This window comes from Callospermophilus lateralis, chromosome 7 (genome assembly GCF_048772815.1).
Source record: "Callospermophilus lateralis isolate mCalLat2 chromosome 7, mCalLat2.hap1, whole genome shotgun sequence".
NCBI classification, from domain to species: domain Eukaryota; kingdom Metazoa; phylum Chordata; class Mammalia; order Rodentia; family Sciuridae; genus Callospermophilus; species Callospermophilus lateralis.
Window position 1 is genome coordinate 17432722 of NC_135311.1, and position 71427 is coordinate 17504148.

Here is a 71427-nt window from a genome sequence, read left to right on the forward strand (position 1 = left end):
AAGATGATAAAACTGGTAATGGAGCCACAAGGCTCACGGAGAGGACATGAGAAGTAGGTGGGGGAATGTAGTCAACTAGATGCACATGTGATTTTATTCAGAATGGGCTAAAGTGGTTTTGGCAACACCACTTAAAAAATCTGTGGCTAGTGATTAAAAAAAAATTAGCATGCTGATCTAAGTATAGACATCATTGAGTGTAGTCACAGTAGAAAATAAAAACACGTAACAACAACAAAACCCAGAATGGTTTAATAGAAACACTTTTCGGTCTGTCAGTAATTATTTTCCAGTCTGTGTTTCAATGCCTTGTGCTGTATCCACCTCCTACATTCCCTTGGATGGCTCAAGATGTCATTCTGGGTCTGTACCTACTTTTCCAGTCTCAAACATTGTCATTCAGTGTAACTGTTCTGCCCCATTCCCTGCCCTACAGCATCTCAGGTCTGGGCACTTGAAGTACCCCAAAAACCTAGCTCCACCTTTGGGCTCAGGTGCCCCTACTAAGAAGCATCTCTGAACACTCCCGATTTCTTATGTGCTCCCATTGTCTGCTTTGCAAGCTCTGTCTTCATGTGCTTAGTGTCCTGCCAGATTGCTCTCAGGGCCTTCCTCTTCAGTTTTATTCACTGATATACTCAGGCTCCACAAGTATTTCTTATTAACTTATCACTAACATTGAGCACTACACAGGGGGAGAACAGGCATTGGTGAACACAGTGTGTTTATGGCTACTGAGTGACTGAGCCTGTGGGTGAAGGGATGGATGGAGAGAACTTCTTGGCTCTCCCCTTCTCACTCTGAGTGTTCCTATTCAGAGTAAACTCTTTTGTCTCTTAGTCTTAAATTCAGCATCTAAGGCCTACTCAAGAACAGTCTTGGGCTAACATAGCTTTTCTCTTTTGTGGTACTGGTAATTGAGTCCAGGGGCAATTAACCACGGAGCCACATTCCCAACCCTTTTTAATTTTTTTTTTAAATTTTGAGACAGGGTCTCACTAAGTTGCTTAGGGCCTTACTAAGATGCTGAGTCTTGCTTGGAACTTGCGATCCTCCTGCTTTAGCCTCCCAAGATACTGGGATTACAGGTATGCACCAGTGCTACTGAGCTTGTCAGAACTTCATTATCCTTACTTGTGAAATAGAGATTATTTGTGAATATTAAATAAATGAGATGAATTTCAGTTGAAAATAGTTCCACAAAGATGACCATAGCATCTGCAAACAACAGTTTTATTTCTTTATTTTTTAATGTTAATAATTTTGATTGTCTCCTCTTGTTGGGTTGGTGTAGTTTTCCAGAACGAAGCTGAAGAATTAGAGTGACGTTGGGTATTCTAATCCTGCTTTAAAACTTAGAGAAAGAATATCTAATGTTTTCCCACTACATCAGGTAGTGGTTTGTTTTAAAAACTTAGTAAATTAAATATTTTCTAATCTTTGGAATACAGAGCTGAGTACAACTATACCTCGGCTCATATGACCCAGTTTTTTTCCTGTTACTTACAATTGATTTTCTTCTACTCTCCATTCTTGACATGTTAGAGGTTCCAGAGTCTATGGAGCCCAGCAAGGAAACGGTCTTGGGCTTTGGTTAGGGGAAATGTTGTCAGAGGCAGGCTATTTTAGGGACAGTCCTCAACCTGGCTAATCCCAGTGATAACATTCCCTTCTCCTCCCTCCACTTCCTTGATCAGATGGGAAACACTTTCACTTTCTTTTCCCCAAATTATCCTCTGGGGATCAAGATGTGCTTCAAAAATCTGAACACATGAATGAAATATTTATTTTTATCATTATACTAAAGTTTACTGTAAAAAAGTATATCCAAGAGAAGTTATCCATCAATGAACATTGATGCTGTTCCCCACAACTGTTTACAAAATATTCATTAGATGTATTCAATGAACATTGTTATGAATCCCTACTATAATAGCTGAGCACTGTGTTAAACTCTTGGGACAAAACTATGAATAAGGGCTGGGGCTGTAGCTCCGTGGTAGAGCGATCCTCAGCACCACATGAAAATAAATAAAGATACTGTGTCCAACTACAACTAAAAAAACTTAAAAAAAAAAAAGTATAATAAAACAAACAGTTTCTAATCTTCATGAGTCTCCATGCTAGTTGCAGGAGAGAAACAAAAAGCTGGTAAACAAAGTTTAAACTATTTCAAATATGAAGAAAGCAAAGAGCTAACAGGGAATAAAATGGGCTAGTTTACATGGAGTGGTTGGAAATATCTCTATCAGGAGGTGACACTGAGGTTTAGTTTTACATCCTCCCTGGTGTTAGGGATGGAAAACAGGGCTTCACATATGCTAGGCAAGCACTCGACCGCTGAGCCTGGATGTTTTAGGTTTAGGATGAGGAGTTACTCACAGGAAAGCTGGGATAGAGCTGGATTGTTAATGCTAGGCAGAAGAAAGGAAAAGACCCTGATATGGATGTGAATAAGAGAAGACTGAAGAGGAAGACACTAAGTGGCCACCAGGAAACAAAACGAAACAAAATGACACGAGACCAGAAAATTAAGCTGTAGGTGGCCTATTGATAAACCAACCAGGCTCATCTATATCTTTAAGGGTTGGAAATCCTTTTTTTTTTTTTTTTGAAGCAAATGATCCAATACAAAGATGAAAACTGTTAGCTTCCCTAACAGTCAGGCACCGACTGACTTACCATTTAAAACCTAGACGGCAGTCAGGTGGTGGGTTTACAACACACAGCTGTAACCATCCAGGCCTGGACTGTGGAAATAGAGAGCTGACGCTGGGGACAACCGCGTGTCCGTCCCCTCAGATACAGAACTCTTGGTTGATGGCTGATGTTTATGTAAGTCTGGGCTTTTGACCTCTCTTGTTTTCCCTTCCCTCTTTTTCTGAGTAATTTCACCACAAAAATATATTGAAAAGCATTCCAATTCTCTGAGTTTACTCAGGACGATTTCTGTTGAAATAGGCAGCATTCAATTCAAATTGGATACACAAACAGAATGGCAGGAGAGGGGGATTTAGAGGTTTGTAGGATTGAAAAGAACTAGGATAGATTAGAAATGGCCACGTGAAAACCTCACATAAATTCCTCTCTCCGTCTCTCCGCTCTTCCTTTTGCTTCTCTGACTGCATGCAGGCTACATTTTCCATCAAGTTCAGGTTTATCTTTTTGATTAGCAGTTGCTACAGAGAAAGAGGGCTTCTTTGACCTTAGCTTCTGCGTTATATGCCCGTCCCTGACCCAATCACTAGTCTGTGGGGTGTGGGAGGTGGAGACTGGCCCGGGCTGGGTTATAAGTCCAGCCCTGGAACTGGACAATGAAGAGGAAGAGGTGGGGAAGAAAGCACCCTGTTCCCCACAAAAACCCAAACGGAAGGAGAAGTAGGTGCTTAGAAGAAAAATCGGGCTATTTTCACAAGAAAAAGTAGAATTGGATGCTGAGAGAGCCATCAAAAAGCAGTAGCCATATACTGTGATCTAGTTCCTGCCTTCTGTTTGTCCATACACATGATTTTAAAAATGCCCCTACTTTCTGGCCATGGTGGTGCACACTTGAAATTCTACCTACTTGGGAGGCTGATTGCAAGTTTGAGGCCAGCCTGAACAACTTAGCGAGACACTGTCTCAAAATAAAAGTAAAAAGGGGTGGGGATGCAGCTCAGTGGTACAGCAACCCTGCATTCAGTCCCCAATACTGGGAGTGGAGGGAGGAAAAATCCCTACGTAATAGCATGAAATTACCCTACATATGCATGAAAATCCATCCTCTTGTGCTCCAAAGGGAGTGTACATTTTCTCATGTCTAACTTGTCTCGGTTTTTCTTGGTCCCCAGCTTCTGGTCCATGACGTCTTAATGATTTTCATTCTCTCCACAGCCTGTGGCTAAACTACAAATCCAATCACTCCCTACACAGCCTGTGTGAAATGGTGGAAGGGAAAATAGGGTAACTCTTACATGAAAGCAAAGGAGAGGGTAAATAATAAGCACAGAGACTGTCCTAGAGGAAGCATCATATGCTTGCTAATTAGAAATAGCAAGGATTACCTGCCCTGAAGAGAACTTGAGTTTTCTGGCCAATTTAACTACTGTCAGTTTTACTCTCAGAAAGGATTCTTACTGACTCTTTCTCCATGACCACGACTTGATGGAAATCGGGGAGGGTTCCTTTTCTTGAGAACTGAGCTGCTTTAGTCACTCACTTGATATTGTATTTCAGAAGTATGAAGTTCATCTCTGCTCTAGACCCTGGCCTGGAGTTTTAGAGACAGGCTTAGGGCTGGCTCATTCTCCAGTTTTCTGTTTAATGGTGGCCATTTTGGCCTCTGCCAGGGTGATTTGAAACAGTTGTCTGTGGGTGAGGACTAACAGATTGGCTTCTGGTGCAAGGCTGTGTCTTAGTGGATAGCTCTTTTAATTAGGGTGACCTGCTTTAGAGCAATCATCTAGGTATAATTATTAATAGTACCCCTATTTGCACTCAGAATTGTCCCATTTCGGATGATAAATTATATGGTCACTGTACTTAAAATGGGTTAATTCTTCCCTTCTTCAGATAGGGACAGCATAGCAGGAGAAGTTTGATGCAGACCTGGGTGATAGTCTTCCCATTTTTAGTCTTTACCTTAACATCATTTCGGTCACTGTGTGCAGGATGGTGAGACTTCAGTTCTTTGGCATGACTGGGTGCACTGGACTTTTTCATTTGTGGTTGCTGGTTAGTAGCAGGAAGGAAAACTTTTAGCCAGGCTTTTCTTTCTTTCTCTGCTTCTACATAGCCAGTTTCAATATCATCATGTGCCTTTCTTTAGATAATTTATAAAATAATAAGTGGTTTAAAGTCTCTAAAATTCTGACATTGGTCAATATCTCAAACTCTATCCCTGAGACGGAGAGGTCTGACACCTTTCATTCAGTTTCTTGGCCACCATTTCAAAAGGAATTTCAGCTCCCTAGCCTGGCACAGAGGAAACTTTTCTATTCTCACTCTTCCTCAACCCAGCCAATTGCTGGGCTGCAACATCCCACATACAGCTATATAGAACTCTTCTAGCTACAAGTTAGAACTAACTCAAAATAGCTTAAGCCCCAAAGGGAATGTTTTGGCTCATGTAAACAAAAAGTCTAGGGGTATCTTGGTTTCAGGCATGATCAAACAATACTGTAAAGATTCGCTCATGTGAGTTTTCTCTGTCTCTCTTTCTCTCCCCACCCCTAGCTTCCTCAGTTCTACTTCCTGTTATGTCTTATCTTGCATACGGCACTGGAAGTGACTCATTAGTAGGTCTTGATCCTGTACCACCACTGAAATGGAGGTAGAGGATGGCTCTGCACCTCTCTAAACCACAAGGACTAAAGGTGGAAAGCCGGTTATTTATTCCTAAAGGTGAGGCTATCCAAAAGAGGAGCAATGGATGCTTTCCAGGTTAAGAAAAATAACAGATGTATCATTTCTACTTGAAAACTTTATAAACATGTTGGCAACTGGACTTCTTTTCTTACGGCACCCAGTGTTCAAACAGCAGACTCTTCAGTCATGTACACAGCCTGTTGCTGGTATGAGCTGCCCTAAGGGATCTTTGAGACAGTTCTTTAAAATAAATGCACATGTCTCTGATCTAGGGCTTTTCACAATCTACCTTCCAGACGGGAATGCTTGTCACCTTTGGGAAGCCCCAGGGCATGGTGGCCAGGGTTCCCATTGATCAAGTCATCACGTCCATCAGCACTAGGCTGTAGAACAAGAAACACGTGATTAAGGCCCTTTGCAGGGCAAAGTTCAAGCACTCGGCCACCCAAAGATCCACATCTCAAAGAAGTGGGGCTTTACCAAGTTTAATGAGGATGAATTTGAAGATATGGTGGCTGACAAATGGCTTATGCCCAATGGCTACAGGCTCAAATTCATCCACAACCATTGTCCCCTGGACGAATGGAAGGCCCTACACTGTCAGGGCTTCCACTATGCTACCTTCTCCTTAGTAACACCTGTCAATAAATCCTGCTTCCTGTCCACCTACATAGTCATAATCATACAAAATAAAACTAGAACAAACAAACAAAAAACCAAACCAAACAAACAAAACAATAAGTGTTGAAAAAATCTGTCCAGGCTCAACCCTCTTGAAATATGAGAATGAAAATAGTTATCTACTTTACCTCAAAATGGTGAAGAAAAAAATGAAAAAAAAAAAAAGGCAAGGGTACACTATTTGTTTAAGAATAAAATAAAAATCAGCAGGCGTATAAGTTGAGACTTTTCTGAAGTTGCTGTGTACTTTTCAAACCTATTGCTAAGCTGATACTCTGATACTGGGGAAGCCTGGTTCTTCCTTTCACTCACTTGTCTATTACCTTCCCCTGAGGACATGAAGGGCAGGGGAGGGCACATGACAAGGGAGAAAGGAATGTCATTTCTGTCGGGTCTCAGGCTCTGCATATCTTAGCTGGGAATGTGAAGTTTATTCATTTCAATTTCAACATCGCCAACAATGATCTGTTGCAGGAATTTGTTAATTCAACAAGTATTCCTTGAACTCTAATCCCTTATCCTTTCTCCTCCGTCTTTATGTTCCTCTCTCTTAGACCTTTTCCATCAGCATTTAAATATTCCCAAGGATCTCTCATCTTAAAAGGCAAACAAATGAACCCCCCCCCAAAAAAAAAAAACAGAAAACCTTTCTTTGATCCTAAGCTACCAATCCTTCACAACCAAATTCACACATTTCGTGTTCCTTTTTAACTGTCTGCATCTCTTCCCTCCCATTTCCACTCCCACCACTTGGGTTCCACTCCTGCCCCATGGGAACAAATGGGCTTATGGAAAAAGCACCATTGTCCTAGAACACAAACCTGTGTATAAAGTTGTGCAGCACTTGAAAGCTATACAGTGATTGTGTGATGTCTGTCTTTTCAACTGGGGTGTAGACTCCTGGAGGGTAAGACATAGCTTGCAGTTACTCAGTGAATATCTTATTGTTGGATGTTATATGTTTACTCAGGCACAGTGCCGGGAGGAATGTGTTAAATAAATCTATGTTGAAATAATGGATTAACTGGGATTGGAAACAAAGAGAGGCACAGCTTTGGTATGGGGTGGGGATAGTGAGTAAAATTTTAACTATCCTGAGCAGAAATTAGAAATGTAGAAGGAAGATTTTTGGTGTTAGAAGCAAGGCAGAAAATAGCTTCAATGAATACAGCTCATGTAAAATGCCACAGGCACACTTACCACTTTTTCAGTAGAGCTATTAGAGGCTATTTGTTTTGACAATGGTTATGAACTCTTTCTTGGGACAGTAGGGGAGCATCATTAGAATGTTACCAGACTGCGAACTGTAAAGAAGCACTCATTTATAGGGGCTTGAAAAATGTAGACATCAGGGTAAAATTAATTTATATGAGCAGTTAATAAAGTGATGAAAACTTTTGGGAAGTGGACAATCCTATCTGCATGCTTCTCATCAATTCTCCACCTTAAATTAAGCCAGCCTATTTTATCTCTGTGATTAGAGTTCTAGAAAAAGAAAACTACGCCATTCATCTAGTGGATAACCTTTTCTTAAAAGTGAGCTAAAATCCTCACCCAAATGTCTTAATTCACATGGATTCACAACGTGAGATGTGCCTGTGGGAGGGTAGGGCAGGAGGATCCAAGTTCAAGGTCAGCCTCAGCAATGTAGCAAGGTGCTAAGCAACTCAGTGAGACCCTATCTCTAAATAAAATACAAAAAAGGGGCTAGGGATGTGGCTCAGTGGTTAAGAGCCCCTGGGTCTAATTCCTGGTACCCAAACAAACAAGCAAACAAAAACCAACCAGTTCCAGTGATTTCGGGAGGCCAGGACAGGTAATTGTGATCTTCTGTCTGATTATTTTTCAAACACATTCTAGAGCATCCCACTTGTCCTTTCCTAGCTGGGTTCATTACATTCTGCTCTTTCTCCTTGACAGAACACAGCCTTTAGTCATGTGACCACTATGTGGCCCCCTCCTTGAATTTCCCACAAGGGTTTGGATCCCAGAAATTTCAAGGAACTTGTGAAGGGCTTTCTTGATCCTCATTATGATAGAAGTGGAGTTCCTCTCTTGTTGTCAAGGTCCCTATTTCTTCATTTCTCCATCCTCCAAACACACACTCAATATACCTTAGGCATCCTGTCTCCTTTTATAGGAGCTGAGTCTTAAAGATGAATGGAGCTAAGATTAGCAGAAAGTCCAGTACGTTCTTCATTCAACAGCACACTGGATTTTACATGTCTAAAGTTTAATTCACGTAATTTATTTTCCACCTCTTAATTCAATTGCTTTTCTTGAAAAGACGTCTGGGCCAAGGCCAACTTTGGAGGGAGGAATGTCACCGGGGCAGGATCTGGAAACAATCAGCCCTGTATGGTTTTAAGGGTGAAGCGCCAAGATCTTAAGGAACCCGAATTCCTGGTGAGCAGTCAAGTTCTTTTCTTTAATCCGCCTCCACCAGGATTCTGACGGCATAAAAAAAGAAAAAGAAAATCTATTAAAAAAAAAAAAAAAAAGACAACTCAAAGAGAACCCACCACAAACTTCCTCATTTCTAAAGAAGAGGCCGCTCCCACCGCAGAGCCTCCGCACACTGCGACAGCTCTGCGGCGATGTCCAACCCGGACGCTGCAGCAGCCAGCGCTGGGAGCGCAGCTCCGGCACCACGCGTCGGCAGGCGGGTCCAGGGCACCGGGCACAGGTCAGCCCTTTCCTCCGGCACTTAGGGGAGTGCATGCCTGTCCTCCAGTCCTGGGGTCCTAGCCTCGACAGGGGGACTGCTGTGGTGGCAGGAAGTCCCTGCGAACTACAAATCGAGGCATGCTGGGAACATTCCCCTGCTCCTCCCAGGAAATGTCCTTTGTCCAGCCCTACAGGAAGCCCCAGTGAGGAGTCAGCCGGGCAGCCAGCCAGTCGGCTAGCTAGTCTGCCAGCGAGCCAGCCAGCCAACCAGCCAGCCAGCGGCTGCTGGAGCCGCTGCCGCCGCCGCCGCCGCCGCACAAGGGCAGTCGCGCCGCGGTGCGAGGCTCGGGCCAGGACGCTTGGTGTCCCCGCTCCTCGCCGCGCCCGCCGCAACGCAGGTAGGAGCACGGCTGTGGCTGGGCTCCCCCGCCGCCTGAGGATGGTGCTGATAGGGACCCGACCTGATCACTGCGGGGATGGGGTGTGTGCATGAGAGCTGTGGCTGAAAGGCTGGGCTAAGTCGTATCCCCCAGACTGCACCGTTGTCCCCTCTCCTCCGGGCCAAGGGTGGCCGGGCGCACGGTGTGCCCTCGCGCCTCCAAAGCCGAGGCTGAGCTCCCTCTGGGGTCTCTGGCTAGGGGCTGGGAGGAGGCTACCACGCGAGGGAGGAGGCAGCGCTGCGAGAGGGAGTCGGACCGTCCCGCCGACCACCGAAGGGGGCATCAGAGACCCTCGGAAAGACGAAGCCCAGGGAGGAGCTTGGAAGGCCAGGAGAAGGTGAAGGGCTTTGTGTGCAGCTGTGGACCGGGACGGACAGCGCTCCCCTTGCCCTGCCTGCTCGCTCCCTTAGCCCCACCGGAGGACCGCAGGGTCAGGGTGGGGGCTCCGAAAGGGGCAGCAGGTCATCTTGGGTCCTGGTGAAATGTCCTCCTCTCCTTTCTTCACCCCTCCATTTTCCCCGACTCACATTAGCGTTTTTGACTGCGCTCAGGCTGGGCAAATGGCACAATAAGGACGGGTGGGTGGAGGGCTAGGCAGCAGTTCACCGCCCTAAAGGGCTCGCCGTCTAGCTCTAGGAGGCTTCCCAACCACACATGGCCTTGTTGGAGGCTGGGCAATGGTGGGACCTGCACCCAGGGGACATGCCGAGGTTCAGGATTGAGCGTAGGCTTGGGGCCAGGCGTGTTGGGAGAAGTGGGCAAGTGAGAGGTTGTGGGGAAGCAGCGACACAGGGGCACTGAATGCATCTATGGCCAGTGTCCATAATGGCCTCCAGAATTGGATTATTACTTCTGGGAGTTTCTGCATTTTCTGGTTTTCTTAACTGTTCCCCGCTGTCCCCCTCAAGTGAATCGCTTACCCCTCCACCGTGTGCTAGTCTGAATGCAGTTGGGTGATGCTGTATTCCTGCTCCGTAGAAGTCTTAACCTGTGGGGTGACACACTACTCTATATCTCCTATGGCAGTGTTATCCTAAGAGACTGAGTGTGGGAAATGTGGTGGGATAATGGTTAGCAAGTTAATGGTCTTTAAGAGCTGTGATGGATGAGTGGGTAACCCTGAACCCTGCCCAAGTGTGACTGCTGCAACTGAGCTTACCTCACATAAGGAGCCTCTTTCCTGCCCTCCCACTTGTCTTCAAGTGTTTTCCTCCTTTTCTTCAGGCAAGATATTGTTATTATCTAATATGGAATATATTTTTTTGTTGTTGTTGTACTGGGGATTGAACCCAGGGCCTCTCTACCACTGAGCAATACCACCAACCCTTTTTATTTTATTTTTTTAAATTTTTAAATTTGGGGTGGGTACTGGGGATGGACCTCAGGGGCACTATTTTTGTATTTCATTTAGAGACAGGGTCTCACTGAGTTGTTTAGTGCCTTGTTTTTTGCTGAGGCTGGCTTTGAACTTGTGATCCTCCTGTCTCAGCCTCCCAAGCCACTGGGGTTATAGGCACTGGCTCCTTTTTATTTATTTTGAGACAGGGTCCTCTTAGGTTGCCCAGGATGGTGTTGAATGTGTAATCCTTCTGCCTCAGCCTCTGGAGTGGCTGGGATTACAGGTGTGCACCCCTGCAACTGGCTAATGTGGAACACATTTTAAGAATCAAATGGACCTTTAAAATTGCGACTTGGGTGGCAAGGTTGGGGTACTCAATGCTTATATTAAGAAGGATGTGATAGGGCACAGAGAGAACCTTGCACCCTATATAAATGGTTTGTAGGGGGAAACATTTCTTTACTGTATTGTCTAGAAGAGATGAGATATCTGAACTAAGGTAAGAATGGAATTGTCCAAGTGGAGGACGTGAGGATGGGAAGTGGAGGAGGATGCTCTGTGCATTTAGCGGATTGTCTTCAGTTGGGAGCATACTGGCTGTGTATCTTGGAGGTGGGGAAACATTGATGTCAGCCTGGCCCAAGAGAAAATAAGATGGCACCAAATGGAACCAAGATCATAGATGGGAAGTCCAGCTGCCCTTTATATGACACAAAGGAAGACAAAGATGGCCTTCAAACACTTTTGGGATTAGAGTGTAAACAGATACCAGTCGGAAAACCCAGCAGATGTAGTTGGATTGAAGTGGTGAAGAGCGACCTCAGCAATGGCCTGTGTCTTTGGATGTCCTCATAATTTACTTGTTTGTTTGCCTAATTCCTAGTTATCCAGAGAAGGGAAGGAGAAAGGGTAAAGGTTGGTTCCAAAGAAGATAAACTATGGCAAGAAAAGGCCTTGTTTACTCATGAAGGAAGAAAACAAAAAGCTCAAGAGGTCTGGAGCCTGAACCTATCTAAGATACTGCAGCTTTTTCCTTTGCTCCTTTATAGTTTTCTGAGTACCACATACTAGGAAGTGTGGACATAATCAATGGAAGCAACTCCTGACTGTGGCATTCAAAATTCGTCACAATTCCAATGCTTGCCTACCTCTATCCTCCTTTGTACCTGAGCCACCTTAAGTTTATCTAGCTATTCTTGTGGGAGACAGCTCTCCATCCCAGGTGGAACACATATTTTCTAACCTCCAGGAGTCAAGCTGAACCACCTATACCAACTCTGATTGTCCAAATCCTAGCCCAGATGATTAGCTCCCTTATAAAAGCCTTGCTAGTCAGAATTAATTTTGTCCTTATGCTACTAGTGGCTTCTGATAGATAGTTGTTCTTTTTCCTCTTTAAACTGCAAATCCTTTCAAGATCCTGTAATCCCAGTGACCAGAGAGGCTGAGGCAAGAGGATTGCAAGTTGGAGGTCAGCCTGGGCAACTTAGTGAGACCCTGATTAAAAAAAATAAATAAAAAGAATGGAAGAATGCTCCTGGGTTTAGTCCCCAGTATCACAAAAATACGTATATATCATAATACATATAAATGTAAGCCCCTTGAGTTCAACAATCCTTTCTGCCTGGTACTCTTTTACCTAGCAGGTACACAATTTAGGTACACAAATGATGTTTGATTTTAAAAACATGAATAAATGAACAGATGAGTGAAAAGACATGAGTGGATGAATGCATACAGCTTAATTTACCTGTTTTGTAGAAAATCCTTTCTCAGACCCATCAGGATTCAGGCCTCTAGCACATGATAGACTAAAGCATTACCTTTTGCTCCTGGCTTAAGAAGCAAAAGGTTCCAAAGGTCCTAAAAGGACCAGTCACACTGTCAATTACAAAGACATTCATGAAAATTTTTGCAGAACTTCTTTGCCAGCCCTGTAGAAGTATATAGAATGAGTTAATCAAGTGGATTTAAAAATATTCTGTCATTCTCTCAGAGTGAAGATGGTAATTTTCCTTTTAATTATTAAGGTGATTATTGGAAAGTAGCACCACAAAGACTGTCCTCTTTGCAGCTAAGCCAGACAGGTACCATGTCTATTAGATTTTTATAACCCAAGCAGTCTACCAGGGTTGAAAGGTAGAATATGGAAGTACAAGACAGATTAGATCCTTCAACTTTCTTTCTTCAAAGACATTGTAATTTAGTAATCCCTTATTTATACCTAACTGGACAGCTTTTCTTGGTTTCTTTTCATGTGATTACAATCTTCACCATTTCTTGAACATCTACATATCAGCTACTAAACAGGATAATTAATTTGTGTTGCCTCATTTCATCTGATGACTGACATTATTATCTCCAGTCTACAAATGAGGAAACCAGGGCTTAGAGAGAAGAACCTTGCTGGAGTCCCAGATTGTACCCTGAAGACAGATTGGAATTTAGGTCTGTTGACTGCCAAGACTGTTCAGAATTTGCTGTCCATGCCAGATCTCTATTCCTTCTTTCTCTGGAGTCCTCCACTTTGCAGATATCCTACCATCATTAGGCTTTTAAAATCATTCTGAGATCTACACTGTTTTGTGTAAATTTGTTATTTTTTATGACCTTAAACTAGCGTGGCCATTAGTTGGCAAGGCCAGTTGCAGAATCCCTAATAGGACCTTTGGGCACACAACTGTCTGCTTGGAATTCTTTTCTTTTTTCTCCCAGCCTATCTGAATTCTTTCTTCCTCTCTTCAGGGGAAGCTCACTTCTGAGTAGCCTGTCTTTACCATACCAGGCCACACCTTAGCCTCTCTTTCAATCTCTTGCATTGCCTGAAATATTTGGGGTTCAATATCTTATTTATTTATTTTGCAGTACTAGGGGTTGAAACCGGGGTACTATATTTCAGAGCTATGTCTCTAGTCCTTTCTATTTTTAAATTTTCAGCCAGGGTATTGTTAAGTTGCTCGGGCTGGCTTCCAACTTGAAATCCTCCTGCCTCAGCCTCCTAAGTAGCTGGGATTATAGGTGCGGACCACCATGTCTGGCTTCAGTGTCTTCTTAATGAAAGACTTAAGTGAGCCCATCCATATGACAGAGATTGTATGTCCTGAACACAGAGTGGCATATGATGAATTTCCAGAAACTGTGTTAATGGTGAATTGGTTATAAGTAGAAGGCAGAAATGTAGGCATGAAGCATTGCTTATATGTTAACAGATTGCTCCTACTGTAGAAGAGGTTTCCAAAGAGAGGATAATGATTTTCTCGGTTAATTTTCACCTTTCTCACATGACCACGGAAAGAGGTAAGCACCATCTGGAAGCATGCCAGAGCAGATCTGCAGAGTGCTGTTTTTATGAGCTTGATAACTCCAGCACTGAATGATTATGGTGCTTAATGATTTTAGGTAGCCTGAGGGGGCCGCTGCTGCTTCAGTACCTTTTCCCTTCCTGTCATGCTTATCCTCTGCCAAATCTGGGAAAGGCCTTTTGCTGTACATCTGAGAAAATCAGAGGGGATCCTTGACTTCAGGTGTGGAGAAGGAGGGAGGGAGAGAGAGAGAGAGAGAGAAGAAAGAAAGGATGGGTGAGGAAGGAAGATGATTCCATTTCCACTTCTGATATCACTTCTGAGAGAGTAGTACAGTGAGTGTGGGGTCTGGATTTGGGCTGTATTACATCTTGTGTGATGGGGGATGGAAACAAAAGTTCAGCAACCTCTCCTTGGGTGGAAGAGACTGTCCCATTTCACAAAATTGAATCCGTCTCTGGAGGCCGATTTAGACTTCCTTTCCTCTGGCCTCAAGGCTGCCAGAACTTCGAAAGCCTTGGTGGAAACACAGTGTGCCATGAGCTGTTACAAGCAAGTTAGTCATTTTAAAGGCACATAGGAGAGAATTCATGGGGTTTCTACATCTGTGCAGCAAGTCATATTCTATACGTGTAGGCTAGCAACAGGGTTCCAGTGAGGTATGCCGGAGGCTGGAGGGCCACTTGTGGTACCCCAGGCTTCCCTCCACGCAGGGGCCAAAGGCTCAGTCCTGGGCACACAGCTCTCATTTGCTATGTGTAGTTAAGGAAACAGGACTGACTTTTACTCCGAGAGGTGTTTTATGTATATATGGTTTTCTTTCCATTAAATGACAAAACAGGAACCATTCTTTCTGGGTTTTATTTATTAAGACATGTTTTGCATTCATCCCAGTACTATGCGTATTCATCGTTTGAGGCTTGGTGAAATTTAGGCAGGGCATTATAGGAAGGAAACTTTTGACCATTTTTTCCCATACTTGGGAAGTTTGTAAATGTCACAGAATCACTTTCCTCCCCTAGTCCCCCTCCCCGCCCCCCACCCCCCACTTCCACTGTTTCCTACGGCAGGTATCGACAGTGATTTCTGAAGGTGGTTTTGAAAGCTGGACTTTCAAATCCACTAGAATTTAATCTCCACAGCTTGGAACTTAGAATAATGGGTAGCATATGGTAAGTGTTCAGTAAATATTTGTTGAATGAATGAGTGTATGACATTTTAAAATATTTCATTGTGATTCTTTCCTGATAGGATAGCATTGCCATTTTTGTTTTTTAATTTTTATAGAGTTGTGGAAAAGGGCATATGCTTATAAAGCATATAAGATGGGGAAATGATTGTATACATAATATGCACACATAAAATTTTTGAAATAGACTTTTTTAGAGCGTGTTCAGGGTCACAGCAAGATTGAGCAGAAAGTTGAGAGAGTTCTGGTAAGTCCCCACACATGCCTAGCCACTGCCAACATCCTGTACCAGAGTGATACATTTGTTACAGTTGATGAGCCTAGGTGGATACATCATGAGCCAGAGTTCCTGGTTTACTTTAGGGCTCACTCCTGGTTGGATAATTCAGTGGGTTTTGACCCATGTATAATGCCATGTATCCACCACTATTGTGCAGAAGAGTTTGACTGCTCTAAAAATCCTGTGCCCCACTTAGTCAGCCCTCACTCACTCTAGCCCCTGGCAACCATGGATCTTTTTACTCTCTCCATAGTTTTGCCTTTCCCAGAATGTCAATAGTTGGAATTATATATATTATGTAGCCTTTTCAGATTGGCATTTTCTTAAAACTTCATAACATATATTTAAGATTCCTTCCCCTTTCCTTCTGGCTTCATAGCTCATTTTTGGGGGGGAGAGGGTGGGTAACAGGGATTGAACTCAGTGGCACTTGGCCACTGAGCCACACCCCACCCCCAAGCCCTATTTTGTATTTTATTTAGCGACAGGGTTTCACTGAGTTGCTTAGCACCTTGCTTTTGCTGAGGCTGGCTTTGAACTCCCAACCCTCCTGTCTCAGCCTCCTGATGGATCCTCTGGGATCACAGGTGTGTGCCACCACACCCAACTCATTTGTTTTTAGTGTGTAATAATATCCCGTTGTCTGGATATACTACGGTTTATATATCCATTCATGAATTGATATTTTGGTTGCTTCCAAGTCTTGACAATTGTGAATAAAGCTGTTTTAAAGATGTGCAGGTATTTTTTGTGGACATAAATTTTCATCTTAGTTGGATAAATGCCGAGAAGTGTATCTGCTGGATCATATGGTCAGAGTTATGTCCCTGCTTGGTTTTGTAAGAAACTTGGTCTTTCAGAGTGATTGAGCCAGTTTGCATTCCCACTGGCAATGAATGAAAGTTTCTTTTGCTCCACATTTTTACCAGAATTTAATGTTGTCTGTGTTTTAGATTTGGGCCATTCTAATAGGTAGATAGTGGCATCTTGTCGTTAATTTGCAGTTCCTTAATGGCATATGATTTTGAGCATCTTTTCATATGCTTTCTTGCTATCTATATGTCCTCTTTGGTGAGATGTCTGTTCAGATCTTTTTTGCCCATTTTTTAAAAAACTGGGCTATTTATTGTTGACCTTTAAGAGTTCTACGTATATTTTGGATGGCAGTCCTTTATCAGACACTCCTTTTGCAAATATTTTCTTCCAGTCTGTGACTTCTTGTCTTATTCTCTTTTTTTGCATATATGAATTTTCATCATTTCTTTTCTTTTTTTTGGGGGGGTATACATGTACCAGAGATGTTTTAAATATAAAACCAGATATAGGAAACCAAAGAGTGAGAGACTTGAAGAAACACCCCTTCGTGCCCCCGCCCCCATTTAAATTTTTTTTTTTTTTAAATAAGGTAAATGTCAATTGAATTGAACCATACTGCAGCCACAATCAGAAATGGCCAGGTGGTAGTTACCATAGGAACATGGTTGGTTCTATTTCCCTAATAGGTACTTGTGTTTATTGGTCAAATTAGTGGTTTGCTGGATATTTCTGGTCACCACTTCCTATATGGCATTTAATCTTTACAGATTTCTTTAAGGGCTTATATTTGCTTCACAGCTTAATTCTGGGCCTTTAAGAAAGGAGTTTTCTGATTGTATGTAGGTAAGATGAGAAAAACAAGAAATTTGTGCCTCACAAGTTATAAGAAAAAATAACAACAACAAAATAAAACACCCTTAAACTGCCAGAGCATTAATTTCAGTCTAAATAGATACTCTTAAATACAAATTTCTCTGTATTTGAACCGGTTCCCTGCCTTCCATCTTCCGCTACCAACTTTTTTCTTGGTCTCATCGTTGTTTTGAGAATATTGAGTGTTGGTCTTTTCTCATTGATCATTTAATTTCTTGATATTGCTACTCCCATGTTTCCTTGGGTGGGAGAGAAGCAGTTGATCTGTTAGATCAGGGGAGAGTGGAGGAGCATTTTGCATCATGAACACAAATTAGCTCTGGCTACCTCCATTCTTTGCACAGCTGAAGCAAGGGTGTGGGAGTGGAGGAAGGAGCCACAGGGCCATTTGATACAGACAAGGGCTGCTGACATTTGACCAAGGAAGGCAGAATTCTTTTTGGAGAACTTTCTGTCTAACTTTTGAAGCTAATTGCTACTTTCTGTCATGACTGCCTCTTAAGCAGGATAATTAAGCATGCTTGGCTCTGGGTGCTGACGGGCTATCAGATGCAGTCAGGAGAGCTAGCTTGTTTCCAGGGCCCGCCTTACCTGCTGTGATTTTTGGTTAGGTCACTAGATTTCCTAGTCTCTTTCATTTTTCCCTTTGAGACTCAAGGAAGGAAATAATTTCACCTAATTGTATTCATTTCAAGAAGAACGTGAGGGCCCATGGTGTGGTGGAATCACTATAACACAACTTGTGAACACAAGGAACTTTGGTTGGGAGGTGATGGGGGAGAGGGAGAGCCCACAGTAAGGTATGAATTATTAAGTTTGATATTTATTTTTAAAGCTAATATGAGGCAGAATAAGATAAGGAAAAGTATATCACAAAATGAAATAATTCTGAACGTTTAAAATATTCCTATAAGGTAGGTTCCACCAGTACCTCATTTTTTAAATGAAAAACTGAGACGCAAACCTCTCACCACTATAGGTCCTGCTTCCCTCCAGGAAGGGAGAGACATCCCAGATTTCTTGAGGAGGGAGGGCGTGGCAAGACAGGAAAACACAATGCCTTCTGCAGGGTGCAGAGCAGCCCTTTGGGGCTGGGGTTAAGGTGAAGAAGGAGAGTCAGGGGCTACTTTGTTGAGACTTGGAGTCTGTGCTACTTGTGCAGTAATTTAGGGGTCTCTGAAAAGAAGAATAAAGGGAGTGACGTGTTAACTAGGTGAGTGTCCACTCCCGTGAGAGTGGCAATGAAATAAAAGGAGAAATTCAGAAAGGAAGGATATGGCAACTGATTTGATTGAAAGGGGTGAGGAACCGGTCAAAGTTGACTCCAGGGTTTTGAGCCTGAGAAGTAAGAACAAAGAAGGCATTAACAGGAGTGGACACTTGTCGGAGCTGATTTGTAGCAAGCTTTTGGGAACTTTTTGAAATGACCCAGGTCAGATACTCGCATTACAAATGGAAATTCATTTAATCTTTACAATAGCCTTTCAAGGTGGCTTGTTCTGGCACATTGTGTCCATGAGGTAACAGAGACTGGGAGAGGTGAAATGAGTGTCCCCGAGGCATACGGTGTAAATGTGGCCATCTTCTGAATGGACCTAGGGCTGCTGACTGCATAGCGTGTGCTTTTCTCCTTATTTCAGCTGCCTCCTGTCCCTTGTTACCTGGGATGTGCATGGCAGCATTTTGGGACTCTGGATCTTTGGTTATAACACTGGGGCGTCATTAGGAATGTAGATCTGAAGTGCAGGCCTGGGATTGTGGTGAGAGGTTCAACTTTGTGAGGCCTCTGGTCAGAGCAGGTGCATATTTAAAACTACAGGAAGATGCCAAAGAGTTGAGAGAGACAGAAGAAAATGTGGAATAAACCCTTGAAAATGGACCTGTTTTGTAAGGTAAGAAGAGGAGACAGGGTGGAGTGTGAAGTACAGGAAGAATCGCTCATTCCCAAGATCATCGCTCATTCTTCTGTACTCAGTCGGAGGGAGGCCAAGCACAGAGTGAATTTCCAGGGAGAGCATCTTGATGGGAATTCTGTGGCCAGTTATTGAGCTGTAATGCCAGACACTTTTACAGTGTAGTTGGTGAGATCACAGGAGATGTGACCACAGGATTTGGAAGACAGAAAAATAAAGCTGCTATTGATGTGAGCCTGGCTTACTCAAGTTAGCAGTTAATATCATTTTCTGAGCTGGCTCATACCTGGAAGCCCAGGCTCATGGGGAAACTGGTGTGTGGGGTGATGTTAGCTTTGACCAGGGCTCACTGGCAACTTTTCCTCCTTTACCCAGTAGCCTGTAAGATCTGTTTGACCTTAGCTGGCCATAGCGGCACACGCCTGTAATCCCAGCTACTTGGGAAGTTGAGGCAGGAGGATTGCAAAGCCAGCTTGAGCAATTTAGCGAGATCTGTTTCAAAATAAAATTTAAAAATAGGAATGCGGATTCCTATTATCCCTAATAGCTCAGGGATAGAGAGCCCCTGGTTCAATCCCAAGTCTCCCCAACCCCAAAATTATTTGGGTTGAGTACAGTGGTGAATGCCTGTAATCCTAGCAACTCAGGAGTCTGAGGCAGGAGGATCACAAGTTCAAAGCCAATCTCAGCCATTTAGGAAGACCCTAGGCAAATCAGTGAGACCCTCTTTAAAAATAAAAAGAATAAGATAAAATAAAGGACTGGGGATGTACCTCAGTGGTTAAGCACCCCTGGGTTCAATTCTCAGGTACCAAAAGCAAAAAACAAAATGAAAACTTATTTGGCCAAAACAAATGACACTGGGAGGAAATGTTATATAATATATAATTTGATGACTGGTTTTAGGCATTTAAAAAAATGATACTGCAGGATGACAAAGTCTCCTTTTTAATGAGAGGGTTTCATAGTTAAAATGGAAGAATGTCTTTAAAGATCCTTTTGGATGGACAGGGGTGTAGCTTAGTTTAAGACACTAGACAATCACCACAAAACAACCACAAAAAAACTCTGATTGTTTTAAAATAGCATAATCAGTACCGTCTGCGCACCACCTCTACAGCTTCATGGGCTTTCTGTGTGCCTCTCTCTCTGACTTTTCTTTCAGATACTATACGAAAGACTTGAAGTTATTTGGTGTTTACCATGACACCCTATTAAGTAAGTGCTGATTCAAGTAGCTGCTTTTTCTAGCCAACACAATGTTCTGTATTTCTCTAGTGAAAGCAATAGATAATCCTAAACTTGTTAAGTCAGAGATCATTTCAGAGACCATTTCAGAATATTTGTTGACTTAACAAATATTCTTCAAACTTGTATCTGACCCATTTCAGAGGGTCAGATAGAAGTTTGAAGAATTTTTTTTTTTTTAAGAAGAAAACTTATTGAAGTCACAATAGGGGGAAAAATTAGCAGGAGTCCAAAAGAGATGGGGGGCAGCAAAATGCTGTCATGCAAGTCAGAGCACTTAAGTCCATAAATATGTCAGAGCAGGCTGGAGAGCACCTGATGCAGGGAGACTGTGCATAGAAGGAATCAGGTAACCTGAGTGGTAGTCCCAATTCTCCACCAACTGCATACCTTCATGAGTTCCAACAAAGTGTGAATCTTCTTTGGTCCTCATTTTTCTTATTTGGAAAATGGGAGGCTTTTAAAAGAAATTTTTAATCCAAAGTGGTGAGACTTTCTCATCATCTCTATATATTCTCTTCAGCAAAGTTTAGTTTATGAGCTGCCTGCCCTGCCGCCTAGCCCACTTCTATACCTCCTCCCACTCAGGGAAGACAAAGTAGGCAATTAATTGATTTCTTGTGATTCCAGGGATTGAACCCAGGGCTTTTCACCTTGTGAGGCAAGTACTTCACCGCTGAGCTATGTCCTCAGCCTCAATGTAAACTATTAAATCCAGGGCAAAAGATGTCATGGAAAAGAAGAATCCAAGAAGCAAGATTTGCCCTAAAGACCCATATTGGATGAGCTGGATGCTTGATCTCCCCAGTTTACTTTCCTGACTTCCTGTTAATCCTGAACTGGGTCTATCATTCTTGGAGAGTTTTGTGTAACTTTTAGAATCCCCTTCTTTACCCAGGAATTCTCATGATATTATTTGTCGGCAAGATGACTTTGCTGACGTTTTGAAGATTTGTTAGGAATGAGTTGGTGACTTTGGCCAGATTTTAATTCTTAATTCTTTTTCCTCCGAGAAGAGGATTAACTAACAAAAGCATTTTGTGTGTTGAGTAGGTCATGGTTTGATTAATGTGATTTGACTCACAGCCCAAGTAAGCAGCTAGGGACCCATAAAACCGGGGTCAGACTTATAAATTAGGGATATATCCCAGAGAGGCAGTGTATTAGTGACTCTAAGAGCAAACTCCCTCTCTGTGAATATACCTGCCAGATAACACAGACGATTTGAAAAGCAGGTGAATTAATGTTGCTGGGAAGCCGACATCTCAAAGTCCCAGTTAGCCAAGTACCACTAAGTTGAGTATCAAGGGGTGAAGGAAACCAAAGTTGCTAGCTAGCTCATGTCTGCTGTTATGTGGGGTGCTAAAGCCTAATTCATTTTACCTTTCTAGATCCTCTCTGCTGGGCTCATCTGCAAAATAGGCTGCTAGCTGAGATCACAGACTGGATCAGACAGTTTGCCTTTGCTAGGGGTCTCATTCTCCATCCCCTGTACATTATGGGTGTGTGCTGCTGCCTGGTTTGGGGCTTACTGCCATTATTTTCTCTCCTGTGCCAGCCCAACAGAAGATCTCATGGCACATAGTGGTGAAGTTGCTCTTCTTCCCCAAAACTACTCTGGATCACTTCTGACATATTTTAATGATTTGTAATGTATTATGAGTTCTTTAGAGCTGTGGTTTATAACAGGATTTGTGTTTGTTTTGTCTTTGTTCCATGGATCCTTTCGGGTCCAAGGAAAAGCTGTGAGCCTTCTCTGTGGAAGAAGTGTCCACATACACATTTACATAAATTTCAGGGTATTCTTGAGCTCTGAAGGCTTAGAACCCAGGCCCAGAACCCATGCTCAGGAAGAATATTCTGTTTACAAGTTTGAGTGGTGCTGTTGCTCTTTGGGAAATGCTATAGGAACTAGCACAGGAGGGGCGTAGGAGACCAAGCAGAGAGTCTTGGTGGCTGTGATGTTCAAGTTATGAATGAGCCCTGGACACTCACAGCCTCCTTGAGACAGATTCATCACTTTCTAGAGGAAAGCAGCATCTTGGAGACTAGTTGTGTGCACCATTGCCTGAAAGAAAATAATCTGCAAGCTTTTGGTTTCTAAAATAAAGTGGGAACATACATTCTAGCTCCTGTCTCTGTTCTGTGGTATGAGTCTGTTTGGATGTCATCCTCTGAATTTCTCTGAGGAGGACACTTATCTACATTTTAAAATTCTCCGGTTTGGCTAGCAAAGTAATTCTGTTCCCGACAAGGTTCAGCTCAAAGGAGATTGCATTTTCATACATCACTTTTGCTATTATCCTCCCTTTCATCTTTGCATGGCCCTTACATTTCTCATTCCCTTAGAAGATCATTCTGGGGATGATCCATTATTGAAGTACTTAATCCGTGGGATACTCCCATCATTTCCTCACTGTCACTGTCCTGGGTTAATTCCTCAAAGGTTGTCATAACGTGGGCCTCTAGCCTGGTTTATTTCCCTTTGGTTTTGAATTTTCAGCCTAGAATTACTGAATTAATGGTAGAAGTCAATAAGCACTAGCTGACAGTGTCCTTTGAGTTCTTTAAAAATATGAAAGTAGATAAAAGTGGAAACAGGATTCTGATTCTATTTTGGACGCAATAGCTATTCCTGAATCTCATAAAAATGTGGTGGAGGGGAGAGACCCAAAAACATTAAATTTAAGGTTTTTTTTTTTTTTTTTTTTCTTTTTTTCCTTGCTCTCTTACTTCACTGCTCCGGTCCCTGCTTCCCATGAACTCTATCCAGGAGCACAGTAATCACTCCTGATTTGGTATGGTTTGTAAAAGCTGGCTATTTCTCTTGTGGAAATCATTGACATTCTGTTGTTTTGCTTACAATTTAAGTGAATGTAATCGATCCTAAGTTTCAGAAAAAAAAATATAATTGGATTTCCACTTTAAAACTTCTTTTAGTAAGTTTTATAGCAAATATAATAGTGGATAGAAGAGAACGTATAAACGTACACATATGACCATCCAGCCTCAGCAAGGTCAGTATACAGCCAATGTTGTTCCATCAACACGTCCTGGTCCCTTCGCCTTGGCAATGCGCTGAAGCAAATTCCAGACATGTCATTTCACCTGTAAATATCTCATGTATTAAAGATGTAAGAGATCTTTGTAAACGTAATCCAATACCAGCACCTTAAAAACGAAGCTTAATAGCAAATATCTAATCAGCATTCACAGCTCTTTCAGTTGTCCTATACTTTGTTTTTGTAGTTTGTTAATGTGAATCGGGATTCACCCAAGGTCTCTGCTGTGAGGTTGGTTGATAAGCACTTAGGCTTTTGACCCATAAGGTTTCCCTTCTGTTTCTTGCCATTTTTGTCACTGTTTTATATTGGTATTGAAGAAGCTGGATTGTGTGTTTTAGTTTCCTATAATCTAGGTTTTGCTTATCTGTTATTTTTAAGGAAATGAGTAAAACAAGTATGTTATTTTTAAAAAATTGTTTTTAAGTGTGTGCAAAGTGACTTCTTTACATTTTTCTCCCCCTGCCATCCCTTTATGGGAAGACCTTGGCCAGTTACATGCAGAAGTGTCGCTTACTGGGTGCATTTCCCGGCTGGCCGGAATACACCAACCATTCCTCATCAGTAACACCAGTTATTCTGGGCAGAGAGTTGGAAGGGCGGGTTTTCCTGTTGAATGTGCAGTGAGAGGCAGGAGATCAAATGTCCCAACACTTCTTTTTTTGTTATGAGGAATGAGGAATATTCTCTCGAGGTTTGTTCATTCCAGTAGAAAGAGGATCTCAGAATCTCTGGGTTGGGAAAGCTTTCCTGAGGTTACCTGACCCCATCCGGCCACCTTAGCTCTAGATTCTAGTACAAGGCTGTTCATTAACCTTCTACGTCTTGCGTAAATCCTTCTACATTCCATGTTTTCTCTTTTTCCTTTAGAGAAATGGATTATTAAATCGAACCTTTTTCTGTGTACACATACTCATGCCTGCATATACTTTAAGATTAATCTTGATTCTTCCCCTCTGTCCTCTTCAGCACATAACTCTGAGACTCTATTCAAGTGTTTGTATGTAATAATGGTTTTCATGAAAAAGAAGATGTTTTTAGAAGTAAATTTTGAATTACGATGGGATTATTGCAGATTGTACTTTTTCGTTAAGCTATATATAATGGTTAATTTGATGTGTCAACTTGGCTCGGCCACAGGGTGTCAAGATATGTGGCTGAGCATCATCCTGGATGTTTCTGTGAGGGTGTTTTTGGATCAAGTTAACATTTAGATCAGTGGACTTTTGAGTAATGCTTGATTGCCCTCCACAACTTATGGGAGCCTTATCCAATCAGTTGAAGGCTGAAATGAAACAAGAAGACTGCTTTCCCTGAGCAAGGAGGGTTTTCTCTAGCAGACGGCCGTCAGCCAAGAACTGCATCTACTCTTGGTCTTCAAACCTGTCATCCCATCCTGTAGATTTTGGATTTGCCAGCCTCCATAACTGCAAAAGCTAATTCCTTATAATAAATCTCTTTCTAAATATATATCCATCCATTGGTTCTGTTTCTCTGGGAAAACCCTGACTCAAACAGAGGGGCAAGGGATAAAAGGGGCAGATGTATGTCCCAGATTTATTTGACTGTTTTTTAAGGAGGCATTTTATCAAAGAGATGCAAAGATCATTGGCAAGGCCATGAGGATACTGAGATTCCGGCCACAACTCTTCTATCACCTGCCTTTGGGTGTGTAACTCTGACTTTCCCTTTCTTTGCCTCAGTTTATTCTCTGTAAAAGGAGTTTGAACCAAGAGATTTCCAAAATATTTGTATTTCATGAATACGATCATTGAACATCTGAGCCAGCTGCTGAAAAGGTTGTGTGAGGATCATTCTTCTGAGGATAGCCTTGGGCTTCCCTTGCTACATAAGAAAAGGAAAAAACTAAACAAGTTAATGTATAAAGGTAGTAATTGTGATATGATTTCAAGCACAGGGGACAAAAAACAATTACAGAAGAAATTCCTGTTTCAGGTAGAATGTTCTCATCAGTAAATTTAGAATAGAGATGAGTCATGTCAGCATGAGGACCTTTAGCTTTGGTGACTTTTCACCTGAGTGCAGAGAGTCTAACTTCAAGTATACTAACGATCTGCCTCTGCACTGCACTAAGTCTTATTGTGCAAAGAGGGAACTCGGTGGCGATGGTGGTGGAGGCTTGGCAGCTGTGACAAACTGAGGGGCCCTCACCCAATCAATGGACAGGAAATGTCTGGCTACAAGGACATTGTCCTCATCTTGACCACAAAGATTGGAAGGAGTCTCAGACTGGCGCTGACCTGTGGGTTTGTGGACTGATCTCTCTGTTGCCTTGGTTGTATGTGTGTGTGTTGCTGGGTCCTGATCCTAGTGCCTTGTGTGTGCTGGGCAGGTAACCTCCTCTTGTTAACTTAGGCTTCCCTCTCCCCACAAAAACCAGCAGTAACCGCAAAGCAGAAACCTTATTATTTTAGCTTTTGCTGTCTGGAGAGTGGTCAGCACTTAGCGGCAGTAATCTTTTGGTGTTCTCTGTCTGGAATTAATGTTCACCTTACGTGCAGTCTGCCACTTGGGCAGCTGGCCTTTAAGGCTGGACGATCTGAGTGTGTGACTTGGAAAGCCAGCTAAGGGGACAGTCAGTTGCCTACCTTCGATGGGGACACAGTCTGTGTAAGATGGTTGCTCTCTGCTCTAGAGGCATGCCCTGCAAAGGCAGCCAGGTAGCTTTGTCTTTTGAGATCTTTCTGAATGTTAGCTCACCATGAGGCTGGGACATTGACGGCCATATCCCCTGGGAGGCTAGTTGACGGTTTACTCGGTTGGTGCTTTAAATGGACAAATGATTAACCCCCTGGAATCCGCGGTTAGACCCCAGTTATGGTGTTGAAGTCGACCTTTGAACCACGGGCTAAATTTGTTTTTCCAGACCTCTAATCCAATCAGGTGTCCCTGTCTGGACTCTGGTATGGAAAATTCCCTTGGGAGATGGTGGTGGGCAGGGGACATGGGAAGTGGCAGGAGGATGCCTCCAACTCTTGCTGGCCCTCCCAGCACCCCACTGAGGAGGTAAGGAAGGGACCTGTAAGATGAGTGGGAGACAGGAAAGGAGTTGCAGCCTGGAGGCGGCTGAGTGGGAGCTGCTCCTGGCCCTCTGCCCACCCGGCTGCTTCCTTTCCCTGACATGACAGCCCTGCCGGCCTGGCTTCGGGCCACTTGGCAGTGGGCGCAGCAGCACAGCACAAGATTCCCCACCAGACCAGCCGGGGCTGCGTGGGTCCTCAGGGATGGGCAAGGAGGTCTGTTCTCACACTGGCCGGCTCCTTCCCCACTGGGCCACCCCTGCCTGGTGCTGCCAGGTGTGGTGACACAACTGCCTTCCCTTTCGCTTCCCCAGTCCAAGGCTCTCACTAGCTGCTCCCATGTGGAAGAGGAGGAGGAGGAGGAGGAGGAGGAGGAGGGGAAAATGCCAAAAGACAGTTGGAATCCTGACTGTGGCTAGGAGATACGCCACCTGTTCAGTGTTCTTCATACAGAAAATGGTCACCCCAAGTTACCTGCAGTTACCAGCCAGTGGACAGGGACTCGTTAAATTGTAGTATAGACACATAGATCTATTCCAATAGAACACTGGCTCCCAGCCTGATTGCAATAGGTTACCTCCTGGCGGGGAAGTGGCAGAGCAGTGTGGGGCCGGAGAAGAAAACGAAAACCCCAAATGCTCCCAAGGTGAGAGAGCTTAACCAGTGGTGTATCTCTGAGAGGCTGAGACACTGGCTGTTGTTCCTAGTCTTGGTTTCTCTCTGTAAAATCCAGGAAGGCGCGAAAGATGTGTGTGCTTGTCTACCCCTATCCCTTCACAGGAAAGTCAGTTAAATTCATAGTGGGGCTTCTGTTCAAATCAAAGAGATTTTGCAGGTAGCCATGGGGAAAATAATAAACTCAGGTTAAATTCTAATTCTGGCTCGACACTGGCTTTACTTCCCCACTCCCACTTCCCTCCCTCTCTCTTTCTCTCTCTCTCTTTTTTTCTTTTTCAAAGATACTTTATCACATTTACCTCCACTCAGCAGCAAAGTCTTCAGGTGAGCTGATTAGTATTTTCAGTAGGGTTGAGTGTGGTTGGAAGGCACTTGAGCATTTTCATAGGGTGATGAGTGTTCTTTATTACTCGAGACTTTGGGGTAGAGGAAGGGACCCAAAAATGTTAAGCTCTAGAAATTGGGATTGGAACAGTCTTGGGGAGGTTGCCCAGTGCCACCCTGACTGATGTGATCTGCAGTCAAAGGCTGTATAAAGGCGAAGGGGATCTTTAGGGGGGTGTGAGTTACCGTGCTGGGCAGAAGCTGTCTCCTGAGCCTGACCATAGTGCCTCTCCAGATGAACTTACCCGAGTATGTGACACACGACCACAAGAGGACTCGGGCACATTCAAACCCAAACGCCTCATGGAATAGAAGTCCAGAGGGGGCAAATACTTACCCACAGTCACACAGCACAGTGGTTGTGCTGCTTCCAACCAGGGCTCTCTCCCACAGCTTTTTTGTTTCTATCAGTGATTAGAATAAAATGTGGAATTAATTTTGTCTGCCTGGCTATTCCCCCTTCCCTGTTGTTCTAGTCTTCTCTTCCTTCTGACAAGGGGTTGGCTAGCTCCCTTGCAGATGGTGTTGGTTTGTTGAAGCACCTGCCTGTTCCTCATTCAGCTCTAGACCCATATATGCCTCATCAGCTATAAACTTTCCTGCTCTCCTTAGCTCCCTCTCTGGGCTCCTTTGTTCACTTGGTGGGTTGTTCATTAAGCCTTCAGCAGCAGGAATGAGGGAAGCTCTGCTTGAACTCATTGAAGGCCATTCTCAGTGAAAACAGCTGTGAACCTGTGTAATATTTTAAATCAAGAAATAGGCTAAAGTTTACTACAGTAGTCAAACTACTATTGATTGTGTCTCTAAGGTGCCGGTGGCTTTTATAAAACACTAATCTTATATGGTTCTCAAACACCCATGCAAGGTAAGTGGGGGCATCCTTGTTTTTAAGGCTGTAGTGTCTGAGATTCAGCAAGGTCGTGCAACTTGCACAAGGTCAAATAGCTGGCAAAGAGCAGAGAACTTGAACCCAGGTTAATCTGGTCACAAAGCCACCAAACTGTCCTGCTACCCACTCATTATCCATTCGTGGCCTTGCCCAAGAAAACATATTGCTAGTTTTTATTTTGAGAATGAGTGGGGAAGGAGTTGGAACAAAGTGTGCTTGAATATCTGCTGACTGACGCTTCAGTCACACCACTGACGAGATAACGTTTCTGAATAGCAGGTCTTCTAGAATGAGGAAATCACAACTCCTCGTCTTCCTTTTTTGTTCCTTCTAGAAAAAATCATAGGGCTTTTTCTTTAATATGTTATCAACAACATTGGCCTTTTTCCCAGTTAAAAACCACATGTTTACTGTAGAAAATACAGATGCACACAAAATGACATGACTTTTCAAACTTACAGAAGTTGCTTAAGAATGTGGGCACTGACTGTGGATTTCCAGGGTATGGGCCCTGCTCTGCAGGTCTGTGTATGATGTTGGCCTCATCATTTTTGTGTCTGTTTCTGCTCTGCAGGTCTGTGTATGATGTTGGCCTCATCATTTTTGTGTCTGTTTCTGGTCTGTGAAGTTGGAAATAGCCAAACCTCATTGGATTTTTGTTAAGTTTAAATGAGTTAATAGCTGCAAAATCCCCCAGAGGTAAACGAGATTTTTTAACATTTTAACAAATATTCTTCTAGTCACCCTCTCTGAGCCTGTGCATTCATGTGAAAATATATATGCTAGCATACATCTATTAATAAACAAAAGAGGTAATTTTTAGACCAGCTACTTTCATCAGGTTCTCTGCCCCTTCCTTACCCCTACATGGCCTTCTCCATGACTTGATGGTTGCCTTAACCCCAGTGTGTGATGGCATGAATGGAACTGAATACATTTGTTGGGTGTATAGATTCCTAGTTTTGCACTGAGCAGATTGGAGTAGTTGTGCCATGAATGTTGCCTCTGGGTGATAGGAGCTTCAAAGTTCTTCAGAGCATACCTTTTTTTGGGGGCGGGGGAGGTGCTCAGAACCTGCCTTGATTCTGAGTGTGGCAGCACTGTGAATTCATATGCCAGCCCTGAGCGGGCCACTCGGACTCTGGCTCTCGCATGCATGTCATCCCCCTTAAATCTGAAAAAACCATGTTTCTGAATTTAACTTCTCTGGTATGACTGCTCTCTTGATTTGCAAGAAATCACAAACCCGATTGTCCTCTTGTTCCACTCTTGCCATTTCTGAGGTGCTAAGAAGCTGTCCTTAAAGTGCATCACAGGAGAAGCCCTGCTCCTTGCTTGCCAGGTTGGTCCCACCTTTCTGGGTAGAGAGCTGCAGTTAAATCTAGGCCATGCTGGGCACTGAACCTTGCTGTTTTATGCGTTTCTAGTGATGTGCTTAATTCCTTTAGTGGTATGAAGTTCTTGCTGGCCTCAAGTTGGCAGAAACCATTGATTAGTTCCCCCTTCCCTACCACCCATCCCTTCCGCTGCCTTCCGACACTAGCAAAGCTGACTGTCACCTGTCCACACCTCAAGAGCATTATATAGAGAGACTTGAGTCCAAGTTTGTCATGCAGAAGGCAAGAGTGACCGGCTGAAGTGACTGGGGACAATAGTCTCTTATGGGATACACCTCTGAAAAGGTTTGTGGTTTAAGGAGATCTTTTCTCCTACAGCCTAACAGAAGAATCAGGAGTGTTGGGAACCTGGTATTTTAAATGATGTACTTTCTAAAGGAACTCAGATGCATTGTAGGACGCTACTGACAGATCATGCTCAGGCATCCAAAACATTTAAGGGAAGAACTTGATTTTTTTTTTTTTTCATTCTAATCTAGGGACTATATTTTTTCACTGCTGAGAAAAGAATCTAATACGTTTTCAGGCTAATGTGTATGCAGAATTGTAGAGGAGCCAGTGTGTCTTTGAGGTATGCTAGACCAGCATTAGGACTTAAAAAGAGAATGATGTGTATCTCACATTTGTAAAACTCAAAGCATCAATTATTCTTGGTAGTGTTTTCCAAAGTGATCTCTAATTAGTTTCCTCTTGACACTCTCCCTGTGAGCAAGGTTAAGTAACATTACCCTCTTTGCACTGATGAGGATTCCTAAACAATGAGAGGTTAATTGACAGTGCCTTGTGGTCTCTACACTGAGGCTGACCCAGCCAGAGGAATTTCCTCTGCCTGTAACTCTGGCTTTCCACTCCAAAGGGTCTTCAGAGCCAGGGCTGTCTCAGGGAAGACTTCAACAGAGACAGGAAAAGTTCCCAGCCAAGGAAGAAGCATCTTGCTCAACCTTCATTATTATTATTATTTCTTTTTCTTTTTTGGTAGTACTGGGGACTGGACTCATTAGCTATATTCTTGCATTCCTGTTTGGGGACTGCTGAAGTGGTAGTCTCTTGCAAAGTCATAGTCCAAGTTCCTCCACCTAGAAACCGTTTTGCTGCCTTGAGCCAAGCTGTAGGAGTGATGGATGGCAGAAATAAATTATTTTGGGCCCAAATGCTCAGTCTTGGCAGGGGGTCCTTTGTATTTGAGATGTAAACCTGACATCTACAAAAGGCTTAGGAATCTGATGTTATTTTTTCCCTGTAGTTCACATGTTGGCCTCTTTTGTAGAAGGGTTATCAGTTGTCCCTCATGCATGTTCCTGTTAAAGCTTACTTTCGATTCAGATATTGCAAAATATGTAATTAGGAGCACAGAAATGTTTCTAATCTAGGAAGCCCTTGCGTCTCTGCCTTCTGCCCCCAACAGACCTGCTAACATCCTTGAATCATCTTGGCTTACAGCTCCCAGCAATGCAGCAGATCAGTGCCACAAAGCCAGGGTTGGTGGTGCTACTGAAGTCATGGTCTTATGTAGGACGTTACCATACTGATGTTAGTTATCCTTGTGTCCTGACTGTACTTTTTTTTTTGCTCCATAAAGGCCCTCTCATAATTAGCAAAAATACTCATAAGATTGTTATGGGCTTGTGGAGGGCAAGCTTAATAAGAGTAAGGAAAGGGGCTGGGGATGTGGCTCAAGCGGTAGCGCACTCGCCTGGCATGCGTGTGGCCCGGGTTCGATCCTCAGCACCACATACAAACAAGGATGTTGTGTCTGCTGAGAACTGAAAAATAAAATTATTAAAAAAAAAAAAAAAGAGTAAGGAAAGCATATAATTTTGAGCTAGAAAAATTGGTCTAATCTTCCCTCTATTTCTTATGAGTTATGGAGCCTTAGGCTAACAGGTCTTCTTTTTGAACTTTACATTTTTTTTTCAGCTATAAAAATGGGGATATCTACCTCATGATTAAACTATAAGGCCACACTAATAAATATGTACTTCATAGACAGAAGCAGACCAAGTCTGGGACCAGTGGGTGTTGCCACGTGGCCTTAGAATGAGGTTGCTGCAATTCCTCCACTATCCAGGTGTCCTCCTCTGTACCCAGTTGTTTACCTTAAATTTACACAGGGTGGGGAATAGAGATTTGCCATCTGGGACTTGGAAGTCTAGAAATTTTACTGGATGGGGGGGGGGAGATCAAGGCCAGACATGATGAGCAAAGTGGACGCTGAAGTGACTTTTCTGTGTGTTTTGTCTGGAGCAGGGATCCATGGTCACCGCTGTTGTTCTTTTCTTCCTAGATGGAACAAGAAGATAACCAGGGTATGTGTGAACACCAGGACTCAGAAGACAGAGCGATGGGCTCCGATTTTGAGAACACAGAGGACAGGGAAGGGGACCCAGAAGAAAGAGGAATGGGCTTGAATTCACAGGATGCAGACGAAAGAGGCCACCTGGAGCTGGAGATGGGCTCCAATCCCCAGGAGGAGGCTCTAAGTGAGGACTTCAGGGGAAGGGAAGTAGTGTCCAACATCTGCACAGGTGAGGAGGTGGGAATTTCCCCCACTCACATTCACATCTTGCTTTCTAGAATTACAAACAGGGGCAGCATTATCTTTGGGGGAGCTTTCTAGAGACCATTAAGCAGGATTCTGTACTAACATAGCCTTTCTAGTACTGGTCCTTGGGCACATTATTTTCTTCAGTCCAGTCTGAGGTGGGCTGTGCTGGAAGGCATTGGTGAAGAGGTTCACTCATGGGTACAGCACTTTACAGTAGAGATCACTACTGTTAATTCCCAGTTGTAACAGCACTTCAGTTACTCAGGTGACAATGGAAGGGTCGCTGGAAATGAGTTGCTAAATTTAAAGAGTTACTGAGCACAGAGTTGAGCAGAGTATCCAGATGCAGGCATACCTCCTCTGCAGACAAGTAAACAGTGTTAAATGACCTGTTTAGGTTCATGTGACTAATTCCCTGAGTGCCCAATTCTTCTACAAAATCCCTTGCCATTCCTGACCTGAGAGCTGGACCTTTATTCACTTCCTGGTTTCTGTCTTTGGGCATTTGTTACTTTATCCAGCGGAGTACATGCCCCAGGGTCAGAAATGAGCTGAAATACTCTATGCTAGGACTGTAAGGTTACATTCCTTACCGCCTGACAAAGTCCCAGACTCCCTGCTGCCCTCCCCCACAGTGCACACAGCTTGTGGCCTTCCATAACTGAGTAACTTCCTGGAGTGCCCTCTGCTTAGGGATAAAGTAGCTAAACACTAACAGGTGTGTATCCTTGAAGCAGCCTCCAGCCTGGGCTCAATAGCTCTAGCCTCCATGCACTTTCCTTCTGTCATCACTCTCCTCCCCCATCCATAGACAAGACCAGAAGGTGAGTTTAGTTTGTTGTTTCACCTGAAGCTGTACCAGGCTGCAGTTTTAAAAAGCTGGGTTCATAATCATATATGCATGGAATTTATTTGCTTCATTTTAGCCTCCTGCCCCTCTCCCGTGCCACCTCTTTTTCAGACTGCGTTTGAAAGTCTGTCTAGGGCTTGGTTAGGCCAAGTGGTTTTTTTTTTTTTTTTTTTTTTTTTTTTTTTTTTTTTGTGTGTGTGTGTGTGTGTGTGTGTGTGTGTGTGTATGTGGTTAGCTACGCCGATCTTTTCTTTTGAGGCAATAGCCTTACAAGGCACTGGTAGCTCTCAAGCTGGAGATCGAGATCCCAGGGAGTTCCACCTGGCACAGACTCTGCCATTTCCTGCATTCAGATAGCTCCGGTGGGTGGGGCCAGCGGAAGAACTGGAAAACAAAGTAGCAAAGTCTGCAGAGAGTGTACACTCCTTAGGCCTTTTCTGGGAGGAACCTAGTGGGAGCGGGGCTGGAATGTAAGGGGCTGGGTGGAGATTGGGAGCGCTTGGGGGAGGTGCATGACACCTTGGCCCACACACTCTTGCTGTCCAAGCTCCTTTCCTCTAGTCTTATCTTGTTGAGCGCTAGGTCAGTAAGCCCTCTGCTTTCTTTTCAATGTTGCAGAGGGATTGCTGAGTGAGGAGGAAGCCGTTGCTCTCCATGAGGAAGATGATCAGCCTGGTGTGGTTGACATGGGGATGTTCCCAGGTCTGTCTGAATCAGACAGCATATCCCGGAGTCCCCAGGAAGAGGAGGAGGAAAGTACTGGAGAGAATAGGTTGGAAGAGGAAGAAGAGCAGCCGCCACCTCCCATACTTCCCTGGAGGCGCCACCTGTCCCTGGGAAGTCGCCACCGAGGGGACAAACCTGCTCACCGCCGCTTCCACCGCCTCCACCACCCCATGGCCATGGATCTCGGGGAGCTAGACAGCCTGGTGGCTAGCATCATGGATGCACCCACCATCTGCCCCGACTGCGGGGAGAGCTTCAGCCCAGGTGCCGCTTTCCTACAGCACCAGCGTATTCACCGCCTGGCAGAGGCCGCCGCGGTAGCCAGCCTGGAGCCCTTCGGCCTGGCGGGCGAGTGCGGAGCTGTGGTGGGGATGATGGGGATGGGCGTGGCGGGGGGCTTCGGAGCTGGGCCCGCACTGGCCCGGCCCCCGCGCGAGAAGCCCTTCCGCTGTGGGGAGTGTGGCAAGGGCTTCAGCCGCAACACCTACCTGACAAACCACCTGCGCCTGCACACTGGCGAGCGGCCCAACCTGTGTGCGGATTGCGGGAAGAGCTTCAGCTGGCGCGCGGACCTGCTCAAACACCGGCGCCTGCACACTGGTGAGAAGCCCTATCCGTGCCCGGAGTGCGGTGAGGCTTTCAGCCTCAGCTCGCACCTGCTGAGCCACAGGCGTGCGCACGCGGCCGCCAGCGGTGCAGGTGCTGCAGCGCTGCGGCCCTTTGCCTGTGGGGAGTGTGGCAAGGGCTTCGTGCGCCGTTCACACCTGGCCAACCATCAGCGCATCCACACAGGCGAGAAGCCTCATGGTTGCAGCGAGTGCGGCAAGCGCTTCAGCTGGCGCTCGGACCTGGTGAAGCACCAGCGCGTGCACACGGGAGAGAAGCCCTACATGTGCTCAGAGTGTGGCGAGACCTTCAGCGTCAGCTCGCACCTCTTCACACACAAGCGCACGCACTCGGGTGAGCGGCCTTATGTGTGCCGCGAGTGTGGCAAGGGCTTTGGGCGCAACTCGCACCTGGTGAACCACCTGCGCGTGCACACAGGCGAGAAGCCCTTCCGCTGCGGCCAGTGTGAGAAGCGCTTCAGCGATTTTTCCACGCTCACGCAGCACCAGCGCACGCACACCGGCGAGAAACCCTACACATGCATTGAGTGCGGCAAGAGCTTCATTCAGAGTTCGCACCTGATCCGCCACCGCCGCATCCATACCGGCAACAAGCCGCATAAGTGCGCAGGCTGTGGCAAAGGCTTCCGCTACAAAACGCACCTTGCACAGCACCAGAAGCTGCACCTCTGCTAGGGTTAGGTCGGAGGGAGGTCACCCTCTGTGAAGCATGTAGGGAATAGGTGTCCTGGGGACAAACCGTATTGAAAGAAGTGGGGAAGGGGCGGGAGGGGCAAGCTGAGAGTGACAGAGGAGCCTTTGTGTGTTAAGGAGTCCCCAGTAAGAGTTGTTATTTTGGGGTGCTATATTTTTGCCTACTTCCTCTCCAAAAAACTTTTGGGAGATGTGTTTGAGTAATGACTTCCTCAAATTATATCCTGTAGGGAGTGAAGGGGCTTGGAGGAATAGGTGATTTAAGGACCTTGAGGAAGGGGGTTTGGAGAGTGGGGGTGGGAAACAGGATGGCAGGCAATAGAGTAGATTGGGCTACAATGACCTGGGGGAATCAGGGGAGGAAGTTTGGTTGGAGTGAGAATAAAGTATAATGCGGGTATAAATAATTCTGAACTGGTCCAACCAGGTGGTAAGCCAGTGTTTACCCTGAGCCCCCAAATCAGCTATAATCGAGGAGACTCTTGTCCATCCCGAAGGAGAGGATATTTAGTGTACTCTTCCTTTCTCTGAGCCACAGTTAGCTGCTATTTTGAGGCATCCAAGGGAAACTGGGAAGAAAACTACACAACCTCATTTCAAGGGGTGACTTCTAGGGTGTAGAAATACATTTGTAACTGGTTCTTAGATCTCTTGAAAAGTCCTGCTCTTGCTTCTGATTCCTTGGTACTGCCTTGAACACCCTCTAACTTTGTGCTAGGTCAAAATCATCTACGTGGGTGACCTGCCCCTTGCCCTGTGTCAGGTGTGTGCCAGGCCCAGTACTTCTTTAAGGTGTCACTGGTGATCCGGAAAATGGAACAATCTCAGCTATGTGTGACCTTCCCCTTCCCAGGTCAGCTTGATGTCTGTGTTTCAAGTGAACCCCAGATGGTAAGCTGCTGTTCTAATGATCTGCTACAGAAGTCAGGTAGCTTAGGAGGTTTTTCTGGCAGTTCGTGAAAAATCCAGGAAAGCAAAGTTCACAAGTTGGAATGCAAGGCTCCTTTGTCTTTTTGCCTTCAATTTGCATGTGTGCCCTGCCCCCCCTCACCCCCAACTCCATTCATATTGATGAGGGATCTAGTTCAAGCAAGAATTTCTTTTTTCCTTCATGTGGAGGCACAGTGGAAATCTCAAGGCTTTACACAAAGAGGGCAAAGTCAGGGAGAGGTGTAAATGCAAAATTGCCAAATAGCACAAGCAATGAATGTTTTCTAGTTGTTATATAGATGCCAAAATAGCACTTTTGTATTTGCAAAGTGCTTTATGCTTTTTAATGATTGTTAGTTGTTTCTCACGTCTTTGTGAGCTAAATCAGTATTATGACCTCTGTCTTAGGGAAAGCCTGGGGGCAGGAATATGGCAGGCTGACCTGAACAAAGGCTGAGGACAGTGTGAAGAGGTATGGCCTCACCTTTTGTGTTCTCCAGCTCAGCTGCTAGGAAGACATACCTGTCATGATTTATATATATATATAAAAAAATAAGGACACTGAACATTTTTACCTTTGATTGAAAACTCAAAGCTAGCCTAGAAGGGCCAAAGATGTCCTTATTGACAAAGCTGGTCTTTGTCACCTAATTAGAGTGACCTAGTTATGTTGCATTTCTAGTAGAGGGCTGTAGTTAGATGACTTTTGTATAGATTTCAGTTCCATATGCTGAAAGTCCCTTCCCTAGGTTAGCCTTTAGAAGTTAGAATTGTGGGAAACAGTATTGTTTTCTTCACTAACATTTGTTACCCTGTACTATTCATAGAAGCATCTTCATAAACTGTTGGACACAGTTGAAGGGGGAAAAAAAAAGCTACAAGATGGTTTTTACAGTTTTAGCAAAGTTTCTGTGAATGCTAGTAATTTATACTTGATCTGTTGTACTCTAGCAAAGAACTTTGGGGACTATGGAAAAGCATGTTTTTGTCATTATAAGAACACTGAAAAAAATTCTGCAAGTTCTGGGTTTGTGTGTTGCCTGTTGATCTTGCCCTCTGAATTAGTTTACTGCTATTCATAAATACAAATAGATGTTCACTCTAGGGATAATTTCAAAATACACTAATTCTTTTAAATTTTCTTTTAATCAAGAGTTATACCAGCAAACTACATTTCCATTATTTATAATGACTCTTGTAGTCTGAATTGAATACCAAGTGTATAAGATCACTTAAAAATAATGTAGCCACTTTATAGGTAATTATTTCTTTATTTTTTTTCCCCATGCACATCTACCTCTTCCATCTGTTTTAAGTTCTTTCAAGTCTGTGCCTGTGAAATCTCTTCCAACTTTTGATTACTCATGGATTGATTATCTACTTTATTGGTTGTTTGGTCTTTTGCTGCCATCATTATGCAGTCTCATCAGCATCAAATATATCACATATCAGCAGCTTTGAGAAGAGGGTTCAATGGAAGGTGAAGATTGAAGCTTATGTGAAATAAAGGCAGTAGAAATCCTTGAACTTCATTTGCCTCTGTTCTTCCTATTACCACGGATGAGAGAATCAGCCATCATGTCAGTGTCTTTTCTATGAGCAAAGCCTTTAGCAGAAGAAAGCTGTATAACCATCAAAATCCCACTCCCAGAGTGTATTTAATATGTGAGTCCATTTTTCTTATACTTCTTCAGGGAAAATACCTGCATTAAGTGAGGTTGAATACATTTAGGAGATTGTTTCTTGTCTTTAGTTTTAGAATAGTAGTATTTTTTCGGTAAACCCTATTAATTGTAGTTCATCCTTGATGGTGTTAAAGATTCCTTACTCCAACTTGTTGTTGATGATGGAGGCAAATGAATTATTAGTATTTGTTCCCTGGTGAGTTTGGTCCAGAGCAGACTTCCTCTGCTGCCCTTCACTAAGCAAAACCTGGAGCAGTTTAGACGTGAAATGGTTTTGATTAAATCTTGAGTTCTAAGTTGGAAGAAGAAAATGAGATGTTAACCCTTTGAGCCATGTGGTCTCTGTACAATCAAGAGGCTGTACATATGTGAAAAAAGTACAAATTAAGAATCTGTGTTCATAGACAATCTGAACTGTGTTTCTGAAGTTTGTGCACATTTTTCTTCACTGTAATGTTATTTTACATCTGTTTGTTAAAATAGTAATTTAATAATCTTAAGAGTAACAGGTTTTATGTGAGTGTGCTTGTGTACGTGAGAATTGCCTTGTTTTCAGGTCATTTTATTTAATGATGGTTCCTTGGACAGTATTCTAATGTTCATCAATCAATATGGAATATTTGTCATTAAATCCTTATCAGTCTTTTACTCTGTCATTCTTTCTTCCTTGTTTGTAATTTGTTAAATGTCACTCAGTTCAACCTGTGGAAGCTATGTGCTGCTAAAATGGACACTAGCAAACTACCAGATCTGGCCTGACTCTGTGTAAATAAAATCCTGTTGGAATATAGTCTCACCCATGAAGTCACCTTTATAGATTGCCTATGGCAACTTTCATGCTGCAGGGCACAGCTAAGAGGTTGTGACAAAAGCTACATGGGCCATGATCTTAAAATATTTACTATCTATAGCTTTAAAAAAAATAACAGTTTTCTGACTCTTATAGTAGAAAGTTCCTATGGATCCTAAATCATTCACAAATTAGTTAAGATCTGAAATCTGAATAGTTTACACATTCTTACTAGTAACTCAGAGTGGCACACATAGACTAAAGTGGTTTTGGCATGTTGGGAAAGTGTTATAGTACTGGTATCCATTTCCAAAGATCTGTCTTTGTGACTTATTAGTGTGTAGGGGATTAGGAGAAAGGTCAAGAACAAGTAGTTTTGGAGAAAGGAACTTCCATTTCCAATCTAATCTGTATAAAATGTATTCCTGAATCACATAACAAAATATTTTCTTTCCCTCAGTTCAAAGAATGTAAATTAGTGATTACTGATAATACTGGAGGGAACGTAAGAATTAGACTGACCTTTTTGCTAGTCTGAGTTAGTTCTCTACTCAACCAAATAGACATCACGTTAGCAATTCCTAAGGATGGAATCACAAAGACAGAGGTAGGAGGAAGCTTGACTCCACGCTGCTTTTAATGATCACGGTTATCTCCTTGTTTGTACACTAGCCCTTTCCCTTGCTAGCCAGGCCATGGGCAGGCATGTCCCTAGGAAGCAGTCCCAGAAGCTGTGCCTATCACATTCCTTGCAATGCCTGACTTTTGAAAGCATCAACTAGACCAGCTCTTGCTTCCACAGGCATCTCTTGAAAACAAAAAAACTCCAGACTTGGTAAACCTGCCTTACAGAAGCTCAACAGAGGATCTGGTCCTTAGGTCTATACCCCAAGAGTTGCCCCACTTGAATGGGCAGGTAGAGCAGGATTCTGCAACAAACCAGTGAGAGGAACCATATCTGGTCCTCTGGGAATTCTTGGGTTTGATTAGTTCAATAGAGATGTTCTCAACCTTGCAGAGGTTTTTGTACATTTACTTTTTAAATCTAGCTATTGATGAATTGCGATGAAGCCTAAGTGTCTAATTTTATGAAAGCAGCCCAGGAAATTTTAATAGCAAACAGGGTTGAGAACCCAGTAGGACCAGTTAAGGACCTTCTTTCTTCCTGCAGAAGTCAGGAAGCAGGAGCTATGAGCCTCAAGTCTGTCCTGTGCCCTGGGGGATAAAGGCAAAGGGCATTGTAAGATTCCCAGGCTTTGCTATCAAGGGCTCTTGGAGACCACCTTCCATACACCTTCCCTAAGTGGGAAGATACTGGTCAGGGCCCGACCAAGGGCCTGTCTTTGCTGTTCACCAGAGAATGCAGAAAAGGGGCGTGAAGGCCACCACTGGCCTTTGTATGCTCCTCTCACATTTAGCCCTCGTCCCTCCTTTCTGGCCTTCATCCCCCAACTCATTTCACTGACCAGAGCACTGCTCACTTTTCTCAGCTGCCGTTTGCAATGACCATGTCCCCTTTAGCACCAGTGGCAAAGGGGAGGAACTTGTCCAGCCAATCTCTAGCATGAACTGCCTAGTGCTGGTCTCCTGTTTTCCTGTCAGAGCCTCAGGTGCTTCCAGATTTCAGTTGCCTGCTGCCAGCCTGGACTTTCAAGGTCATCTCGGCTAACTCACATTCCAAAGGTTTTCCAGTTCTACCTGCTCAAAGGGAGTATAAGGTACTTTTCATCCTACTCTGCATGCATCCAGGAACCTGCTCATCACAGCAGTATGAAGTTCTTTGTGTTCTATACCCATGAGGACCTGGCAAGGCATGTCAGTATCAAGTTGGCCTCTGTTTAAGAAGGTTGAGAAAGGTATGTGTGTATAAAGGGCTCAAGCTGGTGTTCTGTTCTTACACGTGGAGAAACTTCCCCCAAAGCTGCAGGATGGACAGGTCCAGTACTAGAAACTATGGAGTCACTGGAAGCAGTTCACTGCTATAATTTGATTCACAGAAGACAACATTGATGACTTCTCTGAACCACAAGGGCTAAATGGATCTACACAGGTGTTCCCATAATGTCCCGAGGAAGCTGTCGTGTATAAGCAATGTCCCCCATGCTGTAAGGCAGTGTATGATTCCCAGCAGATTTTCTGAGAAGTTTGTTCCATAAATGAATGTGACCAGGCCTGCCCCTGCTAACCTTTTCAAGGGCACACACTGCCCAACGAAGCCAGACAAAGTACCCGTTGCCTGATTCACAACACTTGTAGACGTGATGATCTATAATTACACAAGACATCAGGAGAGGTAATGGGCATAGTGCTCCATGTGGGGGAAATAGGTAGAAGAGAGATGCAGAAGCTGCCATACTGTCCAAGGGTAAACGCTGGTTTTGTTCCCTGTCAACCATCAACAACAGCTTCCTGGTGCTGAATTATTTTGTAAAATTGTGAGACTATTGATGTGTCTGGAGGGGGCAGTGATGGTGAGGAAAAGAGGATGTCATAAGTCTAAAGACTTCGCATGCTCTGCATGAGGGAAATGGTAATTCAGCAAAGCAGCATAAAATAGAATCTCTCCAGAGTTCTTGTGTAACGGTAGATCATCATGTAACAAGTACTGCAAATTGGGCAATAGCCACTTTACTTGGGCAGTGTGTGCCTTGGAGAGACTGATAGACACAGGTCTGGGAAAGCTCTGGCTAGATTCATGTGTTGCTAGATATACCCTGAGCAAACGTCTAAGTAAAAGTGATGAAAGCATCATGGGTGGTTTACTGAGGTAGTTCTACTGTTCTCTAGGTTGAAGTCTACCTGTGCTGTGGACATCATGTTCATGACTTCAGAGCCAGACTGTTGCTGGCCTTGTATAGCCACAGGTGGAAATGAGACCTTGACTGGGTCTGTGCAGGGGAAGGTACAGGTGTGAGGTGTTGGAGGAGGAGCACATTAGATCACAAGCTGGACGAATCTTGGTAGATTCTAGGGTCAAGTAGATGTCAGAGAGGAGGCATAGCCCTACTCTACTACTGATGGTTTTGAGGGCTTGGCAAGTCACTTTATGTCCCTGGTTTCTGGGAGGTAAATAGCGATAGCAAGAAGTACATATCTTTAGGCTAGAGAAAAAACTTGACCATAATGAGAACTGACTCCATATTTTGCCAACAAAGTGTTAATGTGGGACCCTATTCAGGCCATTAAGCCTAATACGGAGCCCCGAGTGTCTGTACTTCTCCGTGCCCATGATACTCTCCTGCTAATATTCACAGTGACTTGACATACTCAGGCCAGTGCAGGAGAAAGTGAGCTGTGGGGTCCTGAAAAGGATGCTTCTGTACTCATGGCCAGTGTCCATTCCAGGATGACCACAGGTCAGCATCCCATGTCTAGTCCATGCCTGTGTCTCCTGCACCTTCTATGGCAAAAGGGCTGACGTTGCTGTTGCTGGGCCTAGTGTTCTGAGGATGCACTACGCGGTATATTCCTAGGGAGCTTCTGAATTGTAGAAAACATTATGACTACCCCAGAAATTGCAAGTGACCCAGTGTCCCCTGTTCTTGAGGACAGGGTGGCAATGTACAATGTGATTATTCTCTCTTTTCCTCTGCTTCTCCTGATGAACCTCTTTCATGCTTCAGAACCCAACTCCATTCCCTGCTCATTACCTTCCTGTGTGATGTTGAGCCAAGAAAAAGGTAAGGAATTCCCCCAGAGTCCTCTGATGTGCAAAGCACTTGCTACAGAGGGAACAAGGTGTCCTTATCTCAAGTCTCCTAATATGACTTTAAATTGGAAAATGTCATAAAGTTCTAGTATTTAAAAATAGAATTTTCTTATTTTTCATAGCATAAAAATGCTGAGGGCCTTACTTTGTTTCAGGAGTATGTCTAATTTCCATTCCCATTACAATCTTTGCAGGTGGTGTTACTTTCACAGAAGACTTCTCTATTTTCTCTCTCATATTCCTTTTACTAACTTGCTCACTCAGTCCTCCCCATACAGTTAAATGAATACCCTTCCCTGCCTTCCCTGCCACAAGTCTAGGATTCTCCTCTTGACTCTGATTCTCCTAATGATGACATAATTCTTCAGGTTCATTGATACCTTGGAGGCAATTTTGTATCTCTTTTTCCTTTGTCATCCACACAGTCTACTTCTCAGATTTCCTTTACTCTCTTTCCTTCCATATGTCCGCGATTCAGTTGGGTTTGTTTGTGCTCTATTTCACTATTTGTGTGTCCATCATCTATCTAAATATTAATCATTTGAGCTCAGTTGGGTCAGGGCAGGTAACACACAGATGAAGGAGTGAGTTTGTCTTCAGGACTTGGAGGTGCAGAGGGAGGTGAATGAATAAATATATACATGCATTTTTGCCACAGTCAGGCTGGCTGCAGCAAAATAACCGGGGGGTGACGAACAACTTGTGTACGTTGATACAGCAGAAGTAGGAGCCGTTTATTGTAAGACAACAGAGGTATTTATACATTCCACACAGCTTATCTTAATTAACATAAACTAAATACAGCAGTCAACCAATAAGGAATCTCCACACTTAATGGCTCGATGGCATTTCTTCACAAACCACTCCCCCTGGCATTTTGCCAGGCACCATCCAGACTTGTTTACAGTCTCTAACACATTTTAATTAGGTATGCACAAGAAGGGGGGCATTTAAACAAAAGGTTTTTTGATGATAAATAAGGAACTGAGAAGGATGTGTCAGCAAGAGAGCTGGGTACCCTCTAAGCAGTAGGAATTCTTCGTACTCAAGTGGGAATATAGAGAAGTACAAAGTAATCAGGAAGGTCCAAATCACGGTATGTGGTTGGAGCATCAAGTCGGATAATGCAGGGACAGAGCAGGGATTGGCAAGAATTTAGTCTGAGGTGGTAGAGGGGTAAGTCTTCAGGCCTTTGGTGTTATCTTCAGGCTGTCAGACCTGTCCTTGTTCTGGGACTTTACTCAATGGTTTTAAGGGAGAAAGTGACCAAGTTTAATGTGATTTTTGGAGAGACATCTCTGGCAACTGTGCTCAGAATGGCTTTCATGGGTGACTGCCCAGGCAGGGAGACCCTGTGGGGTGTTAGACAAAGAATAACAGGGGTCTGGACCAAGGCTGGGAGACCAGGGAAAAAGATGACATGTTATTTTGGAGGTAGAATGGGGAGAACTGAATGAGAGGAAGGAGGAGGAGTAGGGGATGCCATACGGTTTATGGTTTGAGAAAGTGTTGCATGGGACCAATGTGACCAACTCAGTCTGTCCACTCTGCCCTGGCTTGCCTCGGTCTGCACCCCACATTACGTTTTGTCAATGTGACATACACCAGGCCACCATCTCTGGACTTAATTCCATTCCTTTCCTTTCCCTCTCTCCCATTTCTTTTCTTTCTCTCCTTCTCTCCCTCCCTTCCTTTCTTTCTATCCTGCACTGTGCATTGAAACCTGGGGCACATTACCACTGAGCTGCATTTCCAGCCCATTTTGGTTTTTACTCTGAGACCTGTTCTCACTAAGTTTCCCAGACTGGCCTTGACCTTGGGATCCTCTGGCTTCAGCCTCACTTATCACTGGGATTATAGTCATGTGCCATTGTGCCCAGATTCTTCAAGCATCCTCCTCATCTCTTGCAATCCATCCTGCAGGGGTGATGCTGCAGTGATCTTTTCTGGGAAAACAAAGAGAGACCTTCACTGCCTCCCATGGCAAACTGAGTGGTGAATGCCCAGATCTGTTCTGTGACTCTTATTACTTATCACTGTTGGAGATGACCTCTTTTTCCATAGAGTCGGAATGTTAAAGGAGATGAGGCATAAAAATGGAAAGTAATAGAATGTCCAGTGCTCTCTAGAAGGAGCACAGAAGGTGAACTCTGAGGGGAAGAAAGAAGGAGTGGGTATCTCCTGAGGAGACCAAGGTGTTTCAGGCCTGTGTCCCTCATGCCTGTGCAGGTGTATCCTCCACTTCTGGTCTGCACCTGAGCTCTCTGTGTGGCCCAGGCATGTCTCCTTGTGCAGGAGCAGGCTCCTCTTTCCTGCATGGGCCTCTGAAGATTCCATTGTCTCTGTCTGGAGCACTGCCCTCACCTTTCTGCCTGTGGAATCCTCCCACTCTGCACACCCAGTCCAATTGGTTGGTGCCGCAGTCTCTGGCTGGGCACAAATCACGAGTCTCCACACAGCTTGTAGATTCAAACAGCAATTCTTTATTCCCGAACTCACACCGGCCGTCTACAAACACGTTCTGGGGAAATCCACGTTCTCTGCTCAAATCCACACTCTGCCCAAATCCACTTCTCCCAAATCCACTACTCTGCCCAAATCCACTCCGCATGGGCTTCTGTCTCCCAAAATATACTGTCTGACCCTAAGCACTCAAGAGGAACTCAGCAGCAGGATACGCCCTATTCTAAAGGAGAACACCCTAATCTCCTATTATGCTAAACCGCCCTATTCTAAAGGGGGAACACCCTAAACACGGATCCTGCCCTGGTCCTTGAGCAAGGTCACCTTTCAGAAGTCCTTCCACTAGACAGCATGGGAGTAAGCTGGCAAGGAATTTGTCATACCTACTTGGCTGATGGCTCCCAGCAGGTTGGGCCTATTGAGCCGCTGTCCAGGAGGGATCCTCTGTGTACTCTGCACAGTTTCCTGAGTGTGCAGCAGCCACCTGGTCTCATATTGTATTTCCCAACTAGACCAGAGTCTGGGAACACACATGGAAGGATGTAACCCATAGCACTGGCTCAGGCCACATAACATTTTCTCAGTTCGCACATTCTATTCCAATGAGAGTGATTTTATTTTTAACAAATTACGGCCTATTTCAAACATGCAGAAAGCCTAAAAGAAGATAAAATGTACAGTGGGATCTAGAATAGACTGTTACCTTGAGCACCTCATTTTTAAGAAACATAATTTTACGGTTAAACTTGGAACTCCACACACATATTCCTTTCCTGGAACTGGTCTTTAAACTTTTTTTTTTTTTATTAGAGTTAATTTGCGATATTTAGGGATCAAAACATTGAGATAAAAATTGGTGCTCTCATTTTGTGAAAGTTCTGGCTCAGGCTATCACCTTCTGGCCACTTCACCTTCTGTTATTCTGGTTCCCAGCATGGACCTCTTTGGCTTTTAATTCTCATCTGCACTCTGAGATTTTAGCCAACACTATATTTTAGCCAACTCAGTTGCTGTCTCCGTGTTCAGTTATTCATACAACTTTAGCCAGTAACTGAGTACCTACTTGTCCATTCTCTTATTTCCTTGCCAGAGGCTGCAGAGTGCCCATATAGTGAAGGGAAGGGAAGGGCTGGTGCAGGCTGCCACTCTCTGTCCTGTCTCTGCTGCCCCTCTGTGGTGCATTTTCTGTGGTGCACACAGGCTTGTGTGCAGAAGCTCCCACTGCCTGGCATTCTGTGCCAGTGCATGTAGAGATAGTGGACTTTGTTGTTCAAGGCCTTATGCTCTTTCAGTCAGGTCCACTGTCCAATCCCTTCATGCTACTTGTCTTCCTTTTGGAGATGAGGCCTCATCCTGATAGGACTGCCCTGATAGGTAGAGTGATGGATTTCCCTGGGCTGAAAAGGAGAGAGAGGTTCCTTGCCAAGAACTCATAGACATCCTATGATGCTCCCTGTGGCGCTGGTTTAGACCTGGGGAAGGTGTGCATACCTCAGCAGAGCTGGGCTGCACTGGCTTTTGTTCTTCAGACATCTGAGCTGCCAGAGGGGAGGCTCCATTTCCCACCTTACCTACTGCTTGGGGACACTCTATCCCTGTGCTCACTGCTGATTCTCTGTCCCTTGAAGAGTTGCACGTGGCTCCTCAGTGTTTTTTCTCTTTGTTGCTCAGACGAAAATCTTAAGCTGTACCCTTAGTGATAGCCCAACTCAACAGAATTAGTGATTTGTATATTCCCAGGTATCAAAATGCAAACCTTCAACAGATTGAGTTTAAAGATGTGCATTAGCTTTTAATTGTAGTTTGAGATACAGACAACATCCATCAAACTTTGGATGTTCAATGAACTTACCAAACAGGGTGGCTTTCAAGGCTATGAAGGGACTAAAGAGAACCAAACCAGACAAAATAAACAAAAGGGTTTTTCAAAGTTATTGTTCTTGTAAATGTTAAAGCACAGTGCACATCATTGTCATGCTGGCTCCACCTGGCCTGTTTAAAACCTTAGCTACTGATTTTGTGAAGTTAGATTGACAGCTTTTTCTTGGGGTGTGGAGATTAGCAGGAGGGACTCCATAGTGTTTGATCTGTGGGCCTGGTGCAGGAATTCTGTTCATGCCCCAAACCTCATACATTATAGTCAATCTCAAGTCCCCTTCAGATCCTATCCCTTCTCTCCCCACCTAGTTCCATCCTCTTGTTTTGACGAAAAGGTGGCCATACATGGACTTGGAAAGGACAGTGGAAAAATGTCTTCATAGAGACACCCTTCTCCTGGTGTGCATTTTAAATTTATTGGTCTTTTCTGCCATGACAGTTTCTGGGTCCTTTATTGTTTGTTGGTTGGTTGGTACCAGTGATTGAACCTAGTTGAGATTAGCCATTAAACCTCAGCCCTTTTTCTAATTTTTAATTTTTTTTAAATATTTTGAGACAGAGTTTTGTTAAGTTGCTTAGAGCCTCTCGAAGTTGCTGAGGCGGGTTTTGAACTTGCGAACTTCCTGCTTCAGACTCCTGAGTCGTAGGCATGTGCCCCTACACCCAGCTTGATGTTTTCATCAAGTTTTATGAAGGAATGGGAGATGTCCAAAGAAAAGAAATGCTTTAGCACTGGAGAGGGGCAATAAAACCAAGAGGCTCCTGGTGGCTCAAGGAAACCTCTCAGTTGTGTCATTCCCGTTGTACCCATTGTGTCAAAGAACCTGGGATGGTTCATTGGTCACTTTCTAGAGGGAGCCAGGTAGAGGGGCTCGACATATAGCTCCTGACAAAACCCAGGCCCCCATCCCTGCCATCTGCCCATCAGGGAGTCTTTTTCTTCAGTGCTCCCTTGTGTTTTCCCACCAGTGAGCCAATCCACTCCACAGTTTTCTCTTTGGCTTCTTCCCAGGTGTTTAAGGGCTTATAACCCAGATCTCGCTGAGCTTTCTTGTAGGAGAAGGTGAACACACTATTTGATGTTGTCAGTAAATAGCGGTTAAAGGGAGGTCGATATTTGTAAATGGGACTCAGAAGGAAGCTCACTGTCTCCAACAGGAAGGCAAGCCAGTACCTCAGAGAGAGAGGAAGGGTCAGCCCGGAGTCAGGGCGGAGGCCCAATTCTTTGGTCAGGTTGTTATGCAATTCATCATAGCTTTGGTGAGGTGTGTCATCTGTGATGTAGTAGAACTGTCCTCGGATGCTCACGGCCTTCTTGGGGTCCCTCAGAGCCCTGCAGGCCAGAATGTGTGCCCAGGCCGCGTTGCCCACATAGACCGGGTTAACTACAGAGAACTTTCCTGTATCTTCTAGGACTCCATTGTTCCCGAGGGCCCTATTCACAATTCCAGAAAGTATAGGGCTTCCTTCCCCATAGATGTATGGGGGCCTTAAGGAACAAGTCCACAGGTTGCCCCCATTTTTCAGAGTGCTCCCGTTAGCTGCCAGCACAGCCTTCTCAGCCAGCTTTTTGCTGTAGGGGTACGAAGCCATCCATGTAGTTTCATGATGGTCTTCCTCGTGGCCATTCTGGACGATCTCCTTGTAGGAGTTGGGTCCAGCTACCGCTATTGAGCTGGTGTAGATGAAGAATGGCACACTAGCTTGGATACAGGCGTCCAACAGGAGCTGGGTACCTGTCCATGGGGAGCAAGTTGTCAGTGTCAGGAAATAACCTAAGAGTGCACCATGGCCACAGAGTCTCCCATATTCCCATCTATTATCCCAACAGAGGGGTTTACTCCTGATCCAAGTACATTATTCCTTGTCATAGACTTACATCTGCCATGGTAAAGTCCCAGGAAAATGCAGAAAAGAGATTGACATTTGTATTCTATAATGAAGAATTTCTTGCCTGTGGGCTCATAGACCTATCTGTACTTTGTAATATGTGTGTATTTGTGATGGTGTGTGTATAGTTTGATTTTAGAACTGTACATAGAAGCCAGGTGTGGTGGTATATACCTGTAATCCCAGTGGCTCGAGAGGCTAGGTAGGAGGATCACAAGTTCAAAGCCAACCTCAGCAAGTTAGTGAGTCCTTAAGCAACTTAACAAGACCCTATTTCAAAATGAAAAGGGGATGTAGCTCAGTGTTGTAGTGCCCTTGGGTTCAATCCCTAGGGCAAAAAAAAATGTACATAGTGTTTCCAGTCTATATTTTGTCAAACTGAATATTAACAAAACCCCATTAGCACTGGGAATATAACTCAGTTGTAGAGCACTTCTTTAGCCTGTATTGGGTCACAGGTTTGGTTCCTATCACCATCAAGAAAATAGTAAAGAAATAAATAAAAACATTTGTCATGCATCTCACTTCATTAAAGGTAGGTCCTTTTTAATTCTAGAAATTCAGAAGACCATACTTCCAAGGACAGTTGGAATTTTACATTACATAAGCTCATGCACAGTGATTTATGGGCAAAATGCACAGCTTAATAGAAATTACAGTTCTGCCATGCTTCACATTTGTTGAAGACCAATAAAAAATCTTTGTCACAAGGATATTGTTTAAGTCACTGAGTAAATGGTTATCGAAATTGGGGGAGGTGCTGGAGACCCAGCTTCTGTTACTAAATGTGTGTTCCCTCAAAGGTCCCTCCAACCTACGACTCTGTTTACTCAGTGGTGAACAGAAGAGGTGATCATCACTCCCTTTACTTAGCATTCTGGAGACCTGCAGTGAACTTTTCTGATGAGCCTGGTTGAAACTGAAATGAAAGGTGAGCCTTCTATTGAAGCACCTCTAATATTAGAATTCTGTGGAACCCATGGAATAGTGAGGACCTTCAGGTCCTGGATTAGTGCAGATCTGCCTTGCCTTAAAGAAGGAAGGAATGTCCTGGACAGAGGATTATTTATATAGGAATTCATTCATTTGTCATTTAGAGTATTTTTGCAATCTGATTTTCTGAAGAGAGAGCCTTGGTTTTCTAAAAAATATAAAATGTTCTCTAGAAGACGTACGATTAGTTTGCTAACAGGGAAAAAATGAGCACAACTGTGTGATATTTTCTAAGCCTTGACAACGTATTTGTAATTTGTACCTCCTACAATGCCTCTTTCATTTCAAATCATGTTTGTTGGATGAAGCAGAGGGTAGACTTCATGAGGCAGGAAGTAGTAATGAAATTCTGGTTAGTCCTAGCTCATCCTGCAGTGTGTGTGTGTGTGTGTGTGTGTGTGTGTGTGTGTGTGTGTGTGGTTGTGTTAAAGACATGGCAATATGGGAACCAGGAAGGTTTTTTTTGGTTCTGTTTTGTTTTGTTTTTGCTTGTTGGTTTTTTTTAGGTAATGATGTGAAAGAGCAACAGGCTCCTTTTGGTGGATTTGGAAAAGGAGTCTCTGAGTAATTAAATGTGGAGATCAAGGCATTGAGGACAGAAGGGCCAGGGCTTGGGTTGCACTGGTGTGGGAGTGACTGGCCTCTGGGGCTCAGCCTAACAAGCTTCCTCTGGCAAATGCATCTAATTTGAAGAAAAAGAAGTCAGCAAATTATAAAGAGGCACCTAGAGTTTAGTAATGAGAGTCTAAGGAGGGGTTACTTTGGTCACCCCTGTAGGACCTGCTCCACAAGAGTAGACTCAGAGAGAGATGAAGAGATAGTATTATGGACAATGGATAATGATGATTGCTGGAAAAAAAGCATCATGGGTTGGCGAGTGCTGGACCATTGTGTCTCAGCAAACCTCTGCGGGCCTGCTCTGCTAGTGTTCTGGAGAAGAATACTTCTCTGAGGTGAGCAGGAGGGTTCTGGATGTTCTCATTAGCCCTGATACAAGAGCTAGAAGCATGAAGGAGGAGGCACCTGCAAAGTCTTTTCTGCCCAGGCAGACAGGGGGTGGATGGATCTCAAGAATATGGAGGCTCAAGGTGAGTTTGGAATAAAGGAGCAGCAGAAAGAGATTCGTGGCAGACGAACTCACACAGGTGTGAGTTTAAATTCCCATTTTCCTATTGGGCCTTGGCCAGGTTCCTTGCCCTGTCTCTCTCCTCAAACAAAACCCTGAGAATACGGCTCTCAGCTCTTTCATCTGGGATAGGTGAGCAAAGACACCTGGGTCAAAGCACAGAAGGTATTTCATGGGGCGGGCAGGGGGCAGGAGCTTGTCTACCCTTTTCATCCTGCTTTGCCACCCTCAGCTCTATCTGCTCCGTCTTGTTCCCAGGCCACTCTACCTTTTCCATTGACATCCATGATGGTCTGTCTGGCATCAAAGATATCAATAATAGAGGCTATGTGAAAGACAGCCGAGATGATATAACTTTCCTAGCTTCATCTATAAATATAAGACCAGTAAATCTCCACATCATGTATGACCACAAGAATGGAAAATTTTATTCCATGTATGTGTAATATGTCAAAACACACTCCACTGTTATGCATATCTCAAAAGAGCAAATTTTAAAATAAAAGAATTTGGAGAGAAAATTAGGTAAGTTTGGAATCAAGGAATAGTATAGAAAGAGGTTCATGGCAGATGGACCACAAAGGTGTGAGATTACCTGGGGGGCCTTGCCCTATCTCAGCCCTGGATTCCTCATGTAAAACCCTCAGAATAACATCCCTGAGTTTTTGGATAGGTGAGCAAAGACAACTGGCCCAGAGAACCGCAGGTTTCCATGACGGGGGCTTCTATACCCCTCCTGATCCTGCTTTGCTACCCTCAGCTTCACCTGTCCCATGTCATCCCAGGCCACTCTACCTTTCAGATTGACATTTATGATGGTCTCTCTATGAATGAAACTCTCGGTATCAATAATGGCAGCTGTATGAATGACGAGTGAGAGGCCCTGGCAGGCTGTCCTCAGGCACTGGGCATCCAGAATATCTCCTTCCAGCCACGTCACCTTGGTCTTTGTCTGCAACTCTGTGGGGACAAAGGCAGATCACTGAAAGCTTTCTGAATGATCCTGGATGTTTCCTCAGAGATGTGACAATCAGCTAGGTTTTCAAGGACAGTCATAGTGAGAAGATATTAGTTAGGGGAACCTTCCCTAGAAAGGACTAGCAACAAAAAGCTCACAAATCAGAATGGGTCGAACTTACTTGGAAAGAACAAACAACTCTTTTTAATCCCATTTCAATATGAATATGAATCTGAGCAGTGAACTTATAAGTGTGTCTAGGTCATTCGAATTGTTAGAGTAATGAGACATTCATCAATTTTAATAAGAGAGCTGAGGCTGTGGAGAGTTGGACATGAGGGAAGGATCAGAATTTATTTCTGTAGGGAATGAGGAATCCTGTGTGGATTTGGAATTGAAGAAGTAGAGGCAGGGTTGTAGCACAGGAAGCTAACCTTGGTCTCACCATATCAAATGCACAGCTATGGGGTGTGAGAGAGAAGAGTAATCAACAGATTAATGGGAATGTCTCTTATCACATATTATCAAAAGTAGACATTGATCCTGAAAATAAATCAGCTTCCAAAGTATATACACTGCAACAACCTGGCGTTAGGCAGTGGATACAACATCAGTGTCTTCAGGCTCCTCCAATCCTTCAGGAATGACTCTGCCAAGCACATTGTCACCTTAAATTAGCCCATGAAGCCCACTGTGTGCTGTATGCTGTCTGCGTCAATATCCTACTTGTGCTTTATATTTTACACATAAATTCTAGTTTGCTTCCTTCCTTTCCTAGTTATCTCATGGGATGTCCCTGTCTCCTGTGTAGGTGAGGAGAGCAAGGCTCAGAGAAATCAGGGACAGCTCTAAGCACATACTTCTAGTGGAGGATCCACCTTGGCTCAGCCTCTAAGCCTTGCTTACTTTCCTCTGCAGCACTGACTGTTTGAAACCAACTTTTCTGAGGCAGAGTATAAAGAAGCCAATTGGATTAAAATGGGTCATACGGCACTAGAACTGCAAGGGGGACAATCAGAGAGGAAGGGCTGGGCTGGGGAAGGGCCTTTCTGGGGTCCAAGTAGAACTGCTTGTCTCCTTAATCCTCTGCTAAATTTTGTATTCTCCAGCCTCCTTTCCCTTCCATGCAATTCCAGGAAGGCCCTGTAGTGGAGGAGGGCAGGGTAGGGGTATGAGAAGGAGGTGTGGCTGGCCTCAGAGTGGCATTGCTCTGGCTAAATCTCTTGCACCTGCTCCTTCCTCTGAGTCTCCTTTGCTGCTGCCTTCAGGAACTGGTTCAGAGGAACTGCTTAGACAGGGAGCAAAGCCCAAATCACAGATGGAAGTGAACCCTCACTGTTAGTGCTCAGGTACCCTGAGAGCTAGGAGAGGGCAGTTTGGGGACTTCATGGTAGAGCCATAGGTCCCACCTTGTCCAAGACACTGAGGACTTAGCATCAGTTGTAGCTGGAAGACCCAGTTGCTTTTCTGGTGTGATCTGTATTTGAAGGAGAACCAGAGATACACAGCTGGACTAACTAGACTTGAAGAGATAAGAATGCTGAAACTGGAGCACCTGGTCTCAAACCCCACATGCCTTCTTGCTGTGGGCCCTGGGACAAATTAATTAACCTCTGTGAGTTCATCTTCTCATTGGCGGAAAAGGATATCAATGTTACCTATTTCCAATTGCTGTCCTGAGAAGTTAAGGAGTCTACATTGTGAAAATGTTGCACCCAAATATGAGACTGGCAAGGAAAGAAATCAGTCAGAATGATTTTCCATTTTTTCCTTTCTGCAGGGCTTGAGCTATTGCCAGGATATTCCTGTATGCTGAGAATCATTCTTTCCTGTCATCGGATGTAAAATTGCAAATATTTGTGTGACATAATCATTACCAACAGTCTTGGTCTTATGTTCATTTTCTTTAATGTAAAAAGGAGACCCCATTGAAAATGATAGGGGAGGAATGGTACATTGGAAGATGTCAAAAAGGGACCGGAAGAGCTTTGGGATGGGTATGGTCGCAGAGTGCTAATCAGGCACCCCTGTAGGAAGGGTAGGGTGCTCCATGCCACCTGTGTCCCCAGCTGGGGCAGGGTGGCAGAAAATCCATGAGGCAAACAGGGGTCAATGAGAGAGTCTGTTAAGAGTCAGCCAAGGGTCAAGTGGTGGGGCTCTATAGGTCAGGCTCTAATCTGTGGTCTTCTCTCCAATAATCAGAAGACTTTGGACAGTTACCTCTCCCAAAAAACTTTAGTAATGTGATTCTGCAATCTGTATATGGGGTAAAATGGGAGCTCATATCCCACTTGAATCAAAGTGTGAAATATGATATATCAAGAACTATGTAATGTTTTGAACAACCTACAATAAAAATTAATTAAAAATTAAAAAAAAAACTTTAGTAATGTCTTCACTGTCCAGGGTTTGACCCCTTTTCAACTTCCCCAAATGATTATTTGGAGGTTCTGGGGATGAAGCAGGTTGGAAATGCACTATCCATGCAGCTAATGCATTTGCACTGGGGAAGCAATTTTGAATAATGGGTAGATACCCCAAATCTGCAGTCACTTTCTTTGTGGGGTGAAGAGAAGAGAGTGGTGGTGAGAGAGATGTAGGAGGAATCCAGGTGAGGTATGTGTGGTGGTGCTAGTCCTCAGTCTGTCTTTGTTCTGCCCTATGTCCTATGCCCATGTGCTAATTCATTCACTCATTCTCTCTCACTCTCTTTCCCTCTTTCTCTCTCTCTCTCTCACACACACATACTTTAACACAAATTCACCTTTATTTTCAGTTCCTTTAATGTCAATGCCATTGATGAGACTAAATGACCCCACCCTCACAAACAAGCAAAAAACAAACCAAGAAGCATACCAGAAAAAGGACAAGAGAGACAGGATCTCACTACTACTAAGGTCTCCTGCTGAATGGGGCTCTGTAAATGTCGCATAGCAATTGCCAAGTCACAATCTTTCAGCACATTAAAGCTCTGTAGGCAGAGGAGAGAACCCAAGCGTCCCAAAGGTCCAGTGGCTTTTGATGGTCACCATGTGTAGTTCTGGTTTGTGTCAAATCCAGTCACTGGAGAGCTGTGCTGTGTCATTTCTACAATGCCACCTGATTCCTCTGGATGTGTAGACATAGGAGGAGTCTCAAGACTCCAAATTTCCTTTATTAGTTGGACAAAGAGGACCCCCCCCCACCCAGCACACATTCAGGATTCATAATGGAGCCACACACTCAACCACCAGCTCACTTACTAGACAATTCCTCCCTGTTCTGTGGTCTGAAGACTTTATACAGGGCCCTGACCTCCTGCAGATCCTTCTCCTGCACCAACATGCGGATTATCCTCTGGCCCAGGAACCCTCCTGCTCCGGTCACCAGGCAGCTCCACCCAGTCATGGTGAATGCAGGAAACAGAACCCAGCAGGGAGCAGGGACGATGAAAGGTGAAGCTAGAGAGGGTAAAAAGAGAAGTCCAATGAGTACAGGGGTACAGAAAGCCCTGGGATGATGTAAGGGAAAACCCTCCTCTAAATTAGTTTCCTACTATTCACTCACAACAGAGATCACTTCCATGATCCCACAGCATATGGGGGATTTCTTTTCACCTGCAAGCAAGGAATCAATTGTCCTCTATTCTGAATCAATACTGACATTCTTCTTGGAGATAATGTCAGATCCCAAATGAGGGAGGACTCAGTCCCCTTGACTCCCAACGGCTGAAGATGACAGTTACAAACTCCATATTGTTTCACTTGTGCTGAGCAACTAGCTGCAAATTGAAATTCCCATACTACCCTCATCAAGTTTGATTAGGTTTCTTGAACAGTTTATACAGAACACAGATGAGTGTTTACTTAGGTGCATGGTGTTATTATAAAAGATACTTAAAAGCATACAGATGGAGAGATGCACAGGGTGAGGTGTGGAGGAAGGGGCACTATCTTACCTGCTCTTCCTGGATATACCACCATGCAGGTACTTACATGTCTTCACCTGTCTGGCAGTTCTCTGAACCCTATACTTGAGGTTTTCTTGGACACTTTACTAAACAGACATCATGGAAGCATGGACCATCATTTCAAAATGTGATTGGACACCAAGAGGGTGACTAGATGCTAACCAAATGGATGGATAACTGAGTAAGGCAAGTCTGTAAATCTGTTCATATTCTTCAGCATTCCTTCCTTGAAGGTATAGGGCAGGATCCCTGAAGAATGAAGGCCTTCTTTGACATAGAATGCCTTAGGGAGGGATTTCGGTCAGGAACACACACACACACACACACACACACACACACACACACATATATTTGTATCATTAATATATACCATTAATATATGTGTGTGTGTGAATTAGTATCATGTCCTGGTTATAGAACATGGGTTCTTCACATCACACTGATATACATCTCAAAAGAATCTGCCACATTCTCAGAATTCTACTCAATCTCAATAATTCATCCAGTTTATCATTTATATATACTGTGTCTCCCAGGGTGAGACCCCTCAGCTTTGCAGACTTCCTGCCCATATTTTCACTTTTCAAGCAGGATTGTTCTTGGCAAACAAAATTTTTCATGATCCTAAAAGGGTGGGAGAAGACTATATCCTGATTGAGCCCGTCTCTCTCTTTCTGCAGTACCATATCCACTCATTTTGTGGACCTAAGTGGCCCTATTCATTGGTCTCATGGGGACATGGATTGATAGCTCTAACAACCTTCCCAACCTAGAGGGAGGTTGTTCTGATGGACATCACGTCCAATTTGAATGCACTTCTAAAATGTCCGCAGGGCTGCTCCCTGCATTGCTGACCCTCTTAATGCACCAGGTTTCCAGTGCTTTCTTCCTGACCATGTGGGCAGGCTTTGGCCACTTACCATGATTCAGAACTCCACCCCAACCCACCCACCCACCAAGACAACACAGGAGCTTTTATTACTACTTAATTCTTCGGCATGCAATTGAACCCATTGAGCTGATTTGTTGCCTTCTTCAGATAGAACAGCTTCCATGGAAATAGGAGTTGTCATTTCAAACAAGTTGTCATTTCACCCATAAACTACTTCAGTTATAACAGCTTCTATGGAAATCTGACTTTGTTTCACACTTGGTTTGTGCCATCCACAAACCAAGTAGGTCTCTATGGTCAGTTAAGAGCTGTTTCTAGGTCTTGGTCCAAGTATTGACAGACCCCAGCAGCTCTTTGCACAGTTCCAATCCTAGGGAAATGGGTTGTGTGCTCAGGACTACCTCCTTTCTGCCTCCCTCTATAGCATGGTCCTGTGAAAACCATTTCCGTTTGATTCAGGTCTCCTTGGGCAGTTTTATGCCCAGTAGAGTGTATCCCTAGGAAGGCTTCATGGTATTTCAGGTTACAAGGTGATTGTTTTTTAAAAAATATATTATTAGTTGTTGGTGGCCCTTTTATTTATTTTTATGTGGTGCTGAGAATTGAACCTAGTGCCTCACACATTCTAGGCAAGCACTCTAGCCACCACCCCAGCCCATACAAGGTGATTTTATGAACTCTATTCATGATGGTAGCTTGATTAATTTCTGAAAGAAATGTGAAAATGGTACAAACCAAAATGGGCTCACTGTGGTCAACTCTCACAAAAAATAATTATGGTCAGGAGTCATAAGTGATTTTCATGCACAATTGCCTCATACTATGACAAACGTCTCTGCCAGAGGCATACCTTGCAGGCAGACCATGGCCACCTGAGTCAAAAAATTCTTTTGTATGAGATTCAAGGTGTCCAATTAGAGGAAGGCTGTGTTTCCATTGCTCTGTGGCTCAAGATTCAAGTCGTGAATGTGCTGCTTTGTTTTCAAAGTGTCTGAAAGAGGGAATTCACTGAAATTCAATATGAGGCAGTCATAATGTTTTGGACTCACATTTGTGTGCATTAAGCAAAGGGCAAGAAGGAGTTCATTAAAGCCAAGATGATTGTTGTTACAGCAGCAGCAGCATCAACTAATTGTAGAGAGTAAGGATAACGCACAGAGAGAAACATAATGGACATATTTGACTTGGAAAAACCTGTTAAGAAGAAAAGCAGTCTGGACTTAGCTGATCCAGAGGCTGCACAGCAAACTGGTATTTGAAAAATGCCGTGGACTTCTCAACTGGCACGTGGAGAGTTGAGGCTAGGCACTACCTTGAGGAGGCCATGCTGCAGTCTGCTGCTGTGGGAGCCCTTGAGGTCATAGAAAATATTGCTACTCTGTCCCAGCAAGTGCCTACTGTGTGGCCTAGGGTGTACCTAAGCAGAAGGTGATTGAAAAAGGCACAGAGAAAATTGTACCCAGATACAAGTCTGAGATATTGAGAGAAGAGCCACTTGCTTTCCCTTTGGGTTTGGAAGCTCATGAGCTCGGCTGAAGATGGTCAGGAAACCAAATAGGTGAGTGTAAATACACTCACAGACTAAACCTGAAAAAGTCATATTTATGGGCAGTGGGGTATAAGAGAACTATGGAGGATTGGCTCCCCTACCTTAGATTTTTTGGGAGACTTCTGAGATCCAGATTCCCAGCACAGATCAGCATCTCCCAGCCCTAGGGGTGTGTTGATCTAGACTCTACAGAGCAGATAGCACCCAGAAAGTCCAAAGGCCAGTTTAGAGTTAAACATCATCAACTAGAACTCCCCACCCCCACACTGCAACAGCTCCAATCTGGGAGATTGTAGATCTGGCCTGTCCAGACAAAAATCCAATTAACACTATTTCCCATTCCATCCTACCTTATACTGGTTATGATCTAGTTAATCTATTCAAGTAGATTAATACAATGATTAGGTTAAGGCTCTCATAACCTAATCATTCTAATTTTAATCTTTTTTTGCATTGTCTTACACATGAGCTTTTGGGGGACACCTCACTTCTAAACCATAATACTACCATTCCTATTTGTGTGGTAATTAGCTCCAGGTCTACAACCAGCATCAGTTTTAGGCCACTCCAGCTTGCAACTCAGTGAGCAAAACAAAAAGAGGAAGGTGTTAACAACTCCTAGCCCATGCTCCAAGAGGGGTACATAACCAAAGAAGAAATGGAAAGGATAGTTGGGCATAAGCAGTGATCGTCCTTCCTCATCAATAGTTTTGACTACCTTAATGGAGAAAATTCTTTCATTTTTATTAAGAATCTTTTTCCGTTTTCTTTTTTGGTGTTCTTGCTGTGCTAATGGGTTCATTGATACACATTTTTCTTATTTTTTTGCAAATTTTATGATTATTATTTTCCTTTACCTCATCTTTTATGATTCTTGTCTTTTTTGTTTTGCTTCTCCTTTCTTTCTTCTCCCTCTAATATCCAAGTTCTCTTGTTCTCTCATTCTCTTAGTTTCTTTATTTTTTCTCCTTATTATAGTGATCACTTGCTATATTTCTTATGCTTTCTCTCTATTGATATTTGGAATGTTGTAAACCTTTTTTTTTTACCTTGTAATATTTTTTGTTCTCTTGATGAACTGTATACTTACTTTGTTTTGGAACTATTTAGTTTACAAAATTGGTGCCCCCACCATTCGTGTTGTTGCAGTTAATAGGACTATGAATGGCAGAGTTGATATCTGCTGTTTAATGCCAGGTCTAGTTCATGACTATTGTATTTACTGATAAGAATTTCTGACCCCATCTGTTTCAGCCAACTTTCTTGCTGTTCTCATCAAAATACTTGATAAGAACGATTTTAGAGGAGGAAAAGATTTTGGGGAACTCACAGTTTCAGGGGTCTTAATCTAAAGATGGCCAACTTCATCACTCTGTGTCTTAGATGAGGAAGAACATCATAGCAGAAAGGTGGAAGGAAGCAGCTCAGCACATGATAATCAGGAGGAGAGAGAGAAAGGGAGAGATTGCTCTCCTTGCTGCGGACAAGATATAAACCCCAAAGGCATGCTCCAAATGACCTATCTCCTCCATCACACCCTACCTACATGCTATGTTCTAGTAATGACCCCAACTGGGTCATTCAAGTGGGTTCAAGTGGGTTTAGATCAATGAAACAAGAATTGGTTCCCTGAAAAGATAAATATGATTGGTAACCATGTAGAAAGAGAGAGAAAACCAAATCAACAAAATTGGATATGAAAAAGGAGCTATCATGGCAGATGCATCTGAAAGCCAGAGGATTTGAAACTGTTTGAAAAGTTAGACTCCTATAAACTGGAAAATCTAGAAGACATCAACAAATTTCTACATGTATCAGATCTGCCTGAATTGAAACAGGAAGATACAGAAAAGAGAAACAGATCTATACCAAGTAATAAAATTGAAATAGCAATTTAAAGCCTTCCACCAAAGAAAAGCCCAGAGCCAGATGGATCTTCAGCTGAGTTGTACCACATCTTTAAAGAAGAACTAACACCAATCTTGTTCAAATGATTCTATGAAATTGAAAGGGAGGGAATAATCTCAGTCTATCAAGCCAATATAAACCTGATACCAAAAGCAGATAATGTCACATCAAGGAAAGAAAAGTATATACCAATATCCCTGATGAACATAGTTTCAAAAAGCCTTAATAAAATATTGGCAAACTGCATTCAAAAACACATAAAGAAGATAATACACGGTGATCAAGTGGGCTTCATCCAGGGGTACAAGGATGGTATAAATATATAAATAAATAAGTATAGTTCACAACTTAAATAAAATTAAGAACAAGAATCAAATGATGTTCTCAGGAGATGCAGAAAAGGTCTTTAGTACATTCTAGCACCCATTCATGTTAAAACTTCTGGATGAAGTAGGAATAGAAGGAACTTACCAAAGCATTATAAAGGCTATATATACAAACACAAAACCAACATCATACCAAACAGAGAAAAATTGAAAGCATTTCCTGTAAAATCAAAGATGACACAAGGCTGTCCACTCTTATGTACCACTTCTATTTGATGTACCACTTTTATTTGGTATAGTTCTTGAAATTCAGAGCAACCAGGCAAGAGAAGGAAATTAAAGGGGTACAAATAAGAAAAGAAGTCAAACTATATGTTGGCTGATGACACCATCCTATATTTAGAAGACCCCCAAAACCCCACCCGAAGGTTTTTAGAGCCGATAAAGGACTTCAGGGAAGTCGTAGGATACAAGAACAACACTCATAAAAGCTTTTTTTCTACTCCAACAGTGATTCAGTTGAGAAAGAAATCAGGAAAACTTCCATTTCATAATAATCTTACAGAAAAATACTTGGGAATGATTCTCAGAAGGTGAAAGATTACTAAAAAAATAAATAAAACACTGAATAAAGAAATTGAAGAATTTAGAAGATGGAAAAGCCTCCCATGTTCTTGGCTAGGGAATTAATATTGTAAAAATGACCATATTAACAACAGTAATATACAGATTCTATGCAATCCTAACCAAAATACCAATGACATTCTTCACAGAACTAAAAAACCCAGTTTAAATTTATTTAGGAAGCATAAATACCCAGAATAGCCAAAGCAGTTCTGATCAAGAATAGTGATGCATCAGGAGGCATCAGAATACCCAATCTCAAATAATACTGCACAGCTATAGTAACAAACACAGCATGGTACTGGCATCAAAATAGACAAGAAGATTAATGGAATAGAATAGAAGCATACTTAAAGCCATCTGATACTTGATAAAGTTGCCAAAAATATATATTGGAGAAAAGATATTCTTTGTAACAAATGTTGCTGGGAAAACTAGAATATGTGTAAGAATGTATGAGTGTATCTTTCATATGTAAAATAAAGAAATTATATCCCTATCTCTTACGCTGCAGAAAGTCAAATCAAAATGGATCAAAGACTTAGGAGTTAGACCAGAAACCTTGCAACTGCTAGAAGAAAATAAGGTCAATGATCCATCATAGGGTTAAATCCACTGTTTTCCTCAGCAAAACTTCTAAAGCCCAAGAAATAAAACCAGGAATCAATAAATGGTATGCCATCAAATTTAAAAAGCATCTGCACAACAAAGGAAATAAGTTAGTGTATAAAGAGAGAGCCTACAGAATGGGAAAAATGTTTGCCAACTGCTCTTCTGAGAGGGCATTAATATCCAGAATATACAAAGAACTCAAAAAACTCTATGCCAAAAACCAAATAATCAATAATGGAAAAAAGAACCAAACAGACAATATTCAAGAGTAGAAATACAAATGATTAAGAAATATAAGAAAATGTGCATCTCTAGCAACAGGGAAATGCAAATCGAAACTGCAAATCAAAACTAAATTAAAAACTAAAAATGCAAATCAAAACTAAAATTTTTCTCACTCTAGTCAGAATGGCAATTACCAATAATACAAGAAATAACAAGTGCTTGTGAGGATGTGGGGGAAAAATACACTCACATATGATTAATGGGACTGCAAATTAGTACAACTATTCTTGGAAGCAATATAGAGATTCCTCAAAAAGTGAGGAATGGAACTTCCAGATGACCCAGCTATCACACTGCTTGTTATTTATCTAAAAGAATTAAAATCAGCATACTGTAAGGATGCATCCACTTCAATATGTATAGCAGCACAATTCTGAAGAGCTAAATTATGGAATCAGCCCTGATGCCTGTCAACAGATGGATAGATCAAGAAAATGTGGCATATATACACAATGGAGTTTCACCCAGCCATAAAAAAGAATAAAATTATGGCATTTGCAGGTAAATGAATGGAAACAGAGAGCATAATGCTAAGTGAATTAAGCCAGACTCAGAAAATTAAGAATGGAATGTTTCCTTTCACATGCGGAAGATAGAACAAAATAAGGGAAAGAGCCAAGGTGCAGTGGCATATGCCTGTAATCTCAGTGGCTCAGAGAGGCTGAGGCAGGAGAATTGCAAGATCAAAGCCAGCCTTAGCAACTTAGAAAGACCCTAGGTAACTTATCAAGACTCTGTCTGAAAGTAAACAAATAAAAAGTGCTAGGGATGTGACTCAGTGGTTAAGTGCCCCTAGGTTCAATCCCTGGTACAAAAAGAAAAAAGGAAGAAGAAAGAAATAAGGTGGTGGTGATAGAGGGATATGATATTAAAATACATGGAAGATTAATGGCATAGAAGGAGATCCAGAGGGAAGTAGGAGGGATGGAAAAGGGAGAAAATATGGAACCAATTTAACAAAATCACATAAATGCGTATATAAAGGCACCACAGAGAATTTCCCCTTTATGTATATCTAGGAAGTATCCATAAAAATACCAAATAAATGAATTACAGAAAGATCAGTAAAGGAACGAGAATGAGGGAGGTAGGAGGGGATGGAAAGGAGGAAAACAGGGATTAAAATCAAACCCTTTGTCAAAATGAACCGAACTACTATGTAACTATGATGCTCTAATATATGAAATTCACTCATAAAATATCTGAAGAAATCTATCTGTGTAGTGGACATATAATCTATCCTACATGTCCATGTATTCCCCCTGCTTGTAGGCATAGTCCAGCCCTCCATATATTGGTCTGCTGTTTCCAGGGAGTGCATAAGTAATAAAGTATCCAAATCCTCAAAAATACCTTAGTAAAATAATAGTAAATCATATTCAACAACATATTAAGAAGATTAACATCATGATCTAGTTTGTTTTATTCCAGGGTCACAAGAATGGTTTAAAATGCTAATCAATAAATGTAATTCAACATCTAAAGAGAATTAATGATAAAAATCACGCAAGCATCTCAATAGATACAGAGATAGTTTTCAACAAAATTCAGCACCAATTATGATAAAAAGACTGAGGAAACTAGGGGAAGAAGGAGCTTACATTACCATCCTAATGGAAATTTTCAAAAAACCCCAAGTCAACATCATAGTGAATGGGGAAAATCTGAAAGCATTTCTTTAAATTTCAGAGCAAGACATGGATGTCCACATTCACAATTCTTATTCAATGCTGTACTTAAAATCCTAACCAGAGCAATTATGCAAGGGAAGGAAATAAAATAGATAAAAATAGGAAAGAGAAGAGTCAAATTCACTGTTTGCTGATGATATAATCTTATATTTAAAAGAACCAAAAAGTTCCATCATAAGACTGCTAGAATTAATGAACAAATTCATTGAAGTAACAGGTTATAAAATCAACATACAAAAATTAATAGCTTGCCTATATACAAATAATAACTTTGCTAAGAAAGAAATCAGGAAAACAAGTCCATTTTCAAAAAACAAGCAAACAAACATTAAAAACCTAGGAACATATCTAACCAAGGAGGCAAAAGACATCTACAATAGAAACAATAGAGCACTATAGAGAAAAATTGAAGAAGACCTTAGAATATGGGGGAAAAACATGTTCATGGATAGGCAAATTAATACTGTTAAAAAGGCCATACTACCAAAAGCAATGTGTATATTCAGTTCAATCACCTTCAAAATATCAATCACATTCTTCATAGAACTAGGAAAAATAGGCATAAAATCTATTTGGAAAAATAAAGATCCAGAATAGCCAAAGCAACTCAAAAAAGGAAAGAAACAAAAAAAAAAAAAAAAAAAGAAAGAAAGAAAAGAAAAGAAAGAGAAAGAAAGAAAGGCAGGCCGCCCGCCTTGAATTCTGGAGGCATTACAATACCTGATTTTAAATTATACTATAGAGCTATAGTAACACAAACTCCATGGTACTGGCATAAAAAGACACAATAGACCAATGGAACCAATAAAAGATACAGAGACAAACCCAACAGATACACTCAACTGATCCTTGACAAAGATACAAACAATATACATTGGAGAACAGACAGCCTTTTCAACAAAAGGTGCTGGGAAAACTGGTTATCCATATATAGAAGAGTGAAACTTGACTCCAATCTCTCATCCTGCACATAAATCAACTCAAAATGGAACAAAGATCTAGGAATTAGACCAGAAACTATGCAACCCCTTGAAGAAGATGTAGGGTCAGCATTCCAGTACTTAGGCTTAAGCAACAACTCTTTCAATTGATCTCCTAAAGTTCAGGAGTTAAAAATGGTATAAAATGCATCAAATTCTGCAGACCAAGAATGTGAAGACAGAACCTACAGAATGAGATAAAATATTTGCTATCTGTTCTTCTGACAGAAGATTAATATCCAGAATATATTTTTAAAACCCTAAAAAACCACAACTCAATTAATAAGTGGGCAAATAAACTTAAATAGACACTTCTAAAAAGAGAAAAATACAAATGGTTAATTAGAAAAGGGTCCAACATTTTTTAGCAATTAGGGAAATGCAAATCAAAAATATATTGAGATTTCATCTCACTTCAGTTAGAATGGCAGCCATCAAGAATACAAGAACAATAAATACTGGAGAAGATGTGGAGAAAAAGGAAGCCTTTTACATTGTTGGTGGGATTGTAAATTAGTCCAACCACTAAGGAAGTCAGTGTGGAGATTCCTCGAAATACTAGGAATGCAGCCACCATATGCCCCAGCTAAACCAATCCTCAGTATTTATTCCAAAGAATTAAAGTCAGCAACATATGCTTATCTGTGTTGTATGTTGCAATCTTAACAGCACATGCTAAAAGAGCACCAATAAGATTACCTCATCCCACAAAATGTAGACTAACCTCTGGTGTGCTGGTAGGGACACAGACCTACATGGGACATTAACTGGGGTTATGCATAGCAATATATGCATACTTATGTTTATAGCAGCACAATTCATAATAGCCAAACTATGGAAGGAGCCTCAGTGTCCATCAATGAAGGAATGGATGAAGAAAATATGTATACACAATGGAGTTTCATTCAGCCAAAAAGAAGAAGGAAATGACATCATTTTCAGGATAATGGAAGGTACTTGAGAACATTGTGTTAAGCCAAATAAGACAAACTCAGAAAATGAAGAGATGTATGATTTCTCTCATATGTGGAAACCAGAAAGGAAAAAAAAAAAAAAAGGAAAGGTGTGTTGGGGTCTCTTGAAGGGAGGGAAGAGGAGAAGGAGAGGGGGAAATGCCGGGGAATGATATTGAATAAATTATATTGTTATATTCTGCAAGTGTACAAATATGTAAAAATAACCCCACTGTTATGTAAATTATAACACACCAACAAAACTATGGGGAAAAGAGTACTTCTGAAAGAACATCTTCCAGCAACTTTATTTCCACTTCCAACTATCCTCACCTCAATTTTACTTATTGTGGCCAGAGATTATTCCTTCAAAATATTTCAGGTAATCTTTTTCAGTTTTGTCTGTAAGAACCTCTCCTTGCCTCAACATCTTTCAATTTTCCCACAGTTTACTATGGCACCTGTATTCCTATCACACTGCTGTTAATACAAAAAATAATATTATTATTGGAAGAAACTCTGTGATTAAATTTTTTTATTTTGATGGACAGTAGCAATATAGTAAACGCAATTCCAGTGAAAATTAGTCCCAAACCTCAGTAGTTACTGGGATGCACTTTGAGACCTTAGTCATAAACCCCAGTTAATGTCCCATGTAGGATTATGTCCCTACCAGCACACCAGAGGTTAATCTACATTTTGTGGGCTGAGGTAATCTTTTAAATTTTTTTTTTGTTTTACTTAGTTACACATGACAATACAATGATCTTGACATATCATACATTTGAATTAGATGAGATATAATTTTTCTGAGTAAACAGGTTGCAGAATCACATTGGTCATGCAGTCACATGTATATACACAGTAATAATAATGTCTGTTTCATTCTACTTTCTTATTGGTGCTCATTTAGCAAGTGCTATTAAGATTGCAGTAAGGGTATGGTTACATGCCTTCTGTTTTATGGTATCGGTAAGGAAATCCATTGCCCAATCAGACTGTGTCCCTCCCCATAATACAGTCAGGTCAGGTAAAAGAGATGCAAGGATTCACACAAAGGTCAATCAGGGCAGCTCCTGTAGGAGATGTCCTTGATAGAGTTTCACTTCTCCCCAACCCAATTGCAAGGATTACATGCCCCCCACCTTTTGCCCAGCATTGTAAATTTTAAGGAGAGCCCCACATAATTCTCTTGCTGTTATGATTTGAATGGTAGGTGTCTCCCACATAAATCATTAATATTTTAATGGACAGACAGTCTTTCTTTAAACTTATAGAACCAAGAATATCTGGATGCTTCTACTTAGTTTTTAGTCCTGGGTATCACCTAACAAAAAGCCTGAAAGTTGGTGTGAGGTTTAACTTGCTAAGAAGTAATATGTATGTGTTGAGAAAATACAGACACTGAGCAGGTATGGTGGGGTATGCCTGTAAGCCCAGTGATTCAGGAGGTTGAGGCAGGAATATCAGGAATTAGAGGCCAGCCTGGGCAACTTAGTGAGAGCCTGTCTTGAAACAAAATTAAAAAGGGTGGGTAGGGAGGCTGGGGATATAACTCAGTAGAATGCTCCTGGGTTCAATCACCAGCACCACACAAAATGAAACCAAGTAAACAAAACTCCTTGAAATACAGAAATTATCCACAGAAAGTCAAGGCTGATTGTTAGGTTTCTGTCAGAGGAAAAAACGTAGACTCATGCTGTGACTAACACTCCTCTAGAAGAAACACTAATTGTCCATTTTCTCATTATATTTACTTTCCCTCCCTATAAAAGCCCTTTGCTCCCCTGAGCATCCCAAGATAGAATTATAAGATCTACACCACCTCCAACTTCTGATGATGGTGGATCTTGAATGAGCCTGATTTCTTCCTACCAACTTTCACCTCCTGAATATTGGATTTTGAATGTAGAACAGACTGGATCATTAGTCTCTATCAAATTCTTTTGAAAAATAACAATTCTTCTCTAAAGTTTTATCTTCATTTCACCAACACTCATTTCCACCTATAACCTCCCTTTGGAGTTCATCAACAGCTGTTCATTCTCTAACGCTTCATAGGGGAGTGTTCCCCCAGTTGACATAGTACTTCTTCCCATCAAATATTTAGGTAAAGGAGACAGAGCTTCTTTATGGAAAACCTGTTCAAACAAGTCAGCTCTTATATGTTTATATTTTATGTTTTAGTCCCAGGGATTTATCTTCTCCTACCCCAGACCATTTTGCTCTTTCTTATACAAAAGATTTTTGGTACCCAGCAGGTGTTTGGCTATAGAATCCTGGCCATCTGGGCAATCTTTGTGTTGATTTCTCTGAGAAATTCCAGATTAGCTTTCTCATTGGAATATTGGCATTATGATGTCGAAAATTTCTCCCACCTGGGTTACATGCAGCAAACTTGTTAGGAGCCCTTCCTTGTTGAGTTACCAGCAGAGGGACTCAGTCATCCACATCTGAATTGTGACGTACTTGTGGACAGCAGGCTGTGTCCAGCTCTGAGTTACTCCATGATGTATAGAACAATACCTTTCAAACTTTGCCTGTGTTTTCAAACTGTGTTTTCAGTAAAATGCCAAGGTAAAAAGACACTACAACCTATTTGCACAAACAAAAACCACGATCTGCTTAACACAAATACAAGGAACACATTGATTAATTATTTAGCAAATTAAATCAGGAACACCTGGACACTCGGGCATATCAAATCATATCAGAAACACCAGCCATAGCAAAGAGCCTTGGCAAGGAATATTGTCACAGGGATGAGCTTGCTCATCCTGACCTTTGCTCCTCAGCTCAGTTCTGCAGAACTGATTACTTAAAATCTTTATCTGACCATGTACATTGATTCTCTGAATTCACATCTGCTCTCTACCTTCTCTCCTCCTGCCTTAGACTCCAGAGTTCCTGGAATTGTAAGCATGCACCACCGTACCCTTCTGACTCTCCATTTATAGTCTCTTGCTGTTATGATTTGAATGGTGGGTGTCTCCCCAAAAGTTCCTGTTAGTGGGGAAAATTCAGAAATAAAATGATTTGTTTATGAGAGCTATAACGTAATCTGTCTATCCTTGTTTGAATGGATGGAATAGGTGCTAACTATAGGCAGTTGGTAGGTGGCTAGAAGAAGTGGGTCACTGGCACATGCACTGGAAGGGCATATCTGTCCTGAGGCTCCTTCTCTCTCTTTCTTTTTGCTTGCTGATACCACCATGACTATGCAGCTTTTCCTCTGCTGGGCCCTTTCCCCATGATGTGCTCTTGGGCCCAGAGCAATAAGGTGACCAACTATGGACTGAGAAGTCTGAAACTTGTACCCCAAATAGAAGTTTCCTCCTTTAAGATGTTCTTGTCAGGTACCTTATTTTACACAGATGCAAAACCAAATTAAAACAATAGCTTTCACCCATACCAATGTTTTTCATACGAGTAAAATATTCTGAGATGTCCTAAATTTAGTACGAGGACAGAGAATTGAGAAGATGCAAAATATTATATAGATAATATCAGGACCAAACAAAGTAGAAATTCCTCCATAAACCTAAGCATATGTTGAAGCCCTTAACTCAAAAGGGCAGGAGGATGACTATCAAGAGGTCATTGGGAGCTACTTTGCACCCAGAACACTCGAGAAGCAAGTACTTCTTAAGATTATTCTCCTATTCAAAAAGCTCCCCTCAGCATTTTCCTGCTGACCTATGGCCAGTAGAGGTCCAGCACTTTTCCTTCCCCAAAATTCATACAAAGCTCTTAGCTCTGGTGTGGCAGACATTTCCATTCTGTAGTTTTTTGATGTTGGTAGCTAAGGGACCTGGCCAGGACCTGGTTCCTTCTTCTCCTGACTAGCATTTGTATGGAATGGCTCTATAAGCCCCTTTATGCACGCATGCCTGGGCCTCAAGAGTTTTGCTTTAACACTTTCTACATCCATCTTAATTCTCAAAGACCTTTTGAAAAATGTCCACCTTCCCGAGGTTAAATCCTGTGATTCTACCTTCATTTTCACCACTTTCTTCTTAGTTAGCCTATTGTTTATGTTGGCATCTGTAACAGCATATAAGGCGAAGCTGAGACACCCAACTTGAAATGTTTTCTCAGAGGTACAGTTGCACAGGGTGCCCAAGAAGAAGGGTCCCCATTAACCAGAGCATCTACCATGACATGGGGGACGCGTTTGACAGACAGGTGAATATCCCAGTCATATTGAATCTAGCTCCACACGTGCATAGGAGGCATTAAAGCTGCTTCATGTGGGCTGCTCCAGTCAGCATTTATGGGGATATGGCAAGTCCTGTTCTCATCATGAAAGCCATTGTACAGTGGCTTTGTATAGTTCCCTTGACCAGCTGTTCCCTTGGGATAACCTAGTGTGGGTCTCCATCAGGAAAAGTCATCTGAGATGGTTCCATCTGGAGCTGTGTATCCTGCATCAACCCAAACATGCTGTTTCACTCTGTAGCACTCAAACACACTGCTCCTAAGGATGCTACTTTCACCATCCATTTGAAGAAAGTAAATGAAACTATTTCTTCAAACCAAACCCTCTGATTTCCGTAGAATGTTGGTACTGTCCTTCCTCATATGGGTGGCCAGCTGGTGCCCAGAGTCCTAGAGGTGCTCTCTGTTATTCCAGCAGCTTTTCCCAGGAGGTCACTCTGAGGCTGGTGGTCTGAGTTCAGGCAGACTGAATTCTGAGCTTGGTCTAGCCTCAGTCAGACTCAGGCCTGTCTTCCATTTTCACTTTAGGCATCCTGGCCAACAATGGCCAAGGGACTGGAAATGTTACTGTTTCCTGACTAAATGCATGTCCATGTGCATCCAAGGGAAAAACTCCCCAGGTGTTATTTCCATCTCCAAATTACAGTGGTAACTTTTATCCTCAATAAATGGTTGCAAACCCAGCTTCTCCTTCAGACCATGGGTAGCCAAGTGGCAACCCAGGGACAAAAGTATCCCCATCCCTCGCTGTTTTGACATTGGCCTTCCCACATAATAAATTTTTGTGATCCAGAGCCATGCTAGCAAATTCTACTTCACTCATCCAAAATGCCCATTCACCCTTTTGAAGCCAGTTGGAAGTCTCAGGTTGATAGATCTGGGCCTTCTGATCAACTGGCTTAGAAGGGATCTAGTTCATTTGTTTAAGTTAATCAAAAGTCCCAGGGAAACATCTGTATTTTCTGGTGGAAGAGGATGGGAAATTTCCTATCTGATTTCTGAAGCTTTCCTGGAATAAAGTAACAAAAATGCATCATCAAGGCATAAAAAAATTCATGCAGGGAAAGGGAAACTCACTTCATGGATGTATTTTAGAGGAGTGCAATTTCCCACTATTCCAATATTATTCAAAAATTGATAAGCCACTTTTTATACAAGAGAGGTGCAAAATGGGGAATGCAGACAATTTTGGGGTGGCTAGTTGATAATTTTCAGGGAAATTCTATGTGCTTGGGGCAAAGTGTACTTGGCCCCTAGTATGAACAATGACTTGTAAATCATTCTCTGTGGGATTAAATAGAGGACTAGGGTATAAACAAGTCTGGGCAGATGTGTTGACAGACTTGAGGCTTCCTGTGATATGAGTCTAGTTAATTAAATTTCAGTTAAGGAACAAGAGGGAATCTTTTCCTTCCTGGGGTTCCAGACTTGAAGCAGCAAGGAGAAATCAGGGGCAGCGTGTTCCGGCACTTGCTGCTTTTATGTCTCAATTTGTATAGATAGCCAGCATTTTGAGGTGTTTGTTTTTAGGGTGAGAATCCCCAAAATCCTTCCAAAAAAGTTTACTCTGTAGGATGTTACAACAATGGAGACAGATGTAGAGACTAATATGGCAAAGCATTTGGGAAGGACACAGCCACCCTCTCAGAACCTTCTGGGTTTATCCATCAGGAAGCTGTCTGAACCTTGGCCTTTTGCTGTATTAAGGGGACTTCACTGCATAGCTGTGATTGGTATTTGGAAAATCATGTGTCCATGTGATGAACAGAAAAAGATGGGCCCATGCTGAAAGAATGAGGAAGAAACTCAGCCAGATCTGTCTGTGGAGATATTCTCCAGTATTTCTTCCTTGAGGGTATAGGACAGGATCCTGGTAGAATGAAGAGGATTTTGATGACCCACTATACTTTGCTTTAGAGTGGGATATGAGTCAAACACTGTGGTCCCCAACCACCATAACAAAACATATCATTATATAATAACACTTTTGATTTCTTCCATCTATCATGGTGAAAATCCCACATTCACATCTG

At 42.8% G+C, this 71427-nt stretch overlaps 2 protein-coding genes, 1 long non-coding RNA gene and 1 pseudogene across 4 annotated transcripts; 2 read left to right on the forward strand and 2 right to left on the reverse strand.

The window, feature by feature from the left end:
* The first annotated feature begins 5462 nt into the window (after positions 1 to 5462).
* LOC143405327 (small nucleolar RNA SNORA70) lies at positions 5463 to 5586 on the forward strand (annotated as a pseudogene).
* A 2258-nt stretch (positions 5587 to 7844) lies between these two features.
* LOC143403998 (uncharacterized) lies at positions 7845 to 8840 on the reverse strand. The gene is made up of 2 exons (XR_013091911.1): positions 8589 to 8840; positions 7845 to 8477 (listed from the first exon to the last, which is right to left on the reverse strand). It is a non-coding gene; the product is annotated as an uncharacterized LOC143403998 (long non-coding RNA).
* A 117-nt stretch (positions 8841 to 8957) lies between these two features.
* On the forward strand, positions 8958 to 35018 carry Znf697 (zinc finger protein 697). Of its 2 annotated transcripts, none has more exons than XM_076862076.1 (3): positions 8958 to 9092; positions 31830 to 32070; positions 33559 to 35018. In XM_076862076.1, the coding sequence occupies exons 2-3, from the start codon at positions 31830 to 31832 to the stop codon at positions 34965 to 34967; spliced, it is 1650 nt and encodes a 549-aa protein (XP_076718191.1). In that variant the 5' UTR covers positions 8958 to 9092; the 3' UTR covers positions 34968 to 35018. The 2 variants fall into 2 exon arrangements, with proteins under 2 accessions (XP_076718191.1, XP_076718192.1); XM_076862077.1 differs by lacking the exon at positions 8958 to 9092 and adding an exon at positions 25331 to 25419.
* Positions 35019 to 47364: 12346 nt separating this feature from the next.
* LOC143404080 (3 beta-hydroxysteroid dehydrogenase/Delta 5-->4-isomerase-like) lies at positions 47365 to 54794 on the reverse strand. Its single transcript, XM_076862420.1, has 3 exons — positions 54650 to 54794; positions 51245 to 51409; positions 47365 to 48176 (listed from the first exon to the last, which is right to left on the reverse strand). Exons 1-3 carry the CDS (start codon positions 54792 to 54794, stop codon positions 47365 to 47367), a joined length of 1122 nt encoding a protein of 373 aa, XP_076718535.1.
* Between the last annotated feature and the right edge of the window lie 16633 nt (positions 54795 to 71427).

Coding starts and splice junctions, on each gene's coding strand:
- Znf697 (XM_076862076.1), top strand. CDS start 31,830: ATGGAACAAGAAGATAACCAGGGTATGTGTGAACACCAGGACTCAGAA. Junction 32,071..33,558: donor AGTGTCCAACATCTGCACAG/GTGAGGAGGTGG, acceptor TCAATGTTGCAG/AGGGATTGCTGAGTGAGGAG.
- LOC143404080 (XM_076862420.1), bottom strand. CDS start 54,794: ATGACTGGGTGGAGCTGCCTGGTGACCGGAGCAGGAGGGTTCCTGGGC. Junction 51,410..54,649: donor GAACAGGGAGGAATTGTCTA/GTAAGTGAGCTG, acceptor TTGTCCCCACAG/AGTTGCAGACAAAGACCAAG. Junction 48,177..51,244: donor CATAAATGTCAATCTGAAAG/GTAGAGTGGCCT, acceptor CCCCATGGACAG/GTACCCAGCTCCTGTTGGAC.